This window comes from Tinamus guttatus, unplaced genomic scaffold (assembly GCF_059628265.1).
Source record: "Tinamus guttatus ecotype Peru unplaced genomic scaffold, ASM5962826v1 Tinamus_guttatus_pri_ptg000317l, whole genome shotgun sequence".
NCBI classification, from domain to species: Eukaryota; Metazoa; Chordata; class Aves; order Tinamiformes; family Tinamidae; genus Tinamus; species Tinamus guttatus.
The window spans coordinates 338,564-390,864 of record NW_028288851.1 but is presented as its reverse complement, the minus strand read 5'-3'; the positions used below and the strand labels follow the sequence as shown (position 1 = coordinate 390,864).

At 54.8% G+C, this 52,301-nt stretch overlaps 2 protein-coding genes across 2 annotated transcripts; one reads left to right on the top strand and one right to left on the bottom strand.

Annotated features, from left to right (window-relative positions):
- Positions 1-1,162: 1,162 nt before the first annotated feature.
- On the top strand, positions 1,163-12,221 carry PTPN23 (protein tyrosine phosphatase non-receptor type 23). The gene is made up of 25 exons (XM_088528930.1): positions 1,163-1,263; positions 2,844-2,918; positions 3,368-3,495; positions 3,978-4,054; positions 4,165-4,214; positions 4,477-4,608; positions 4,800-4,880; positions 5,154-5,285; positions 5,482-5,529; positions 5,795-5,851; positions 6,012-6,070; positions 6,305-6,384; positions 6,517-6,631; positions 7,021-7,086; positions 7,196-7,341; positions 7,531-7,848; positions 7,934-8,088; positions 8,213-8,364; positions 8,559-8,738; positions 8,834-10,652; positions 10,855-11,039; positions 11,124-11,228; positions 11,314-11,452; positions 11,519-11,632; positions 11,734-12,221. Exons 1-25 carry the CDS (start codon positions 1,180-1,182, stop codon positions 12,217-12,219), a joined length of 4,983 nt encoding a protein of 1,660 aa, XP_088385056.1. The 5' UTR covers positions 1,163-1,179; the 3' UTR covers positions 12,220-12,221.
- Positions 12,222-13,076: 855 nt separating this feature from the next.
- SCAP (SREBF chaperone) lies at positions 13,077-49,281 on the bottom strand. Its single transcript, XM_088528929.1, has 22 exons — positions 49,088-49,281; positions 39,487-39,616; positions 38,650-38,807; positions 35,534-35,754; positions 34,453-34,558; positions 33,320-33,492; positions 32,471-32,597; positions 26,762-26,874; positions 26,083-26,177; positions 22,163-22,261; positions 21,273-21,491; positions 19,842-20,254; positions 18,987-19,181; positions 17,918-18,113; positions 17,160-17,275; positions 16,457-17,024; positions 15,328-15,413; positions 14,791-14,873; positions 14,248-14,414; positions 13,748-13,828; positions 13,408-13,614; positions 13,077-13,325 (listed from the first exon to the last, which is right to left on the bottom strand). Exons 1-22 carry the CDS (start codon positions 49,207-49,209, stop codon positions 13,080-13,082), a joined length of 3,921 nt encoding a protein of 1,306 aa, XP_088385055.1. The 5' UTR covers positions 49,210-49,281; the 3' UTR covers positions 13,077-13,079.
- Positions 49,282-52,301: the final 3,020 nt, after the last annotated feature.

Below are 52,301 nucleotides of genomic sequence, written 5' to 3'. Positions count from 1 at the left end.
GAAGGTGGAGAATGGAGGGAGAGGAGATGGAGTGAGGAGGGGATGGAGTGAGGATGGAGATGGGATAGGGTAGGAGGAGCTGGATGGAGCTGGTGTAGGATGGGATGAGATGAGATGGATGGAGATGGGGCAGGATGGGGCATGTTGGGATGAGATAGAGAGAGGGTGGGAGTGATGGAGATGGTGTGGGATGAGATGGGATGGATGGACATGAGACAGGATGGAGATGGGGCAGGAGCAGAGCCAGGTGGAATGGATGGAGGAGGGTCAGGATGGGATGGAGTGAGATGGGATGGGATAGGATGGAGTGGGATGGGATAGGATGGAGATGAGGTGGGATGGAGATGAGGTGGGATGGAGATGAGGTGGGGCGCATAATGAGGGGACAGGATGGAGACGGGGCAGGAGCAGAGTGGGGTTGAATGGATGCAGTGGGTCAGGATGGGATGGGATGGAGTGGGATGGAGATGGGGTGGGATGGATGATGACGGGACAGGAAGGGGATGGGGCAGAGCTGTTCCAGGGGAGCACTCGGAAACATTTCTGCATGGAAGGAGTGGTGACACACTGGACCAGGTGGCATTGCTGTCCCTGGCAGTGCTCAGGAGCCGTGTGGATGAGGCGCTCAGGGACACGGTTTAGCAGGACGTGGGGGACGGGTTTATGTCTGGACGTGAAGGTCTTTCCCAACCGTAACAATTGCAGGAGGCTGTGATGGGAGGGGATGAAGGGCATGGATCGGGATCGGGATGGAGATGGGGTAGGATGGGATGGACGGAGCTGGGGCCGGATGCTCCGCCTGGATCCCCCTTCCCGCCGCCTCGGCCGGTCCCGCGCCCCGCGTCGGTACCGGGGCTGTGGGCGGGGCGTCACCATGGCAACGGAGCGCTCCTCCCAAGGGGCGGGGCGTCGCCATGGCAATGCAGCCCTCCCCCAGGGGGCGGAGCGTCGCCATGGGAACTGCCTGTCACGCCAGCGCGAGGGGGCGGGGCGTAGCCATGGGAACCGCCCGCCTCGCCGTTCCCCCCGGGGGCGGGGCGTCGCTATAGCAACAGCCCCTCCCTCCGCTCCAGAGGGCGCCGCCGCCGCCGGAAGCGAGGGGGGCGCGGCCGGGGCGGGAGGACTCGGTTTCCCGTGGGGCCGCGCGCGCTTCCGGCGGGGCGGGCGGGCCGGGCCGCCATGGAGGCCGTGCCCCGCATGCCCATGATCTGGCTCGACCTTAAGGAGGCCGGAGAGTTCGCGTTCAGCAGCGCCGTCAAGAAGGTGCGGGCCGGGGGTGCGCGCGGGGGACCGCGCGGCTTGTGGCTTTTTTGTGTTTTTGTTTTTTTTTCGTGGCGTTTTGTGGCGTTTTTGAGGCGTTTCTGTTGCTCGGGGGGGTCTGTGGCGCACGGAGGGTGTAGGGGTGGGTCGGGGTGTTCTCCCGTGGGGGCGGAGGGTGCTCAGGAGGTTGTTGTGGGGGGACCCGGGGCTCTCTGTGGAGACTGGCGGTGGGTTGGGGGGTTCTGGGGGTGTTGGGGGGTTCTCGAGGGGCGTTGGAGGGTTCTGGGATATTTTGGGGGGCCCCGGGGGGTGTTTGGGAGGTTCCGTGGGGAAGGGGGGGGTCTGTGGATTTTTAGGGGGTGCCTGGGGGGTGTTTGGGGTTCAGACCCCAAATCCGGGCCCCCCGGGGGTGCCTGGGGGGCGCGGGAGGCCCCGGGACTGTTCGGGGCTGCACAGGGGGACGGAGGGCAGCCCCAGGGAAAGGGAGCCTGGAGCCGCCAGGCCCCGTTTCCTCCTTGTCCACAAACATCCCGGCTCCAGAGGCGCCTCCTTCCCTGTCCCGGGGCCTCCTTCCCTGTCCCGGGGCCTCCTTCCCTGTCCCGGGGCCTCCTTCCCATCTCTTTCGGTTCCTGAACGTTTTTGCAGAAGCAGGAAGGCAACGGAAGGGAAGGGACGCGGTCCTCCCGCTCCCGGCACCTCTTCTCTTGCTGCTGAAAACACCCGGCTGGGGCTGCTCCCCTTCTGCTTTCCAGTTTTTTACAAACTGGAGAGTGATCAAGCTCTTAATTACCCATCTATAAACACAAAAAAGAGCGTTTTGGGGTGCCACTCACAGCCCAAAGCCGCGATTTTGCAACCAGCTTCGTGGGAAGTGGGTGGGTTTATCCCGGGAAGTGGCACCGCGGGGCAGCCAGGCATCCCGTGGAACCGGAGCGCCAGTCCCGGCTCCGGCACGGAGCGTCCGCGGGAGCTGAGTCATTGCTCGGGATTCCGGGAGCACGTTTGCCCTTTCTGGGTGTTTTTCCCGGCTCTGGCTCCGTAGTTTTCCCGCCTGCTGCCGCTTTCCTTGTCCTTTGCTCCGGTGCCATAAGCCCTGTCTCTGGCCGGTGCGGTGCTTGGCCCCGGCTGAAGGCGCTTTCCTTGAATCCAGGTGGGAATCTGGGAAGACCTCTCTTGGTCCAGCCTCAAACAAGGCCTATCCCGTTGGCCAGGGCTTTCCAGGACCTTAATGGTCACGGAAGGTTTTTACTGAAGCCCTGGAGCTCTTCCTGGCGCTGGTCCGGGACGGATCCATGCCTCTTTCCCGGGATTTTTGTCTTAGTTTTTGCAAGAGCCTTCGAGCAGGGGCTGGGAGAGGCTGGTGCTCTTCCCTTGGAGCATCTTTTCCTCCCGTCGCTGCCGCAGGGATGCGAATCCCGCGGTCTCGCTCCGTCCCCCCGGTCCGGCCATAGGGATTTCCCTTGCACCTCCCTGGAAAACCACCCGGAGGGCTTCAGTTTAGGGCTGGGAATATTCGGTGTCACTGCTGGCTCTGGGAGTGTCACCGGATGGGATCCGGCTGCCACTGCTCTCTTCTCTTCCAGTTCGTGCTGAAGAACTATGGGGAGAACCCGGAGAACTACAACGAGGAGCTGCGGAAGCTGGAGGGGCTCCGGCAGGTGAGCGCCGCCGCGGGATCCCTCCCAAATCCCCACCCAGCCCAGGATCTTCCTGGTTATCCACTCCTGGATCCTCGGATTAGCGCCAGCCGCCGCGCTCATCCGTGCGGGAGCTGCCGAGCTGGGTTTTATCAGTCACTGCCCTCGTGATGTGCAGGGGATCTCCCATTTCAGTCGCTCCCAAATCCTTCCCGTTGGGTTTTGGGCACTCTGGATGCAGCGCGTTGCTCCCTCCTCTCTCATTTTTTAGGGAAATCCCTGTCTTTCCAGGTGCGTTAGGCGGATATTTTCCTTAAGGCTGGGGCCTCCCTCTGTCCTGCGGAGCCGTTTGGAGCTGCGGGTGGCCGGGGAGGTTGTGCCGCGATGGTGTAACCTTAGCAATGTACCAAAACGGTGTGTAACAACGTAATAAATACGATGATAAACATGACGGTGGTGTCGCTCCGCAGAGCGCCGTGACGGTGCCGCGGGACTTCGAGGGCTGCAGCACCCTCAGGAAATACTTCGGGCAGCTCCACTACCTGCAGAGCCGCATCCCCATGGGCGCCGAGCAGGAGGCCGCCGTGCCCGTCGCCTGGTGAGTGCCGGGGCCCCGTCCCCCTGTCCCCAGGGTCCCCTGCCCGCTGCCCACGCTGCCTTGTCCCTTTGGCTGCCAGCTGTGCTCTCCCTGCGCCTTTAGTGGCACTTTTGGGCACGCGGTGGCGGATTCCAAGGATGTCCCGGCAAGGGGACCCTCGAGGGAGGCAGCGTCCTGGCCCGGGATGGGGCTCAGCTCGGGCTTCCCGGCCCCAGGGGCACATGAGGCAGCGCTTGGCTGCAAGGCCACACGCCAGGACAGTGTCACCGTGCCAGGCGACGGTCCCCTGCGTGGCAGAGTAGCTCGGATGGGTGTAACGGGGCTTCCATGTCCGTGCGGAGCCTGCGCACGGACACGGATGTGATCCTGATGGATCCACACAGGGCAATGCCTGGCTGGAGGCACCCTCTGCCCCAACAGCCTTTCCCCGGGAACACCGCGAGCTCCGCCTGTAGCTAACACCCGGGCGCCTCTCCCTGCAGGACCGAGATCTTCTCGGGCAAGACGGTGACTCACGAGGACATCAAGTACGAGCAGGCCTGCATCCTGTACAACCTGGGTAAGGCCATACGGTACGAGACGCCCGGTGCCGGTCCCCGGGACCCCGTGCCCGGGGACACGCGTGGTGGCACGCGGTGGCCCCGCTCAGCCGTGGCCCCGTTCCTGCAGGTGCGCTGCACTCCATGCTGGGCGCCATGGACAAGAGAGTGTCCGAGGAGGTAACTCCAAACCCCCTTCGTGTCCCTCGAGCGACTTCCTTGTCCCCCGCGGTCAATGAGGGTTTCTCCCGTCACGGGTGACCACAGGCATCCCTGTGGGAGACAATCCCAATGCCTGCGTGACCTAAGCACGGTGTATGATGTCCTGAGGGGCCGTTGTCCCCAACTCGCTGATCCAGGAGCCTCCTCCGAGCTCTTGGTGGCAGCAGGCGCCTTGCTGCGGCGCGGCCCCGCGCGTCTCACGCGTGTCCCCCTGTCCCAGGGCATGAAGGTCTCGTGCACCCACTTCCAGTGCGCGGCCGGCGCCTTCACGTACCTGCGGGATCACTTCCCGCACTCCTACAGCGTGGACATGAGCCACCAGATCCTCAACCTCAACATCAACCTCATGCTGGTAGGGAGCGGGCACCGGCTGTGGGGCCCTGGGCACGCTGGGGTGGCTCCTCGCGCCCCTCGGGGACACCGGAGGGGACGGGGGACCTATGGAGCGTGTCCCTGGCTGGGGCCGGAGCCTCGATGGGGTGGGAGGCTTTCCCAAGGGAAATAGATGTGGCGGAAGCCTGGAATTCCCCTCCATCTCCACAGGGCCAGGCGCAGGAGTGTCTCCTGGAGAAGTCCATGCTGGACAACAGGAAGAGCTTCCTCGTGGCCCGGATCAGCGCCCAGGTGAGAGGCTGGATAAGCTCCGCCGCGAGCGCTTCCCGCTACGGACACAGCGCGTTCCCGCCCGAGCGCCCCGGGTCCCCTGGCTCTGCTCCAGCCACTGGTTTTTCTTGGATCACATATTTCCTGGGTCGGAACCAGGGATGCAAGCGCTGCCTGGTTTCGACCCAAAACTCAATATTTGCCATTCATTCCAGTTTGAACTAGGATCAGGTTTCCTGCAGGGTTTCCAAACGCCACAAATCCATGCCAATTCCTCTGCCTCTCCATCCGTAGGTCGTGGATTACTACAAAGAGGCCTGTCGGGCTTTGGAAAACTCGGAGACCGCTTCCCTGCTGGGGAAGATCCAGAAAGACTGGAAGAAATTGGTTCAGATGAAGATCTACTATTTTGCTGCTGTGGCTCATGTAAGTGGGGAGAACGGGCTCTTTTTTGGGGTAGTTTTGGCTGTGAATGGGCCCTGCCCGGGGCTCCCACCATGGCTGGCTCACCACGACACAGCTGACAAACAGGCTCCGGTGGCTCGGGGGATTTTGCTGCCTTTTCCAAAGATCTCCCTCTGGATAAGAAGCTCTGACATTGCTGCCGTGTGTTTTGTTGCAGTTGCACATGGGAAAACAGGCCGAGGAGCAGCAGAAATTTGGGGAAAGGGTAAGAACCACCACGCGGGCTCCTCCAGCATAGCCCTGGCAGGGCTTGCTTGGCAGGGCCCCTTGCTTGGGCCACCTGGGGAGGCCCTGCTGTCCCAACGGAGCTCCAGCCCTCGGGAGCTGCTGGTGACGTTCAGGCACGAAGGCACGAGCTTCTGTGCCAGCTGGATAAGAATTTAGAATTTAGATCAGATTATTTATTAGATTATTTTAGAATTTAGATTTAGAATCTAAGAATTCAGACGTAGTCCCTGTTCTCCCTGCAGGTCATCTACTTCCAGAGCGCTCTGGATAAGCTCAACGAAGCCATCAAGCTGGCCAAGGTGGGCTCCTTCCCCGTGGACATGGGAAGCCACCGCTGGGAACGGTCCTTTCATGTCCCCACGGTGCCTGCGGAAAAGCCCTGGGGCTGCTGGGCTTGGTGGCCACCAGGACCACCGTGCCCGTTGCCCGGCGCGCGCTAACCCGCTCTCGCTCCTGCAGGGCCAGCCAGAAACGGTGCAGGAAGCCCTGAGATTCACCATGGATGTCATCGGTGGCAAGTGAGTCTGTGCACAGGGTGTCCATCCTGTCAGTGTGGGGTCGGAGGTGCCCGGGTGGGCAGAGCCGCCGCGGGAAGGGCTTTGGCTTGGGGACATCCTCCGTGCGCTCCGTGCCCTTCCGGAGGCGCCGGGGCCGCGCGGCCGCCGTGGGAATCGCTCCCTGCTCTCCCTGGAGCCAGGCCGGGAGGAGCAGAGCCTGGCCCGGGCCAACGCGGCCGCGCGTCTCGCTCCCAGGTACAACTCGGCCAAGAAGGACAACGACTTCATCTACCACGAGGCCGTGCCGGCGCTGGACACCCTGCAGGCTGTGAAAGGTGAGCCCAGGAGGAATGAGCTCCACGAGGGTGATGGTAGGAGAGGGGGACGTGGATATCGGAGCCTCCCCGGGACCTGCCGGGTGCGGAGGGGCCCCGGGGATGGCAGCGTGTCGTGTGTTGGGCTTCCAGGCGCCCCGCTGGTGAAGGCCCTGCCTGTGAACCCCACGGACCCGGCTGTCACCGGCCCCGACATCTTCGCCAAGCTGGTTCCCATGGCCGCCCACGAGGCCTCCTCGCTCTACAGGTGCGTCCCGGCCCGCGGCGCCCGCGCCGGGCACAGCACGGAGCCTCCAGGGAGCCCCAGGGGGCCCGAGCAGCCCCGGCAATTCCCATGGAGAGCCAAGGTCCCCCCAGAGCATCCCCCTCCACCTACCTCATCGGCACCCTCAGGGGTGGCCGGGACGGGCGGGCGGGGAGAGCGGCCTCGGAGGCCCCTTGGGGACACCATGGGACATCCCCTGGCCCCACATCCAGCTCCCATCTGGTGTCTCCCTCCTGGCACCCCAAGGAGAGCTGCTGCCTGGCCCAGAGGGCTCCGTGCAGCCGGGCCGGGGGCTCTCGAGGCTCGGAGCAGTGTGACAAGGGAGAGGAGGCCCCGCACGCGTCCTCACCCAGGGCTCTCCGCTCTTGCAGCGAGGAGAAGGCCAAGCTGCTGCGAGACGTGATGGCCAAGATCGAGGCCAAGAACGAGGTGCTGGAGTAAGTGCGAGCGGGACGCGGACGGGCCCCGGCGCCGCCGTCCCCGGGGCGGCCTCCCCGCGCGCGGGGGAGGCTCCGCCGCCGCTCAGGGGCTGCCTCCCGCCCGCAGCCAGTTCATGGACTCCATGCAGCTGGACGCCGACACCGTGGACAACCTGGACATGTACAGCCACATCCCGCCCGTGCTCATGGAGAAGTGCGCCGCGCTCAGCGTGCGCCCCGACACCGTCAAGAACCTGGTGCAGTCTATGCAGGGTGAGCGCGCGGGGGCCGGCCACATTCCGCAGTGCCAGGAGGGAGCTGCTCCTGCAGCTCCACAAGCTCCACAAGCTGCTCCCTCGAGGGCCACTTTGGGGGCTGGAGGAGCAGGGCCCATGTGAGATGGGCTCCAGGGGCTGCTCCAGCCTTTGGCCAGCAACGTGGCCTCGGTGTCCCTGCCTGCAGCGCTCTCCGGGGTCTTCACTGACGTGGAGGCCTCCCTGAAGGAGATCAGGGACCTCCTGGAGGAGGACGAGGCGCAGGAGCGGAAGCTGCAGGAGCTGCTGGGGAAGAGCCCGCCGGGGCCACGCGCGTCCCCGCCGGTGCCGGCCCTGGCCGAGGTGAGCAAGGAGTGCTCCAAGTACCTGGAGGTGCACGAGAAGGCCAGCTTCACCAACACGGAGCTGCACAAGGCCATGAACCTGCACATCGGCAACCTGCGCCTGCTCAGCGGCCCGCTGGAGCAGGTCCGGGCCGCGCTGCCCGCGCCGGCGCTGAGCGAGGGTGAGCGGCGCCGCGCGGTCCCCGGCGCCCCGGGGGGCTCCCCTGTGGGCTCACAGCTCACATGTGGCACCGGCGCTGCCCGCAGACGACAAGCAGGTGCTGCAGAACCTCAAGCGGGTGCTGGCCAAGGTGCAGGAGATGCGGGAGCAGCGGGCGGCGCTGGAGCAGCAGCTGCGCGACATGATCCAGAAGGACGATATCACCACGTCGCTGGTCACCGCCGACCACTCCGAGATGAAGGTGCCACCCACGGGGCTTGGCCAAGGCCCTCCCGTGTCCCTGTCACGACTGCGGCGCTGGCTCTGCCCTGGCCCTGCGGTGGCATCGGGCGCCCGCGGTCCCTGAGGCCCTGCTCTCTTGGCAGAAACTCTTTGAGGAGCAGCTGAAGAAGTACGACCAGATCAAGGTGTACCTGGAGCAGAACCTGGCGGCCCAGGAGAACGTCCTGAAGGCCCTCACCGACGCCAACGTCAAGTACGCGGCCGTGCGCAAGGCCCTGGCCGAGGTGGAGCACAAGTGAGTGAGCGCCGGGCACCGGGGGGAACAGCCTCGGACGGGGGCTTGGGACACCCCAAAGTGCCTGGCTGGGGTGGAGGGGTGGCTGCCATGGCCTGTCCCTTGTCAGGGGCCAGTGCTGGAGGCCACAATGGCCCTTGGTGCCTCAGCCCGGGCCAGGAGGGATAACTGAGCACCATGTGCCCTGTGCCCAGGTGGAACACCACCGTGCAGACCCTGGTGGCCTCGTACGAAGCCTACGAGGACCTGATGAAGAAATCGCAGGAGGGCAAGGACTTCTACACGGACCTGGAGGGGAAGGCGGCCAAGCTGCTGGAGAAGGCGCGGGCCGCCTGCCGCGCCGCCGACGCCGCCCGCCAGCAGCTCCTGGAGAAGTAGGTGGCACCGGGCGCGGAGCCGGGAATGCGGGGCCAGGGATTGGGGTGGATTGAGGATCTCGGCGGGGCTGACGGTCACTGCGTCCCAGCAGGGAGCTGAAGAAGCAGCCGCCGCCGCGGCCCACGGCGCCCAAACCGGCCCTGCCGCGGACGCCCGCGGCGCTGGAGGCGGCGGAGGCGCCGGGCGCGCTGGCGCTGGGCGAGCTGCCCGCGGAGCTGCGTGGCCTCCCCGCCGACGTGCTGGCCGCCCACCTGGCCTGCCTGCCGCCCGCCGCGCTGGCCCCGCGGCCCGCGGGCGCCCCGGGGCTCCCGGCACAGCCCTTCGCCCGCCCGCCCGCGCCCTACGGCCCCTTCGCACCACTGCCGCCCGCCGCCAACGCGGCCGCCCCGCTGCTCCGCGCCCCGGGGCAGCCCGGCTACGCGGGGCCGCCTGTGCCATCCGCCACGGCGCTGCCCTCGGCCATGCCCACGGCGCTGCCCCCCACTGTGCCCACAGCGCTGCCCCCCACAGCGCTGCCCCACACTGTGCCCACCCCACTACCCCCTACAGCGCTGCCCCCCACCGTGCCCACCCCGCTACCATCCACAGCGCTGCCCCCCACCGTGCCCACCCCGCTACCATCCACAGCGCTGCCCCCCACTGTGCCCACCCCACTACCATCCACGGCGCTGCCCCCCACGGCGCTGCCCCCCACTGTGCCCACGGTGCTGCCCCCACGCTCGTCCCCCCAGCACGGAGCCCCCCCGGCGCCCGCCTACACCCTGGGCCACCCCGGGGGGCCCCCGCCCGGCCCCCTGCGGCCCCCGGCGCTGCCGGGCGGCCCCGAGGCGCCCGCGGGCGCCCGCCCGTCCCCCGCCCCCGTGGACACCGTCCCCGTCCCCTGCGCGCCCGCGCCGGGGCTGCCGCCGCCCGGGGGCTTCCTGCCCGCCCAGCGCCCGGGCGGCCCCTTCCCCTACGCGCCGGGGCCCTTCGCGCCGGCGCCCGCCGCCTTCCCGGGGGGGCAGCGCCCGCCGGCGCCCGCCGCCCCCCTGCAGCCCTTCCCCGCTGCGGCCGCCCCCTTCCTGGCGCCCGCCCGCGGCCCCCCGGCCCCGCCGCCCTTCCCGGCGGGGCCCTTCGCGCCGCCCTTCGCCGCGGGGCTCCCGGCGGCAGCACCGCTCTACGCGCCGCCCGCGCCGGAGCCGCTGCCGCCCCGCGCGGCGCCGCTGCCCTTCGGCTGCGCCCCGGCGCTGCGCCCCGCGCCCGCCGCCCCGTCCCCGCCGCCCTTCTGCCCCGCGCCGCGGCCGCCCCTCGTGCCCTCCCCGGCGCCGCAACCCGCGGCGCCCCCCGGCGAGGGGCCCTTCCCGCGCGCCGGCGCGGCCACCACCGACGACCTGCTGTCGTCCAGCCCCGAGAGCCAGCACGGCGGCTCCAAGGCGCCCGGGGGGCCGCCGCTGCTGCAGCCCACCAAGGCGGACGCCAAGGAGGGCCAGCGGCCCCGGGCGCTGCAGCTCATCGAGAGCGACCCGTACGAGCAGCCCGAGCGGCTGCAGCGGCTGCGCGCCGAGCTCGAGCGCTTCCGCGGCCTCGTGGCGCGGCTGGAGCGCCCGGCGCAGCTCGACGCCGTCTGGAAGGAGCTGCAGGACGCGCAGGAGCGCGACGCGCGGCAGCTCTCCATCGCCATCGCCCGCTGCTACTCCATGAAGAACCGCCACCAGGACGTCATGCCCTACGACCGCAACCGCGTGCTGCTGCGCTCGGGCAAGGACGACTACATCAACGCGAGCCGCGTCGAGGACCTGTCGCCCTACTGCCCCGCCATCATCGCCACGCAGGCGCCGCTGCTCGGCACCGCCGCCGACTTCTGGCTCATGATCTACGAGCAGAAGGTGTCCGTGGTCGTCATGCTGGTGTCCGAGCAGGAGCTGGACAAGGTAGCGCCAGGCCTGGCCCCTTGGTGCCCGTCGCACCCTGGGGCGGCCGCAGGGCGAGGGGAGGGCAAAGCCTGGAGGTTCTTCCTCCCTGTCCTGCACATGAGACCCCCGCGGGGGCACCCTGGGCAGCCCCTTGGTGGCCAGAGCCACCGCGGGGCTGCCCCACGTGTCCCGACCGCCCTTCCCCTCCTGTTCCCCCCAGCAAAAGGTGCTGCGCTACTTCCCGTCGGAGCGGGGCCAGCCCATGGTGCAGGGGCCGGTGACGCTGGTGCTGAGCAGCGTGCGGGCGGCCGCCACGCACGTGGAGCGCATGATGACGCTGCAGTACCGCGAGCAGAGCCTCAAGCGCACCGTGGTCCACCTGCAGTTCACCTCGTGGCCCGAGCTGTAGGCGCCGCGCGGGGCGCGACGGCGCGGGGGGCACGCGGCGCCGCCGCCCGCGTCCGCTCCTGAGCGCCGCTCGTCCCGCAGGGGCCTCCCCGAGAGCAAGGGCAGCCTCCTGCGCTTCATCCACGACGTGCACGGACACTACCTGCACCAGCGCCCGCTGCACACGCCCGTCGTGGTGCACTGCAGGTGAGCGCGGGACCCCCCGCATCCCCCCAGATCCCTCCCGGGTGCCCCAGGATCCCCCCCGGACACCCCGGTTGTTGTCGCGCAGCTCCGGCGTGGGCCGCACCGGCGCCTTCTGCCTGCTCTACGCGGCCGTGCAGGAGGTGGAGGCCGGCAACGGGATCCCGGCGCTGGCGCCGCTCGTGCGGCGGCTGCGGCAGCAGCGCAAGCACATGCTGCAGGAGAAGGTACCGGGCGGGGGGCGGCCGGGGGCTCTCCCCACCCTCCTCCTCCTCATCCTCCTGCTCTTGCAGCTGCACCTCAAGTTCTGCTTCGAGGCGCTGCTGCTGCACGTGGAGCAGCTGCTGCAGCGGCACGGCGCCGGCCCCCCCGCCGCCTGCAAGGCCCCCGGCGCCGCCTCCCCCAAGGTGGGTGCCCGGCCCGGGGGGCCGCAGCGTGGGGAGGGTCTGCGCCCCCCATTGATGGCATGGGGAGGGTCTGTGCCCCGCTCACGGTGTCGCTCCCCCAGCCCTACGTGCAGCAGGACCCGCAGGACCTGGTGCTGGGGGGGGACGTGCCCATCAGCTCCATCCAGGCCACCATCGCCAAGCTGAGCGTGCGGGCGCCGGGCGCGGAGCCGCCCGCGAGCTGGACGATGGAGCCAGCGCCCGAGGCGCCCGCCGAGGCCGAGGGACCCCCTGTGCCCAGCGCCGCCGCCGAGGCCGCCGCTGCCACCACCCCGGAGCCGCCCGAGCTCCCCGGGGACGACGGGAGCAGCAACCACGTCGCGGAGGCGCCCGCGGTGCCGCCGGCCGCGCCGCCGGCCTCGTCGCTGGAGCTGCTGGCGTCGCTCACGCCCGAGGCCTTCACGCTGGACGCGGCGCTCAAGGGCAAGCAGCGCATGAACAAGCAGAACTTCCTGCAGGCGCAGGCGGGCGAAGGGCTGCGCGGGGCCCCGGTCGGTGACGACCCCCTCAGCCTCCTCGACCCGCTCTGGAGCCTCAACAAGACGTGAGGGGGCGGCTGGCAGCGCCACGGGGCTGCCTCCGGCCGGGGCCCCGTTCCAGGGGTACTGCTGGGACTGTGGGTTGGTGGTGGTGGGTGGTGCAGGACCCCCCGTCCGGGTGTTGTGCGGGTGTCAGGGGGTCTCGGCTGCCGGCGGGGCCCCCCAGCTCCCCAGGGACTTCTGCAGCTCTTTGCTACTCCAATAAAGAGTTTGAGCAGGCGCCGTTGGGCCTCGGCGTTGGCACGGGGGGGGACAGCGAGGACGCGGCGCCGCTCGTGTTAGTCGCGTTTACTGCCCGCGTCTCAGTACATGTTATAAAACAGTCCGGTACAAAAAAGCGTCCGCCGCGCGGTGCAAAGCGCACGGCGGGGCTAAGGCCACGCGCGGCCCCGCGGGCAGGGGCTGGAGCTGCTCCCGGCCTCGGCCTCCCCCGGCTCCCGCCCGGGGCTGCTGCACCCCCCGGCACGGGGTTGGGGGGGACGGAGAGGGGCCCCCACCTGAGAAGAGGCTCCTTCCTCCTCCCTCCCCGCGGGAGGAAGAGGAGGAGGAAGGTGCTGTAGCTGCAGCCTGGGTGGAGGAGCGCGGCGGGAGGCTGCTGGGGCTCCTGCCGTAATAAATAACTATATACAGCACATAAATAAATAGGGCAGGCCGGGCTGCGGCCTGGGGGCAGCTACGGGGCCCCACGAGCCGCCCTCCCGAGAGCCCCTCCGTGCCCTGGCAGCCCCTCTGCAGCCCCCGGCACCGCGCGGGCCCCCCATGCCGGCCACGGGGACCGAGAGAGGAAGAGGAGGCAGCGCCGGGTCCCCGCAGGCCGCTGGGGCCGGGAGGGCTGGAGGCGGCACCGGCTGCCCCACGCTGCCCCACGCTCAGTCCAGCTTCTCCAGCACGGAGGGCACGTAGACCAGGCTGAGCTCGCTGCCGAAGTTGCACACGATGGCGGCGTTCTCCAGCACCAGGATCTGGCGCGCGGGCTGCGACTCGTTGCTCTTGCCCAGGTAGACGGTCTGCAGCAGGTCGCCGTAGCCGATGTCCCAGAAGGAGACGCAGCCCTGGCCGCCCGTCACCAGCAGGTTGTCGGAGATGACGCCCAGGCTGGCGCCGCAGCCCAGCTCCTGCGCGGGACACGCGGGGTCAGCGGGACGCCCGGAGCCCCCCTGGCACCCCGCGGGGCGCCGGCCCCCGCCGCGTCCTGACCTGCTGGATGGAGTAGAGTTTGATCCCCGAGCTCCGGTCCCAGATGCTGATGACGTCGTCGAGGCCGCTGCTGATGACGCAGGACGTGGTGCAGGTGAGGGAGGTGACGTCCCCGCGGTGGGCATACATGTGGCTCACCTTGCTGCCCGTCAGCACGTCCCACAGGCAGATGGCCCCGTCCTGGCCGCCGCTCGCCAGCGCCATCGTCTGCGGGGGCCGCGCGGGACGAGGCCGGTGAGGGCGCGCGCAGGGACGCCGACGCGGGGACGCGACGCCCTCGGGAGGGCACACGGTCCCGGCGGGGCGCGTGGGGGAGCGTGCGGGGCCGCCCTGCACCCACCTGGTCCATGTAGACGGCGGTGATGGCCCCCGAGTGGCCCTGCAGCGTGAAGAGGCAGCACGAGTCCTCCAGGCGGAACACCTGCGGGACGGGAGGAGCGCGGGCAGCCACGGCCACGGCCCGACCGCGTGACGGACACCGGCGCCGCGGGCCCAGGGCTGCCTCCAGCTGGGCTCCGAGGAGCCCCCGCAGCCTCTGCACAATCCGGTTTGGAGCTCGAGTGACCGCGGCTGCTGCAGCCTGTGCTGCCTCCCCGCAGAGCCCGACCTTGCTCTTCCCAAACGCACCCAGCCCCACGGCACGAGCAGCTCATGCTGCTCCGCGCACGATGCGAGACGCTCCACAAAGGTTTCCTGGGGACAGCCCAGTCCTCCCTGCACCGCAGCCACACCGAGCCCCACGCAGGGTGACTATGGAGCGCCCTGTGTTGGCTCCAGCACCAATGACACAGGTTTCCTTGGCCGTGCCAGGGCTGCCCCATGCCCACCGAGGGTCCCTACCCGCAGCGTGTGGTCCTGGCTGCCCGTGACGAGGCGCCCGGCCGCGGCCTTGAGCGCCGTGATGGGCTTCTGGTGGGCGCAGGACACGGTGTGCGTGAGCTGGCACAGGACGATGTCGCTGCTGCTGAACACAGGCGACGCGGGGACGCTGCTCCTGCTCGGGGCGCCTGCGGGGACGCGGGGATGAGCGCCCGGCGCCAGGACACCCCCCGCCACCTCCACCAGGCCGGGAGCCCAGGACGCTCAACCAGAAGAGAGTTTTGAGCCCAGTTCTACGTGCAGAGCCCCCAGGAGCTGCACGAGGTGCCGAGAAGGGAGACCTGGCCCAAACCAGGGAGCCCGGTGAGGCCAGGGCCAAGCTCCAGCCCTCCTGGAGAAGCAGCTCCCACGAGGCCCCAGGGGCCTCCCAAAGGGCTCCCCACCGCCCCGCAGCCTCGGGGCTGGCATCCCGCAAGGCAGCTTCGGGGTTGGGAATTCTTTCCTTGAGGGGAGCTAAGGGAATGGGAGTGAGAGGGAGGAGAGGGCTCCGTGGCGCCCGCTCACCTCGGAACTGCAGGTGGTTCAAGGACGTGTGCGTTTCTAGCGAGAAGAAATCCAACGAGCCGTTGAGCCGGGCGGCCACGATCCTGAGAGGGAAAGTCGGGATGCAGAGAGGCCCCGCAGCGACGCGCGCCGGCCCGGCCACGTCTGGGAGCCGGGGAGGCTCCCGGCGCTGCGACATTCCTGACTGCGAGGAAAGGAGCTTGGGAATTACATTCTGGGAGCCCAAACAAACCAACGGACGGGAATGTCCTTTGGACCGCAGCAAAAAATGTGTGGAAACAGAAAACCCAAAGCTCCATCTCTCAGCCTGGAATAATGCTGGATATTCGGCTACTAGAATGACTGCATATGGGTATGAAAACAGAGCGGGGTGCCAGAACACGACACGGAAAATCCTTCTGTCGTTCTGCACTCGGGAGGAGGATGCATGGGTGAGGAAAGGGCTTCCCTATGGACTCGTTTCCCACCTGGATTGGCTCCATCATGGCACCCCGTATCCTTCCCCTCCTCCCCGGAGCCCCGGCACGGCGGCGCTACCTGTTGTTCAGGAACACCAGGGCCGTGATGCCGGACTGACCGTCCTCGTTGCTGCTGCGCAGGGTCCCCTCGATGGCGTCCCACACCTGCAAGGACAAGGACGGGTCACGCGTCGCGGTGGCCCCGTGCGCGGCGCTCCGGGCGGCGGCGATGGAGGCAGCTCCCGCTCCGCGCCGCATCCCTGCGTTTATCTTCGAGGAAACACCGTCCCTTTGTTCAACATAAAAATGATGGATTGAGTCAGTTCCTTCTAAGGAACCATCTTCTAAAGTTCACACCAATAACTGATATTTTATTCAGAACATCACGGAGTTGAAGTGTCTTTTGTCCTGGGAGCGTAAGGGACACTAACTTGGGCGCCATCCAGTGCTGAGCCCTGCTCGCTCCCGGTTCCTGGGAATGACGGAAACTGGAACCAAGATTCACTCCATGGCTTAAGACAGAGCCCAGAAAGCTCTGAGCTCAAAAACATGTTTAAATGAAGGTCAAAAATGCAGTGAAATCGCCTGCCTGGGTCCCTGGGGAAAGGGCCAGAGTTCCTCTTCTGCTACTCAGGAAGAACAGGCCAAACATTACTAAAAACTTATTTGAAAAATACATTTACTAAAAAAAAAAAAAAAAAAAACTGTATTGATTTTAAAGTGAAAAAAACTAATTTTCAATTTAATTTAGTTTCAGATTAGAGATTTAAATGAGATTTAATTGAAGGATTGGATTTATATTATCCAATTAAAATGTACTTCGAAATCCATACTGATTCCTATGGATTCACATTCTGTCACGGCGGGGCGGGAGCAGCTTCACCCGCTGCCAGGAGCGTCTTGGTGCTTCGTCAGCCTCAACGGCGGCTGCTGCAGTTTAACACCACCTGAAGCAGCTTTTCCTCGCACTGAAACCCTCCTTTGAAATAAAGGACTTTTTGACACGTAAGAACCGGAAAAGACGATGGGCTAAACACCGATTAAAGGAAAAGTTGTCTCAAATCTATTAAAAAAACTGCGTCTGTGCAATAGCAGACTCTGCAGCCCAATCCTTGCTTTGTTCTAGAGTGGAATTAAGATGAAATGTTGAGATGTCCAGAGCGGAAGGGAAGCCTCTGCCCGGTGCTGCTTCCCACCCTCCTCCTCACCTCCAGCTTCCCGTTACTCCGGCCAGCCACGATGAGGTTGCCCTGCAGGTCCAGGCTCCACACGGAGCTTTCCAAGTCTCCTCCCCAGGAGGAGGCCGGGGAGGCCTTGTCGAACGCAGGGAACGTCTCCTCCCCCAGGCTCTTCCTGCGGCCGCAGCCGCCCTCGTCGCTGCCGCAGCTGCGGGCGCGGGGGCTGCCCGGCCCCACGCAGAAGCCGGCCTGGCCGTGCGGCGCCGCGAGGCCGCCGAAGCCGCCGCAGTTGGCGGCGCCCTGCTCTTCGTACACCCTGTTCACCAGGCTGCTGAAATCGTAGCCGGCCTCTTTGTGGCGGGCGCCCACGGCGCGGAGCCGCGGCTCCGACTCGGCCGCCTTCGCCTGCTCCGAGAAGTTGGTGTCGATGAGCGAGGTGAGGTCCGGCTGGTCGCAGAACAGCGGGGGCTGCGGGGGGCTCAGCAGCCTCTTGAGCTGGTGGCCGTTCTCCAAGGAGTCGTCCAGGCCGTTCTTGCCATCCGGGCTCTGATCCCAGCCCTCCTGGTAATCAAAAATGCCGCTGCTGTCTCTCCGCAACCTGAAAGAGCAGCAAGCAGGAATTAGCAGCCTGCGTGAGCATCCAGAAGGGCACCAAGGTTGGGCTGGCTCGTTTTGCACGGCGGGCTTTGCCGTGCTGGCGAGCAGCAGTTACGTGGGCAGAGGAAGCCCTTACCTTGGTTTGGGAATCACGGTGAGGCAGTCTCCGGTCTGAGCATCCCACACGCGGATCTGGCCCACGAGGCAGCAGCTGACGAGCAGCATCCCGTCACTAGCGAGACATTCAATGTCCTGGCAAGGAGCAACAGGCAGAGCTGAGCCTGCAGCCCCGGGATTTACGTGCTCTAGGTGACTCTGCATGCGTGGCGAGGTTGGACGAGCTGATCTCTAAAGGTCCCTTCCAACCTTCATGATTCTATGATTCCTACAGCCACCTTGCTCCAAGGCTAACTAACTGGATGATAAATTCTAAGCCCAAACTACACGGCTGGTTTAGCAACTCATACAGAGAGAGGACAGGACAGTTTGTGTGGTGCAACCTGAGGATGCTTCTAACAGTGGAAACAATATTCAATAGCTCAAACCTATCCCCTAGCTTTTGGGAAGCATCAAAAAAGGACAATTTACTGGGCATGAAAAATGCAGCCTAGGGCCACCCCAAGGAAGGGCAGATCAGCCCAGGTGGGCAAGGGCAACCGTTGGCTATGCAGAGACAGGGATAACAGCAAAACACTGGGAGCAAGTCACAGGATGAAGCGGAGAAGCCCTCCAGGCACCCCGTGCAGCAGTGCCCACGCTGTAGCTGCACAGCATCCGCCTGTTGGCAGCCCTCCAAGGCTGCGTTACACTCGGACCACCTACCTGGCCGGCTGTTAAACAAGACATGAGATAAATGGTGCAAGAGAGGGCAACACCCGCGCCTGCCCAACCTACCATGAGGTGGCCCCTGAGCACCAAGGGGACGATCTCGGTCTCGGGCGGGGAGTAGCCGTAGTCGTCACAGGGCAGGTCCCCCCTCTTCCTGCGGCTGTGCCCGTTCTGCCCGTAGTTCTTGGGGCAGAACACCCGGTACAGGCAGAACAGCAGCAGCACCAGGATGATGCCCGCGGCCAGGCCCAGCGCCGCCACCCTGGTGGGAGAGACAGGGAGATTCGTTACCTCAATTTGTCAACTGAGAAAAATTTCCAACAAACTACTGTAATTTCTGGAAAATGTAATGTTTTGTTTTGTTTTTTTTTAATAGGAAGGTATCCATTTCAACAAGATGTTTAGCCTTTCTAAGAAGAAAAGCACACAGCAATTAAGATAGAAAAAAAAAAAAAGCTAGACAGGGATCAATGTGGAGTGTGTTCAGCAGAGCCAATGAAGACCACAGATGCAGAGGGCAAGCTGGGAGCCTGCCCTCTCATTAGGATGGAAAGTTCCTGGTCTGAATAAGAGCTTTGTCAAAAGCCCAACGAATTGTTCTGCAACCATGACATTTATTCATTTATTCCCAAAGAGGAAGTCCTGTCCCTATTGCCCAGTGTTAAGCCCCTTAACACATGGTTGCTGGAATAACACATGGTTTTAACATCCCCAAGCCATCCAGGTAAGAAGCAGTTTTGAACTATCAAAGCTTCATCTTCAAAAACGCACAGTTAATGGCACAAGGGTTACTAAATGGTAACCACCACTTGCAAATCCGTCGTGTTTGTGTGTCCTTTGTCACCAACACATATTGACAAAGAACTGCCCCTTGGAGCAGCAATAAGCAACATGCACTGGGGATCTGGGCTAGTTCCCAGGGAACTCGGCTGCCGAGAGCCACGTGGCCGTGAACGGTTAATTCGGTGCCACGCGAGCGGAGCTGGAGCATCCTGAGCTTCACGGGACTCTGTTCCGAAGCTCCATGAACATTTTCCATTCTCCCTCTTCCCCGTGGGGACAAAAGCCACCCAAGGAGCAGCCCCGCTTTGTGGGGGACCTGGGGCGCCCGGAATGCCGTGCCAAGGGCTCTCACTTGTAGAGGGTGACGTCCCGGTGCCCTTGGCCCTTGGGTGCCGCTTGCTCGGGCTGAGCGGCAGCGTCCGGCTTCCCGGCGCCCGCGGCCAGGAACGGGTGGTAGCGCCTGGTCTCCTGGGGGTGCCGCACTTCCAAGGCCTCCTGCGGGTTCAGGTAGAGCGTGACGGGGATCGCCGGGAGGATGCTGATGTACCTGCAGGAACGCAAAGGTGGGAACAGCTTAGGGAAAGATGGGAAAATCGGAACAGCTCACGCAGCACACGCAAACAAGGCAGGGCTCTATCTATTTTCAGGACAGTATTTTTAGGTATTCTAAACCAAACTTAAGGGAAAATTTCTTAACAGTGAGGGTGCCAGAGCACTGGAACAGGCTGCCCAGAGAGGTTGTGGAGTCTCCTTCTCTGGAGATCTTCAAACCCACCTGGACACAGTCCTGAGCCCCGTGCTCTGCGTGACCCTGCGTGTGCAGGGGTTGGACTAGGTGATCTCTGAAGGTCCCTTCAACCTTAATGATTCTATGATTATCCCTGTCACTTATGAATAACCATAGGCTGTTTCACACACTTTCAAACGTGTTGTCTCCAAAAGCGTAATCTCCAAGACGAAGGAAGGCAACAAGCACCAAACACGAGCCAGGGAAGAGCAGGAACCCCTGCCCTCAGCACACCGCCCTGTGCAACCTGGCATCTCGGCAGCGTAGCAGAAGGGTCTGATTTAACAGTTTCCTCCTGAAGTCCATTTTGCTACAGAGAAATGTGGAATGCAAATTGTCTATCTCAGAAGGACGAAAGCCTGAGGACAGGGGGAACCCTTGGAGTCAACTCTGCGGGGCGCTGGACCCCAGCCCACTTGCCTCTTGGCCAGGGTGATATTGTAGTAGCTGAAGAGGGACGGCCAGTGTCGAAAGGAGAGCTTCCTCCAGATCTCCTCATCCTCTGCTCCCCAGGTCACCTCCGCTTCCGTGCCAAGCTCCGGCCCATTCCCTCTGCCCTCCGCTCCTTGGGCCCACGTGTGCTGGCTGGTGTCCAGCCCCGGCTTCTGCTCACGCTGCTGGCTCTGGTTCTCCGAGAGCTGCACGGGGTCCGACGGGAAGACCGAGAGATCGATCTTGGGGTCCCCAGCGGGCAGGACGCCCCTGGGAACGGGCATCGGAGGCAGACCAGCTTCGCCCAGCGGGCTCTGCTCAGTGACCTGTGATGTGAGGTAGGTGCGGAGCCCGGCAGGATCCGTGTAGACCAGGATCCCAATCCAGATCACGGTCCCGGCCTACACAGAGGGAACAAGACAATAAGTCTGTTTGGGACATGGTCTTCACGCTTCTCTCCTCCAACCCCTGGGAGAGCTGCTGTTTGCAGAAGACAAGGAGCAGGGACGTTCCTGCTTCCATTACAGAGCAGCAACATCCACAAGAGGGATGGAGAGGGCAAGCTGGGACAGTAACTGCTTTAAACGCTGCAGTTACGCCTGCAAATGGGCAACCCTTCCAGCTTTCTATGTAGTGAAACACCTCCACATCTTTATTCCAGGAACAGAATATTTAATTCCAGCCCGGGAAGATCTTTTGTCTCCAATGGCACAGTCCTAAAAACCTGCTTGTATAAAAATATCTCAAAGGGGGGTTCCCACTCCCACCCGAACGCCTGGCAAACAGCAGAGTTCTGCAGCTAACCCACGCAGAGGGCAAGTACTTGAACCCCGTTTGCCAGAGGGCAGCGTTAAGTCTTGCAGGGGAACAAGGACACATGAAAACTTGGGGCACTTCTTTCCTCTGCACACACACTGGGTCCGGATAGCATCCAAGAGGAAGGGGCAGAGGATACCCCGTCCCCAAGCAGGGCCATAAGGATGATCAGGGGCCTGGAACATCTGCCCTGTGAGGAGAGGCTGAGGGAGCTGGGCCTGTTCAGCTGGAGAAGAGAAGGCTGAGAGGAAACCTGAGCAGTGTCTAGAAGTACCTCAAGGGAGGCAGTGAGGAGGATGGGGCGGCCTCTTCTCACTGGTGGACACCGACAGAACTAGAGGAAACGGCCACAAACTGAAACACCAAAAGTTCCACAGGAACTTAAGGAAAAATTTCTTGCCAGTGAGGGTGCCAGAGCACTGGAACAGGCTGCCCAGAGAGGTTGTGGAGTCTCCTTCTCTGGAGATCTTCAAACCCGCTTGGACGCAGTCCTGTGCCACGTGCTCTAGGTGACCCTGCGTGTGCAGGGGTTGGACTAGATGATCTCTAGAGCTCCCTTCCAACCTCAAGCATTCTGTGATTCTATGATTCTAAGCAACGTACCATGATGAGCCGCTGGGCCAGGCGGGTCCTGGCGAAGAAGTAGATGACGCGGAGGCGCTTGGGCAGGCGCAGGTTGCGGAAGGACGAGGGCTGCAGGGTGATGGTGTGCGGCGTGGCGGGGCGCAGCGCCGGCGGGCGCTCGTGGCGCGGCGCACGGCCGCCCGCCTTGCCGGGGGGCAGGCAGGCCTCGGCGGGGAGCCGCCGCGTCAGGTCGGCGAGCTGCGGGACAAGAGCGTGACGAGGACGAGGACGAGGATGAGGACGAGGGCTCCACACGCATCTGCTGCAAGGTCCCAGGCCCGTCTGGTAGTTATTCTCCTCTTGGCCCACACCTGTCTGTGACCGTGACTCTTCCCATACACTCATGGGACCCTGCACCGCGTGCTCTGGGTGTCCCTGCTTTTGGCCAGTGCCAGGACGAGGGGGAACGGCACAGGCTGAACCCCAGGCAGCTCCATGTCCGTGTGAGGAAGAACTTCCTTGGTGTGAGGGTGCCCGAGCCCTGGCACAGGCTGCCCAGAGAGGCTGTGGAGGCTCCTGCTCTGGAGATCTCCAACCCGCCTGGTTGCGCCCGGGTGCCCCGTGCTCTGGGTGTCCCTGCTGGAGCCGGGGCTGCACTGGGGGGTCCCTGGAGGGCCCTGCCAGCCCCAGCCCTTCTGGGATTCTGGGATTTGCCCATTTATGTACCTGAGAGTGCCTCATCTCCCCAGATATCCTCTTCCCACCACTATGTGTGTGTGTAACCAAGCAAGAATTGCCCTGGGTCTTACATATAGACAAGACTGAGCTGTGTAAGACTGAAAATCAAAGGCTAAGCTGCCCTCAAAGCATCCTGCAGCAGCAGAGCAGACAAAGCCAAGCCACGAGCTGGTGCCCTGCGCCTTCCTTACCTCCATACGGCGAATGTCGATGGACAGCACCGTGGTGAAGAAAAACATCTGCAGGAAGAAGTCGGACACCAGGCCAACAACGGCGAAGAGGCAGAACTCCTGCGGGCAGCACACACGGTTATTAGCTGGGGAAGTGCCGGGACAGCAGGAAATACTGCAACTTCAGAAGGAGAGCAGCTGAGCAAGGCCTTGCCCGAGCGCAGGCCCGGGGGACCGTACTGATTATCAGTGCTTTTTTGGTAACAGTTAGGCGTTTAGTGCTTAAAAATGTCCATTTGAGAATTCACAAACGTATTTACTCGTATGCCAAACTCCTCTGCAATGCTCTGCTTTGCCAGCAGGTGCCAATAGAGAAACAGGCTGGAGAGAAACCTGCAGGAAATGTGCTTAGCAATAGAAACACAGTGCCCAGGTCACCCCTCCGGAGCAAACATGCTCTGCAAATCCCTGTCAGTGCCAGCATCTCCTCCTCTCCCACCCTGCTTTCCACAGCAGCAAAAGAACACAAGAATTTCCGAGTATTTGGGAGTTTTTTCCCTTGGGGGACAAATTCCTGCCAGCACCTAGGAAAGAGCTGGCAAACACAGAAAGATGAAGAGAGCTGACTGGAAGTGCAAGCAAAGCCCTCGGGCTGAGCAGCACATCAAGAGCTGGAGCCCTCACCTGCAGGAGGGACCTGGCAAACGCCCTTCACTGGTGCCCCCGGCGGCCTCGCGGGCCGAGCCGGGACACATCCAGCCTCCCGGGAGGACGGGAGGAGCCACAGCGGGTCCCTTCCTTCCTCCCCCTCCTTTCCATGCCTGTCCCGGCGTCTCGAGCAAGGCCAGAGGGCGGGCGAAGCCCCGTGAAGCGAGAAGAGCCCAAGGCGACGCAAAAGGCTGCCCCAAACCTCCTGCCAAACCTTGAAGCTTCCCCATTCGGTCCAAACTGTTCTTGAAACACCAGCTATCAGCGCCTGGTATTTAAAGATTAGTGAGGCACAAAACGAGATAATCCACAGGGCAGCTGCCCCTCTGCCTCCAAATCTCCCCCAGGAGCAGCCCAAAGCAGCAGCTTCTGCCCAGCTGCTTCTCTCCAGCTCCTTCCTCCACGTTTGGCTGGAGGTTTTTGAGGGGAAGGGATGGAGATGTTATCACAGGTTCTTCTGTCAGGGAATAAAAGCAGAAGGAAAGTGACATTCACCTGGATTTCACCCGTACCCCTGCAAACAGACTGCGAACGGCCGGCTCTGCACATACAGAGATTAATTCTGCTAATGCCTCCACTAATTCCACTTAGGATTAGAAACATCTGAGCCCTGGAGATCTCACACATGCCACAGCACGTGGCAAAGCCCTGAGCGGGAGCAGCGCGAGCAGGACCGGAGCAGAAGGTCCATCCCAACAAGCTTCAGCCGAGGAATTCCTCTTGCTGCTGCATTTCCACATATCCCCCAGCACCCGAGTGCCTGGAGCGCCGAGAGCCTGGAGCAAAGGTCCCCCCGGGGTTTACGCAAGCCCGCTCCCTATCTCAAGGATGCCTTGGCCGTTATCTGCGCCGTGTCCTTCGCTCCAGGGACAGGGACCCGGGCCGCAGCCGATGCCAGCGGAGCCGCCGCCAGCCTTCCTTTGGGAAAAGAGCAGCCAAGGAAAAGCAGGATCGCCCACGGAGCAGGGTGTCACCGCACGGATCCAAGTACTTTAAGGAACAAGAGCACTTTGTTGAGGATAACATGTGGCTGCAGGGTGGAGTGTCAGTTTTTCCCACTACACAGCTGCATTTGCAGCGTGTCCCTCGGGGCTGTGTCACCCTCCTTCCTCCCCTGCAGCGGGTGCCCTCAGCTTCCAGTCCCAACGCGGTTCCCAAGCCCTGTCCCCAGAGCAGGACAGCTCAGAGGACACAGTAACGAGCTGAGGCAGAAGCCCTGATGCTCTTTCAGTGCTGCACAGAGCCAGTAGCCCGACCTCGACAGCCCATTTCGCCTGCAGGTTTCAGTTCACCCTCCTAGGAAGCCAAGGCAGCGATATCCACAGTCCTAAACCTACAGACTCATCCACCCCGTGACATCACCCTGAGCACGTTCAGGACTGGGCTGTTTCTCTACCTACTTATACAGGGCCTTATACAGTCAACAGGGAGGCTCCCTAGGGGCTCAGGACACATATGGGTTGCAGGTGGAGAGTCTTTTGGGATTGTGGGGAGTCTTTTTGGGATTACAAGAGGGATGTGGAGCTGCTGGAGAGAGTCCAGCGCAGGGCCACAAGGATGATCAGGGGCCTGGAACATCTGCCCTATGAGGAGAGGCTGAGGGAGCTGGGCCTGTTCAGCTGGAGAAGAGAAGGCTGAGAGGGGATCTGAGCAGTGTCTAGAAGTACCTCAAGGGAGGCAGTGAGGAGGATGGGCCGGCCTCTTTTCACTGGTGGCCACCGACAGAACTAGAGGCTGGAAATTGAAGCACCAAAAGTTCCACAGGAACTTAAGGAAAAATTTCTTGCCAGTGAGGGTGCCAGAGCACTGGAACAGGCTGCCCAGAGAGGTTGTGGAGTCTCCTTCTCTGGAGATCTTCAAACCCGCTTGGACGCAGTCCTGTGCCACGTGCTCTAGGTGACCCTGCGTGTGCAGGGGTTGGACTAGGTGACCTCGAGAGGTCCCTGCCAACCTTCAGCATTCTGTGATTTTATGATTCCATGATTGCACGAGATTTATGAGGGGCTATTTATTGGACAGACCAAAGACAGGACAAGGTGGGTAGCTAGGTGTTTTGGAGAGGAACAAGAGCAGAAAAACAGAGGCCTAAGGGGATAAAATGGGCCACTGGGGTGAACGGGTTGCTGGTTAACCCGCTTGTCCCGCCATGCCCTGTGCCGGATCAGCGCAAGAGACTGTCCTGTCCCCTCATTAAACTCCTTTTCTAAGTGTGTTGCTGGGCGAGGACACTCCATATCCTGCGTGCATGGAGGTCTGAGCGCCAGCAACTCAGACCAGAGGTGACAGGGACCTGTGTGTCTGGGGTGCCAGCAGCTGGAGACACTCAAGAGAGTGAAAATCAAGTCCTAGCAATTGCAGTGGGACCACAGGGGAGCCCAAGGAGCCCTCTCTTTTGGTCTCGACCAGATCCGGAGCTGGTTCCGGCACCACTGCCTTTTCTGAGGTGGCTCTCAAGGGAAGAGCCACCCTCCTGGCACTGCACTGAGTCTGATGCTGTTGGGGCCTCTGCAGCAACCTGAACACAACCTCATTTGGGTTAAAAACCTAGAAAAACGCAAAGGTTCATCTGAGCTGCTGAACCCAGGCTCCCTTAGCTCCGGGACAAGCAGGCTGCAGTTCTGTTGAGTGGGAGGGCACGCAGGAAAACACAGCCCCACGCCAGCACCACGACGCTCAGGCTCCTGTCCAGGGCTTCCTCCTCCTCTTCAGGGAGGATAAAGTGGCACGTGGGAGGATAAAGTGGCATGGCTCCCTTCATAAGGCTGACTGTGAGGGTCTGGTTCTCACAGAGATGTTCCTTCTGCTGCAGACGCTGCCAGAAGCACTGGCACAAGTCAAGGCTGACCCGAGGGAAAGGCCCATTTGTCACTTCAGTGGCATCCTGTCTCTTCAAGGTTGAAGCAAAGGTGCGAGAGGCCGATATCTGGTGCTATATTTGTCCCTACCTTGAGGTCAAGGACGTATCACTGCCCTTGTGCCCTGAGTTCTCTCAGTTACACCAGGGAGACATCCCAAGCAGCACCGTGAGCCCAAAGCTCCTTCAGTTCCTGAGAGCCTTGGCTAGAAGCCATGGAGGAAGGCAGGGATCGAAGGTCCTTCGTTGCTTACAGCCCCGTGTGCTCCTGAACAGCTCGAGCCTGTTGTCCCCAGAGGGGCTGCAGAGAGTCCTGCACTCTCACAGCGCCCACGAGCCCCTTGCACGTCCACCCACCTGCAGACAGACACCTGCTCACCTGGATGGCCGGGACAAGGGTGAAATAGCCGATGAGGATGATCCCAAGCTCCGTGGCCATGTTCTTCATGATGGACCAGCTCTCATTACTCAAGCCTAGAGGAAGAACACGCAGAGGCAGCTCAGAGGAGACCGCTCGCTAGTGAGCAGACATGAGCGAGCTCTGAGGACTCCTCACTGGATTGCTCTTTTTTTTTTTTTTTTTTTAAAAAGAATTAGATATCTACAGCTAACAGACCAAAAAAGAAAAGGCATTTTTGAGCTACAATTGATCTCATCTATTTTGGATTGAATTGGCCTATTTTTAAGCCAATTAAATGGCCTAGAGAGTCCAGGCTCTGTATCAGATTATCGTTAACTATAAAGAGAGCTCAGGGTGATTCTCAATTCACAAAACTGTCCTAATTTAAGCATCTAAAAGTACAGTAGAGGGATTCAGAAGCTTAGGAGCCTGCTGAGCTTTTGAGCCCCATTTTCTGCCAGGACAGAAATTGCACAGAGTCCTTTAAAACTAGGCACTTTTGTGTTCACTGGGAATCATTCCAAAGTCTCTTTTCTGATGTTTAGAGATACACACATTCCTGGTTTTCTGAGCAGGCTGGAATTCCTCCCATTCTCCAGCTCCAGCTTCTCAGGTTCCCCCGTTTTCATTCCAGGTTTTCCCAGAGCAGGCTGCCTACCTTGGGCAATGCGGAGCTTCACTTCCAGGTCCACGGGCGTAGAGACGACAGACTTGGTGAGAACCAAGACGTTCTCCAGGCCAATCACCACAACCAAGTATGGAAATATCTCTCTAGAGGAAGCAGAACCAGAAGGGAAAACGAGATCATTAATGAAAAAGCATGGAAGAATGCAAATTCAGCAACAAGCACACACTCTGGAGGCCAGGAGGCTTCCATGGAGGCCAGGAAACTCTCCATTGCTCTTAGCCATATCCCCTCTCATGCACTAGTAATCCATGATGAAGTGAGGGCTGTGTGTTTCATCTGCTTTGGAAAAATGTTAATATTTCTGTAAATGCATGTTTTTTTCTGACAAATAGCCATTGTAGACCACTACCACATGAGTCTATGCTCCACAGGGTCGAGCCAGTGACCCTCTAAGAGTCTCTACAGCACCTAGTAGAGAAAGAGGGGCACAAAGAGGTGCAGTCCTTCATAAAGGAGTCCTTTGAACACCAGGTAGCAAAACAAGATCAGAACAAAGGTTAGAGATCAAACCCGGGCACCATCATTGAAAATCCTGCAAAATTGCAGCTAAGCATCACATGGAACAAAACATTTGTGAAGGTTTCTCAAGAGGAGAGCAGGGATGGCGTGTCTGGCTCGATATCCAGCAGGCAAAAGTTTCCACTCTGCAGTTGTGTAGGCAGAGTCATTGCAGCCTGAAACATCTGCAGCAAAACTCGGCCCAACGGGATTTCCCAAATTCCCAAATGGGAATCCTTTCACCTACAGGAGAGTGCAACATGCCTCAGATCACAACTGGCATAGGAGGAAAGCTGGATGACTTCCCTGGACCGAATAGATGTGTTGAGGAGAGGCAGGAAAGGAACTGAAAGCCCATTAGTGGTTTGTCATTAAGACACAGACATTGTGTCTTAATGACATTATTTCTCATGACAGGAGAATGACATCATTTCTCATTCTCTCTTAATGACATGATTTCTCATCGGAAGAAATCCCTGCTTCGCTTGCTTAATACTTTTTAGTGAATGTGAAGATTCAAGGCTCACAATTCACCAAAAATCAGGCTACAAGCAGAGCTGCAGCAGAAGCAGTTTCATGTCCTGAAACAAGTCTCGAGCAGCGGAGGGGACACAGCACTTGAAGGAGCCTCTCTGCTGAAAGGAGAAAAAAGAGCCTGTGTGGAGCTACGGCCTCCAGTACAGCTGCTTCCAAGCCATGACACTGAGAACAGCATGCGATGCACATGCACCCTGCAGATCCTATGGAATAAGCAAAACAAATAAGTTACAAACCAAATTCCACTGAGGATAATTTCTACCCAAGACTCAAGAATACACACTGCAATGGAGGTGCCTTCCAGGACATTCCCGAGAAGCTTAGGACCAGCCAAGGTCACCACGCTGCCCTTATTCAACCCTCTTCTTCCTGTTTTGTAACACTTAGAGCCCAGATCAGTAAGAGGGAGGGGGAAAAAAAAAGCTGGGAAATGCTCTGGCATGAAACAAGGACAGAAATTCTCTTGCTTTCCCTGCAGCTAAACTTAGGCAAAAATAATCAGGATTCAGAAGGGAATGAGTTTGTGCTGTGCTGGTCCGTACAGATCCACGAGGCGAACGTGTGTGCATGCATCCATACACACCCCTTGGCAAATCACTGCCAGGAAAGGGAGGTAAATTAGAGGGTTTCAGAAGAACAACTCCTGTTTTCTGCCATAAACCCCGAGGAGCAGCTGCCCCACCGCTGCTTTCGCCTGCCTGCAGCCACTGCCATGGGCTGCAGCAAAATGTGCATCCTGTCACTGCCATGTAACTGTCACCAGCCTGCGGCAGAAACGCTCAGCTGGGGGAAAACACCTGCCTGGAATTGCTGCTAACTCGGCTGTTTCGTTCCCATCGATTTCTTGAACAAACAGCAAGGCAAAATAGCAAGAGCTCTGTCCAAAAACAAACCACAAACCTCCCACCCCCATAAAAACAAACCTCAACCTTCCTTTCCCCAGGTGCCTGCTGGTTGCTCCGGGGAAAGAGGGGATGAAGATCCCAGCCAATGGAGTGAGTGGGGCGATGCCAGGAGCTGGGACCTATTGGCCAGGGAACTGTGCCCAGGCCGGGCAGCCCCTTCTGCCACGCGAAGGTCACCACGCAGCGTGCTGAAATTCAGGCTAAACTGCAGGTTTTCCACCATGGAAAGCGGAAAATAACTCAGCGGATGATTGCATTCATTTTTACAGAGAACTCTAATGCTTTTCGCTGTAACAAGCTGCAGGTTTTTGCAGCCACAGCGTGTCAATGGATGAACAGAGCAGGCTGAGGAGCCTGGCGATCCCGGCGCTGGAGATGTAGTGATGATGATTTTCCACCCTCAGCGAGCAAATCTGGAGGTAGAAGCAGCTCGAAGTGATCGGAGGGCAGTAATACCAGCAATACTCGAGCTCTGAGGCTTAGCCCTGGCGAGATGAGAGCTCCTTTTACTGGGCAGCAGCAAAGTTCACCGGCTCAGCTGAACGCAGCTCGTGTTCCTTCTGGTTACCTGCATAGCCAGGAGGACTAGAGATGCCTTTGGGAAAACGAACGCTCTGGGTCAGCGCAGATGCTGCGATACGAATGAGACGCTAAGCTCCATCTTACGGACTGGACTGCATAAGAAGCGGAGCAGATGGAAAAAACAGAAGGAAAAACCCTGCTGAGGATTCAGCTGGAGAGGGGGAGATCTCTCCTCGGAACTGGTGTTCCCCAGGGGTCAGGTCTGGGCCCATATTGTTTAACTTATCCATGAGGGACAGAGCGCCTCCTCGGCGGGGATGGTGATGATCCCAAACCGGATAGAGAGTCATGGAGCTACTGGACGTGAATCCAGCAAAGGGCACGAAGATGACAAAGAGGCTGAAGCACCTCTCCCATGAGGAAAAAAATGGGCCTGTTTACCCTTGAGTAGACTAAGGGGGGACTTTATCAATGCATCCAAACACCTGAAGGGAGGGTGTAAAGAGGACGGGGCTGGACTCTTTTCAGTGGTGCCCAGTGGCAGGGTGAGAGGCAATGAGCACAAACTGAAACACAGCAAGCTCTGTCTGAACATAAGGAAAAACCTCCTTACAGCGAGGACCGTTCAACACTGGAAGAGGTTGCCCAGAGAGGTGGTGGAGTTTCCATCCCTGGAGATGGTCAAAAGCCACCTGGACAGGGCCTTGGACTCCAGGTGACCCTCATATCCTAAGCAAATTTTAGCTCTAACATAACAATTAGAGTGCAATTCATTGCTCTCCTCGTCTCCAGCCCAAAACTTGAAAGGGAAGTGAATTTCCATAAAGAATGAAATAAATAAATAAAAAATATACAGGACATTTATAGGCAGCTTGCCATACATGTCAAAGAATCCAAATCTAGCAGTGCAACTCAGTTCTGCCTTTACCTAGTGCTACTTGCAGCACATAACCTCTGCAGCTCCTCCAAAGAGTAATTCAGGACAGCAGACCAATGTGGGAAAAGCCCTTGAGAATCCCTAGGGATGGAAAAGTTTCCCACCAACAGTTTTCCCTATTTTTAATGACCAGCAGTTTAAAAGGCATTAAGACATCAGCTTTTCTTGAAGGCAAGGTGAGTCTGTGCAGGACAAACACCAAATGTTCCTGTTCTGCAAAGCTCAGCTCAGAAACTTAAGTTTGCTTGTCCACACCCAGGGTGAGGAAGATGCCACAAGATCCTTGTTACATTGTCTGTCATAATGAAACACTGAAAAAGGGCTTCAAATAGGTGTTGCATAACACCATGATGCAGCGTCCAATGGCGCCAACAGAAATACTGACGTTAACCTCAGTAGAGTTGCATCAAACACAAAGAAAATCTCCTCTGAGTCCATATATACTTGTAAACAGAGACACTCCTAAACTTGGAAAGGTTCAAGGATTTATCTCATCAATTTCTTTAATTTAGCAGGTAGATGTTCCCAATTGAGCTAGTCACTTTATGGTTTTTTATAGTCAGCAAGGTCACAATTTTAGACTGTGATTCATCTGATCCAACTGAGATGCCAGCTGTGGGTGAGGGCACTGCTGCTCTGGAATTGGCTGCAGATTTCTGCAGTCCCTCAGCTTGCACAATTCCCACTTTTGGGGAACACCAGCCACTCTTCCCAACTTCCCTACTTAGTCTTTGTTTTTTAATCTTGGTTAGATCATGTCCCCTCTCTTTGCTTAGTTTTCTTTTCTGTAAAATAAGACTAATGTATAATTGCATTATATAATAATGCATAATTGCATTATCTCCTACAATTACTTCATTAATATCAGCAATATGTTTTATGATAAGTGAAAGCTATCAAGGAAAGACAGAGCATGACTAATGACTCAGGTCGAGTTTATATATTGCATCTACAGTACTCAAGTACTGATCTCTAAGCAACAAGTTTATTTTAGTCCCTCAGAAAAATCAATGAGGAAAAAAAAGCTTATCATGAATAGTGGTACCATTAAAAACAAACACACCCACATATAGAAAGGTCTGCTGTAAAATGAAATTTTTAAACGGGCAATCAAAGTTTAACCAGGCAAATGTGGGACTCCTGGCCAAGGCCAGCACGCTGGGTATGTGCTACATGCTACACTAGAGCACTCTGTCTGGAAAGGTTCAGCAGCAGATGACTAAAGAAAAAAGTGCTTGGCAGATATTAGGGAATCAGACAAAGGTCTATTCCAAAGGCAACTGTCAGAGCAATCATTTTCAGGCACAGAAATTCTGCAGGAAATCTGCTTTTAGAAATTAGAACCGAATTAATCCTTTCTTTCTATCAGCCTGTAGGAAGGAATGATTGGATTAATTTAGCCTAGTGTGTGACATCTGCATCCAAATATTGTCTGTTTTCTTATACCAAACCTGTCTGCTCCAGGTGAACCCTGTTTTATTTATACAGATCACAATATAACACAGTCATGAGGTATAAATAAGGCTCATAGAAACCACAGTAATAAAAATAGTAACAAATATTTTAGTTTCTGAATCCAATTGTTCATAGACCTGCTTGGCTCCTAGTAGATAAATTCCTCAGTCTAATTCTGCTTTCTGGTAAATTATCACCAGCTTTCAAGAGTCCCCCTCATTGGTCAAACATTTTTTATTTCCATATATAAAGCTGGAGGGAGGAAGACAGGAAGAGAAATGGGGGCAGCTTCCTTAACTATTCAGAAAAGGGGTCTGCAAATCCAAAGAAAGATCCTGAAGTCAAGTTTAAGTGTTGTGAAATGAACAGTGTGAGGAATTTGGTAGGGGATAGGTGCTAACTACAGCTTGCTCAGGGATTTTCCACTTAACACAGTAACTACATCAAACAGCACAAACACTGACTGTGACACACACAGCAACCCCCGTCGAGGGAAGACCCGACAAACCTCAGTGACGGGGGCGAAGGCACAAATCAAGTTTATGAATAAAAGGTTATCCCAATAATTCTTTCAGCTCCCACAGTGCAGGGCAATGGCTAAGCAATAACACAGCCCCCAAAGCCCGTGACGAGGTCAAGGCTATTTTTTGGCAAGCAGTGAAACACTTCAGCTCAGGAGGGGTCTGACAATATCTTTGCACAACATCGTGGCACCTTGTTTGGAAAATGCTGGATTCTCAACAGCAGGCAATGAACAGCTGTTTGCAAATGGTTTTGCCCCCGTGTGCTCTTCTTTGGGAAGAGGTTGGGTGCTGGAAAACATACCCTCCATTAAGAGTAGGTGTCAAGCCAAAGAGTGTGCACAGGCCAACTGACATGAGCAGAGAGCTGAGCACTGTCACAACGGCGGCCAGCGCCAAGCCCCATTTCGACTTCACCATGTCAATCTTCCCTGAAAAACAGAACACAAATCTCTATTACCAAACAAAAGAAAATCACATATATATATCTATAAAAACAAATCCAGTGCAAGGGATCCTCATCCTCCCTTATTTCAGCAGGTAGCTTTCTATCCTGCAGCCCAGAAATGATGTTGTTGAGTCTCCATGTGTGAAATGTAGCTCCCAGACACTTTGTACCTGACACTAAAGGTACAAAGAGGCTGCTAAAGAGGTTCTGTAGGAGGACTGGGCCTCAGCATAATGCATGGTTTGCAGCTCAGACTGGTTTCATACACAGCACTACTGCAGCACGAATGAAAGGAGCTTAAAAGCAGCTACTAAGGGCTAAAACCCCAAGGTCAGAACATGTACTTGAACTTTCTGAGCATGAACTAGTCTCTCCAAAGGGGAGAGAAAGTCGTTACTCTGCACTCAAACATGCAGGAACCATGAAACCACCCGAGAAGGTATCGCAAGGAATAATACAGCACTTGCTGAAAAGAAATTAAACTGAAATCAAATAAACAGGACTGTTGCTTTGCTACATGACAGCTCTCTGTCATGGTGACACTTCAACATCACCTTTCCTGCTAAAAGGAGAGGGGACAGCAGTGCTATGGACTAAGCCAATCGAGGCAGCCACCCTGATCCCTGCCACATGTCCCACCAGCGGGCACGCAGGCACCTTATTGAGCTTGCTCTGCCCTTGGGGTCCTCCACCCCACAAACCTACGTGTGGAGAAGTAGATGTAAGCGAAGAGGATGATGTAGGTGGTGACAAGGGGGATGAGCTCGGCAATGCCGATCTCCTCCTTGAAGTGCACGTGGACGATGTTCTCCTCCCGCAGCGTGCAGTTAGGACTGGGATGCAGCAGCTTGAGGCGAGAACGGAGGCTGCTGAGGAACCTGGGGTGAGAAGGGAGCAGAAGGGTGAGACTCACGATGTACCAAACGAGCAGCATGCGATCCCAAGGAGGAGCCCAATGGCTACAGGACAGCTAGCAAGATGCGCTATGGTTCTATACAGACTTACAAAACACGGTTCTCTCGAGGCCTGACTGCTAAGTGCCTTACTCTCTGGCTTAAACTACATTCCTCACATCTGTGGCCATCTCACAGAGCGGGATTTCCAAGAAGAATCAACAATAAGAACCACAGAGACTCAGCAAAACTGCTTAAAGCAAGGGCTTGCCATCAAAACTCCCGGCTCTGGGGAGCTGACCATCCTCAACACGTAGTCTCAAACATCCCCCAAGTTTTACATAAGCAGAGCTGATGAAAGGTGCCACACAGGAGTCTTTGAGGCTGAAGGTTTCTTGCATGGGCAGCGGCAGAGCAAGTTTCAACTCCTGTGTTACAAATTCTAGGCGTTCCTTGGGGAATTCTGCGCCACATGGAGCAGAGCACTTACCCTGCAGACCATTCAATCCAAGCCAGCTTTGCCAACGCTGCTAGAGGGGTTTCACAGTTGGTGCCAGCTGAATTAGTGCTCACTGGGAAGGAAAGCACTCAAACTGCAGGCACCAGGAGCGGGATCAAAAACAGACCTGCTGGGCTCTGCCTGGGGCTTTCAGCTATGACAGCTCCGTGGGCAGGAGCAGCCATCCCCGAGGAACTCCCACTAGCAGCTTTGACTATTACATGTACTTCTCTAAAATGAAACTGAGAACTGAGTAATGTATCTCCATTAAACACAGCAAGTTTCCTTCCCAAAATAGCGCTCTGCTTCTCTATATTAAAATACTCTAAAATACAAAAAAAGGGAGAATAAAGGAAAACATAGCAATAATCAGAGCAAACAGCAACATTTTCAGGAAACAAAGAAAGAAACCCTAATGTAAAAACAGCCCAGCTAAAGCCCCTTACCTAGCATCATAACGCTGGAGACCCAGTGTGACAGTGTATGACACCACCCGCTTCCGATTGTAGAGGTTCACCCCGCTGTACTTCCCAGGGAGTCCAAACAACAGATCTGCAAACGCAGAACAGGAACGAAGCATTAGAACAACACACAAACAACAACAAAAGATGAGGAAACAAGCGCTCGCTGCTAAGAATGTTCCAAGACTGCTCTTACATGAAGCATTTTCACAGAATGACAGATTGGTTGAGGTTGGAAGGGACCTGGATAGAAAGCAGCTCTCAAGAGCAGGAACTGGGCTGCTAAGTTGACCATGTGCTCTGCAGCACGAGGGTCTAGAGCATCCCAGAGTACAGGTCGAGGGAGGTGATCTCCCCCTATGCTCAGTGAGGTGTCCAGTGCTGGATTCCACAGTGCAAGAACATGGGTGCAACGGGCCAGGTCCAGCTAAAGACCAAGAAGTTGATCAAGGGATTGGAGCATCTTTTGTATAGGAGAGGCTGAGAGTTGGGATTGCTTAACCAGGAAAAGGGAAGGCTGAGACTTCTGTCCATGTGTGATTTGGACCAGAGGTTCCAGGAAGATTCCACGTTGCAAAGACCATAAAATACTTTTGCTGTTAATTTTTTGCACTAAAATGCAGACTTAGAATCCACTTGTGGTATTTGCAGGCAAGTATGAATGAAAGCACAAGAGGGAGCAGGACAGATATTCATTCACCTGTGACAAGAAGACACCCTGAATATTACAGCCCGAATCATTCCAAGAGCACCAGGAAAAGAGCATATGTAGAGGAACAGGAAGAGGGAGAACTAGGCAAGTTGCCTCTTATTTTTACTCCTACAGAACAGAGACTGAGGGAAGAGAATTATTCATTTTCTGCAACTTCAAAACTGAGTCCAAACACAGATGCAAAATGAGAAATGAAGCATATTTGGTAGTTTCATTCCAGCTGCTGAGATTCACAAAACGCTGCCCGTTTTGGTAATGTTGGCAACCTACAGACACTGGACACAGAGAGGACAAAAGAGCAGCACAACCTGTGGGTACATCCCTCACCGCTTCAGTGGCTTTTTGGCCTCCTACCTTTGAGCGTAGCTGATGTTTGCAACGTCTTTGGTTCATGCTGATGAATAGTTTTGATGATATCCGGGTCGGCGTTAAAGCGCTCCCGGTCATTCTGCCAGAAGTTCCCTGGAGACAGCAGGAGACAGCCGTGCTCGGGGAGCAGATTCCGCAGCTTCTTGAGGCCCGGCAGAAGATCTGTCACCTGGAGGCAAAGTTCCTCCAGGCTTTTGACCCCAGAACTGAAACACAAGCAGAGATCAAACGTTGCAGCGCAGAAAGGCAAGGGGCAGGACGGGCACCCAAGGGACTGCGCCCTCATTTGCTGTCCTCGCTGCCTGTCACCGCTGCACCAAGCCCAGGGTGGCTCCACACAATTCTTAAAAGACCTTGGACTCCTCCCTATCCCTCTTCCCACATGTGCTGGGTGGGATACAACACACAAATATGAATCAGGCACCTGGGGTATTTCCCTTAAGGGGAAGAGAGTGTTATAAAATACTCAGTTGGTCTAGCAAGTACCCACAACTGCAAAATCTCCCGAATTCCTCTGCGTTGCATGGAAAAGAAAACGCCTCGCAGGTTCAGAAAGTCAAGGAGATGCAACACCAAAAGCAGGCGTGACCTGGAACTTGTGCTTATGTTTCCAAAGTTCATCTTGACACAGTGACATGATCTTTATCACCCAAGAATCCAAGTTAGATTCAACTTGGCCTTACAATAGCATCCGCTGGTGAAGGCTCAGTGACAAAACCTGGCAGCGCTCCTGGCTTGGCTAGACGAGAGCTGTGGATCCAAAAGGGAACACTTCCCTCGACGTGGTAAGAGTGCCTGGTGCAGTTTTACATGGGAATGCTATATGGAACAAAGGCTAAATTAAGATTAAGGAGACTGGTTTTCCCTGGTTCTTCCACAGATGACAGAGAGAGGAGGCAGCTACCGGCGTATTCTGGATGCAGAGGGGGATACCAAAAAAAAACCCATCAAGCAATAGTCTGCTGCACTGCTAAAAATCTCACAGCACTTCTGATTTTGTATGAAGTTTCAACAGCTCTGGAGCTGATGAAAATACAATACTTAGTGTTTCCTCTGCAGTTGTCAAAAATCTTCAGCTATTCCTTTACTACCATAGCATAAAACACGTCTTTTGCACATTAAAAAAGCTGCACTTGTTGCATCAGGGAAAAAGAAATAAAATTTAATGACTTTATAAAATAAAACTGACAAGAAGGCATTTCATAATGACCACTGAAATGGGAGCCCCTTAACCAAGGTTTAAGTCCCCATGCCTAAATAATCATTATTAGCTAGCCCCTTGTTTCTCTTAGCTTTGTGCATTCTCTTTTGCTTCCACCCAGCAAAACAACACAGCAGGCAACGTACCAAGGGGAGCTAATAAGAAGACAACACACCTACCAGGAGGAAGCTGTTTCTAGCTTGTAATTGGCAAATATACACAGATCATCACCTGAAATTCTGCATATGATAAGGGAGCAGATGAGCTGAAAACGCTGGAGAAAGGGTATCAGTGCTAAGGCTCCATGAGCTCGTAAAAAAAGGGGTTCCAAATTTAACTGCATGAATGGCACTATGAAAAATGATCAGGAAGAGGGCAGACACAGAGCTTACCTGGAAGGGTGGGTTTGGGTTTGTTTTTTTGTTAAATCACTAAAAAGCTACTAGATGATCAAAAACTCCATCCTCACGGTTTTTCTCCATGCTTGGCCTCAGCTCTCAGCATCATTATTCTCACTGAGCACAGGAAGAAAAGCAGGGAAGCTCTGCTGTGTTTAGAAAGTAAAGTGAGCCAAGAACTTGACAGCAGATGAGAATTTAGACCCAGAAGGAAAGAATATTAAAAAACAGGCAAAGTAATAGTACAAAATGCACAAAAACAGGCAAAGGAATAGTATAAAATGCACTCTTGATTTAAGAGTGGAATAAGGTAGCATGGGCCACACTAATCTGATTGCTCTTTTAAAATATTTGATTTTACAGACAAGGAAAGCACAATAGCTCTCATTTCCTCGGGCTAAGACAAGCATTTGATCCAGTGCCTCACAGAAAATGTATTGGTTAACACAAAAAACGGGTGTTAATACAGAAACTGCAAGGCTGTAAGGAACTGGCTGATAGAATCATAGAATGGCTGAGGTTGGAAGGGACCTCTAGGGATCATCTAGTCCAACCCCCCTGCATAAGCAGGGCACCTAGAGCATGTAAATAGGAATAAAATATAGGAAAATAGGAATAAATATAAATACGGGTAAAATAAATATAAATATTATAAATATAAATATAGGTAAATAGAAGTAAAATAGGAAATAATAGGAAGATGATTACAGGATTGCTGAAAGAGGAACTACTGCACGTGAAGAAAACAAAGTGGAACTTCTCATGGATGGATAGGAGAACCATGATTTTTTTTATTCACTTTGCAACTTTGCAATAAAATAAAGGGACACCCACCAATGACACAAAAATCAAGAAATGTTGTTAATACAGAAAAGGAATGGAATATCTGAAATGGGTGATGGGGGGCTGGAAAATCCATCACTAACCACGTATGTGACACTGCCGTGAATGGCCACAAAATGAGATCAACAACCTCACTAAGGCAGGACAGGCATTTCCAGGGAGAATAAGGCACAAAGGAGATTTCACTCGGAATGCTGCATGCAGTTCTCATCTTTCATGTTCAGGAATGATACAGGAACAAGAAGAGCGCAGAGAAGACCAACCAGGGGAAAATCTGAATACAGAGCCTTCCTTATCAAAGTTGCTTTAATGACTTGTTTTAATGCAAAGCTTGGATGTTTATGAAAGAATTATAGACCACAGGAGAGTAGAGCCTGGGGGATCTGTCCAGGCCTCTCTGCCTAAGCCTTTCACTGGAAAGCTCCTCAAAATTGTTAGTGACTAAATGGGAGGCAAGTTCTGCAGCATGAAAGCTAAACTACCCATGTGCAGGATGGGAATGACATTACTTATCAACAGCGGTCTCTCATTTGCCTTTAAACTTTAAAAAATGTAGGATTTCAAAGCTAAAAGTGAGACTTCCTGAGCAGTGAGTCAGAATGTGGATGTGTGTGCTGGTGGCTCGGCCTGCCTTTCAAGGAATCGTTCCCAAACATTACCTGTCCCTCAGGGCATGGTTTCTGATCTCCTCCACCAGCTGGAAGACACGGGAGAGCGGCGAACGGAACACATCCACGGCAAGGAAGTTCTTCTGCCACGGGGACACGGTGGCTTTCACGAAGATCTGCTGGATGTAGGCCACCGGAGCACCGACATACTGTGGGGAAAAGCCAGGGAAAAGGAAAGCGCGGTGAGCGGGAAGCTGCTCAGCGGGATCAGAGCACAGCCTGGAAGCTTTTCAGGAGCACTTTACCAGGATCTGATTTTCTCATCCAAATTGGAGGTGAAATATGACAGTGGCAGCCTAGCAAGAACAGAAGGAGTCTGTTCCTCCAAGGGTCAAAATGCCACTGGCACTGGGATAAAGAAAAATGCGGGATCTTAGAATAGTTTCTTGGTGTCCTAGACCATGTTATCAGCATTCTTGGAAAGCACCAGGGCTCCACTTTGCTTATGCAAAAGAAACTCAACTCTTACTCTGATGCAAGTCTAGTTTACCTTCACAATTTACCAGTTGGTAAACAAAATAATCCAATAACCCTCTCTAAGCAACACTTGACTCATTAGGTTCTTCAAACAACCTGACATTCCCCAGGTCACAGTGTAGCAGTCAGCTACACAGCCAGGATCTGCGGCTGCTGCAACTCAAATTTCAATGAAACACTCTTGTTTGAGACCATAGGAAGCAAGCCTAGAGCAGCTACATCATCAGGAGGAAATAAGCCTGCTTGTAAGGGCATTTTAAAGAAATACACACAGAGGAATTTGAAGGAAAAGAGATGCTTCGAGGCCTCGTGTCCCCTCTGTCCCCACCAGCTGGAATGCAGGAGACCTACCCAGTCGGGGCGCTCGCTGGGGTCCCCTTGCTGGTGGCCGGGCTCTGCGGAAGGGGGGGAATAATCCTTCACCGGGGTGCTGAACTCCACGGGCCCCGTGCCGGGCAGCGGCAGCTTCAGCAGCGGGTAACTGAGAGAAACACGGAAACGTTAAAAAAAAAACAATGAAATACGGAAAAACGGCACAGCTGCAATACAATACAACCTCACATCTCACAGGAACTGCTCTGTTTTCCCCAGGTAAGATATTTGGAAAAGGATAACTGAGCAACTCCTCGGGAACGTTCTTCAGGAACTCGGCACACTCACCTTCCATCGCACAGAAGCCACCGGTGCTAATGGCACTGGATTAAGCAGGGTGACCTCTCAGCTGCTCTGTAGCCTTCACAAAAAACGAACTCACTGTTGTGTTTAGACTGTTACTCTCCCGACCCAGACTCCATACTAACCACCCCAAGTTTCCTCACTGAGATTTCGACAGTTTCCAGGATTTCACATAAACTTCACAGGTCCCCAAAGCACTTTTCCTAGCAGCAATGAGATACCCAAAGTGAGTACGAAACACTTAACTTTACTGCCACAATCTTCAAGTGTTTGTACCAGCTATCCCACAATAAACACGATATTGATCAACATTTCACAAGATCTGGGGGTTGGCATAATGATTTCTATGAAGTGTATAAAATCACATCAGAATTGAGCTGGGGGAAGAGCAAGAGGGGCTGTTACAGAGATGTTTGCCCTGATGAGCAGAGGATGGCTTTGAAGAACCACTGATTCAGGCCCAGGAGTATTTCTGAAAGTTTCTTCCTCCCTGCAGCAAAGCTGCCCTGGCACAAGAGCATCACCATGTCCATTTCCAGACGTACAAAATGCAAAGTTGGGGTTCAGGCATCAGGACGGTGGTCAGGACGCCCTATGTGCAAGCATGGAATGACAAATATATCCCCGATTCTTCCACAATCGGGATGCCCAAAATCCCTTGGGCAAGTTCTGCTGCTGCCGACCTGTACAAGATTAATTCTCAGCTTAATTATAGCATGGTTAAAGATAAAATTCTAGAAAAATGACCTGAAGTTGAACTGTTATGATCACTCTCATACTTAATAAAGCAGGTGCAGTCTTCACTGCTCATCTGTTATGCTAAAGGAGCTTTTTTTTTGGTGTGAAACCAGCACCAGAGGCCAACACAAGATGAGTTTGATGAGCACTTCTCCCTCCTGGAGCAGACCACACTCCAAGGAAGCTGCTCTTAATTAGGACCCCATCTGGATATGCATCTCTGCACTTCACAACAGCATTAACTAAATGAAGGGAGAAGAAAAATATATTAGACATTCAATTCCACCTCCAGTAATGGCAGGATCTTGAGCTGCGGCTGGGTGCAAGTTGTATCCTCTCTACCCCAATTAGCTCGTGCTGTAAAAAGCACCAATCTCACAAATGCGGTGTAACCCACGCATCTCCAAGGCGGCGTGCACACAAGCTACCCTTATTGTGCAGACTGCTAATAAGCAACAGCACCAAGCTTAAAATAGCTGGAAAAATAGGCTGCAAAGCCTCTTGCAGCTCGGATATTGCAAGGTAGCCTGTCCAAGCTGGCATCATTCCCCTGGCAGCAGCCGCTGCCCCTGAGGCATCAGGAGGAGAGATCTAAATTTAATTAAGTTAACCGCTGCCTTCTGCTGCAGGGGATCGGGGGGGTGCACAGGAGCTGCTGGGGGAGCAGAGGGGGACGGAACGGCTGGGAAGGGTCGGAGAGCTCCATTTCCAGGGCCAAAACGAGAGCCTGGCCCTCAGAGCCGATGTCGTGCCAGGATGCAGCATGTCCCAGCAAGCGGTTCTGGAGCCTGTTCTACCCTTCTGGTGCTGGGAAGGACCTTAACGGGCTGGCTTAGAGACTGCAGAGACTTGTTAAAAAGAACACTTTTATTAAAAAAGAAAAGAAAAAAAAGAGCAGTAGCCTCTGGAGGTATCTCTTGGTTGCTCCATAGTATTGGTTCTTGGCCAATACAGTCTATAACACCCTTTCTTCTCCAAGGAAGGTGGCTGTTGCCAGACCCTGGATGGAGGGGCAGCATTGCCTCCTTCTTGGCTTCTTCCTGCACCTGGATCTGCTGCTCACGGCAGCCCCAGCTTTTGCTATGGAGGCTGTACAACAAGTGGGGAATGGCTGAAGTTCAGCTAAAGAAAATAATCAGGCCTTATCACGAGCAAAAAGGGAAAAGGGAGAAAAAAAATAAAATATGATGTGGCCAAAAGGTCCTTGCAGATCACTGCAGACATGAGTAAAATATCAAGGGACTCAGAAGGCCCAGAAAATAGGCAAATAGGTAAAGCAAGTGACTCGGGGTTAAGTCACCCAGCTTCACACAACTCCTCACAAATATCTTTGAGGAGAATAACTGAGGTTCGTCATCCGGGGGTGGGCAGGAAGAAAAAAACCTGAGGGGGACACAGGGGAGGTGAATAAAAGCAGCAGGCAGAGCTGAAGGGGATGATACCTTCACGGTAAAGTCAAGCTAAGAGCAGAGCTCCACTTGGGTTATTTATTTTTCTGCTGCTATAAAAACACAGGGGGTGGAGGAGGAGGTTAACTTTGTGCGGAGGGGAAGCAGCAAACTGCTCACACCCTAAAGTGCAAAAACCTTCGTGAATAAAGAACAGCCACATCCCAAAATACCAAGCGTTTTAGCACAGCAACTCATGCTCCTTAATAGCTGTTTCTGACAGATCAAAGGGGCTTTTTTTTTTTCCCCCTTCATATTTGGATTTTCAAATAGTTGTCCAAAAAAAGAAAAAAAAATCAATGGGAACACAATGGGGAAAAAGAGTCAATGGCACTTCCTTGGAATAAAGGAAGGCAAGAGAATGAGGGGAAGAATAAGAGGGAAGTTTCTGATAAAAGAAAGAAAAAGATTAGGAACTCGTGAGCCTGGCTAAGGCCCGGACCCCGTGGGGCTGGCGGCGTAGCCGGGACAACCAGGATTCCCAGGCCCATCCATCCTCCTCCGCCCGCGCTCCGTCTGCGCCGCTGACATCCAAAGCAACCCCGGCCTTTCCCTTCGCTTCTGCTGCCGGCATCATGAATATGGAACAGGATTAACGCCGCAGAGCTCCCTCCACGATGCACTTTGATGGTGTCACTCTGCTACAGCAGCAGCTAGTGCTGCCAGTTACTTGGAAAATCGGCCGTTTCCTCACCGGGCACCAAAGGGTGTTAGATTTTTCCCTCCAAAGTCTACAGTTTTCTGCAAGTCTCCTTCAGTTTCCTTTCCTCCCCTGGGGCTGCTAACTCAACCAAAGCCCTGCTGCCACCCAGAAGCACAAATTGCTTTGTTTTCCTGCTTGCTTTTGCACCCACTCTCGTAGGTGTCTTCGTCTTTGGTGCTCCCACGTGCCCGTTCTGCAGGTAGGGATGCTGCAGGGAGCTGTGCCATTAGGTCCAGCAGGAGTGGGGCTTCCTGGAGGTGTGTGACACACCAAAAAGCTGCTGCTGTTTGTGCAATTCTCATTTTCAGCAACCATCTTCAGAGAAAAGGCCACCCAGGAATCCACTTGTACCTCTGTCTTAAAATACAGCCCGCTCTGAAGCTGTGATAAGGAGCTAAACGTGGGTGTGTAAGACAACAGGATCTAGATACGGTCTGTATTCCTTGTGCTATTGAGAAGAGCTCAGACTGGGACTGGTTCTTGGGAATCTTAGCAGAAAGTCCCTGTTCTTGAGCCAACCCCAGCATAAACACGTGTCCATGTAGGAGAAAGGAGATGATCTACTCAGCACGGCAGTATTTGAGGAGTTGTGTTTATGAAAAGTTTGAGGAATGGCTGCTGGAGGAGCACACAAAGCGCACACGCTGCTATATGCCTGACCTAAGTTATTTCAGTAAAATATCAGGACTTTGAGAATTTACTTAGCCTTAGAGAGGCAGACAATAATGATGGATGTAGTTGGCGATATCTAAGACAGACTGCAGAAGAAATAAAAAAAAAGAGAGAAAAAAGAACCCGGGAGTACTGAAAAATTTGCTGCATTTACCAGCAATGCTAGGGCAGCTCTAAGAGATACTTAAGTGACAAACCCAGAGCTCCCGCTGGGCTTTCAGAAGTGCCCACGGGACCCGGACAGCGCGAGGACCGCGAGATGCAACGAGCCTGGTCACCTCTCCGAGCACTTCTTACCACGCAGGAGACCTGCTCCGTATGGAGCTGCAGGAAGGGACAATTAAAACTGAATGAAAGAAACCACACTTCTTGTTTAAGAGATTTCTTGGACAAAGAAAGTTCCTGAACACCAGAAGGCAACTGAGAGAAGTAGGATCTAAAACAGAAACAGACAAGTCCATAAGGAAAATTTGGGTTTGAAAAGGAATTTTTTAGACACTCAGAGCGCCCTGACACCCGCTTGAAAACCCCCAAGGTGAGGAAAAAGGGATCATCTACAAGTTACTACCGCTGAATTCAAGCAAGAGCACATTTTGGTTTAGAGGTGGGTTCAAGAAAAATAAATAAAAAATAAAATAAATAAAAAATAAAAAATAAAAAATAAAATAAAATAAAATAAATAAAAAAATAAAAAATAAAATAAAAGTCCATCCAACTACTTTACATATTTTCAAGACAGCTCCGAGGGCCAAGCTGGAGGGCTGCCAGGCCGGCCCGCAGCAGCTGCAAAGCCTGGACCTGCAAATTCCTCGGTTTGCAGAGGGCTCCAGGCAGAGCTCTCCGGTGTCCCGGAGTTGTCTCTGCCGCCAGCGCCGAGGAAGGGCGAGCGGAGCGCGGCCGGGCCGCAGGGGACGGGGATGGTGGTGACGCTGCCTTAGAACAGCTGCCACCCTCATTCTGCACACTTTGGAAGAAGATTTTAGCCCATTTCCAGCCAGAGTTAAATGATGCACTCTGAAAACTCATCGCTAACGAGACGTCCAAAATTTCCTTTGGAGAGTCTTGTTTCTTCTTCAGCACAGAGAAGCTACTCGGCCGTTTACTTTGCAGTTCACTTCCGTGGATTTTCCCTTGAAATCTAGGTGGTATTTAAGGAGAAAGCAGGATGCAATTTGCGTTGAGTTTCCATTTCACAGACCTTTTGTATTTGAGTAACTGGCAGTGGGGAGAGAAGGCCAGATACTTGGCAGCAACAGCCCCCTGCTTAGCCTTGCTAAATGCACAGACAATACCTGCTTCCCAATAAAGGCTGCATCGCGCCGCTTCCTGCTGGCAGGACCTTCCAAAAATTGCATTGCAAAAGTAAAGATTCCTCCCTGCCTCCGTGCTGCCCGTCTGCTTTTGCTAAGCAGCAGAACAGAGCTCTCGGCGCACGGGACTTGCATCTCCTTTCGTCATTCCCTCCCACAGGAGACTCTGCTCCGTGCGTTCGGAGCGTGAAGAGGCTGTTGGAAACTCAGCACCTTTGGTTGGCACAGGAGACACACAAGCCTGGAAGACACTAAATGTTCTTTTAGGAAAAAAAAAATATATAATGCACACGCAAAAAAAGTGGCTTTTGCTTCTAGACAATTCCAAAATTCAGAAGCAGAACCTAATCTTTCAACCAAAGAATGAGTGCCCACAGACTCACCCTGTTAACCCTCCTAAACCTCCTTCATACAGTCAATTGCTGGATTTAGCTCCTGCTTTAAATAAAAACAATTTCAAATCTCTCAGATTATAAATATGCCTCCTCTTCTGTTGTTCTTAGAGTTGGGGAGGAAGGACTCAGCAGAGGCTTCAGCAGCAGCCTCCTTTCGCTGGGGAAAAAAAAGCACTGAGGTAGGTTTGTTCCTGCAAGATCACGAATGTTTCTTAACGTAAATCCATTTAAATGGATGATCATAAGGAATGTTGTCCACACCAGGATGTGCAGCAAAGCAAGAAGTTCACTAGAAAGCCCTGTCAACAGCTCGTTCAGCAGAAAACCGTGTTCTGAAGAAATGATATAACTTGGATTTTCAGATTTCAATTAAGACCACAGAGCAAGAACATAGGTATCTTTTGCTTTCGGCTTGCTTATTAGTTTATTAATAAAAAACAATATGCCATGTCTTACCTATAGGTCACATTAAAAGTGTTGCCTACACAGAACACCTGAAGTTTAAAGATAGGATGGAAATAAATTCAATCACCCTATAAGGGATGCTTTGGAGATATTCTGAAGCAAGAGCAGCTGCTCCGAAGTTGGTTCTGTTACCTGGGTGTTAAGTCCTGAATTTTCCCTTGAACAGGAAAAACCAGCACGTTAATTGATGCCAAAACAACAGGCCAGAGCTGGAGGTCTCTTCTACCTTGGACAGAAACGTTGCCTAAATCAACTTCTGTCTGGAAACCAGGCTCTGGCTTTCCCCACCGGCCCCTTTCACCAAATTTCAGCCCTTCCCACTCCTTGCGGGCGGATGAGATGAACCAGCCAGATTTGCCCTAAGAAAGTGGAAATTTCTCAGGAGCACAAAGCAAATCGAATTCCGGCAGCAAGGTGGTGTCCAAGGCTTCAGATCCTTGCAAGGCGACTGCGGAACAAGGGACACACGTGGCAGCGCGTGGCCCTCAGCGAGTACCTGCCTATGCCCAGAGCTCACGCAGCGGCTCTTGCCCACACTATTCCCCACTGAACACCTCCAACAACTGCTGTTTTTGCATTCTGGGAGGATGGTTGGGTAGATGCAGCTTTAAAACAGCTCCCAATCCAGCTAGCTGTGCTGGGCTAGACCAAAGGCCCACCTGGGCTAGTAACTTGCATCCTACCATGGCCAACAGCCTCCTAAAAAGTGGGCAAATATGGCAAGTATGGGGGGAATAAGTGAGCTCCAAGACTCAACTCTAACCTCCAGCAAGTTAATGTACTATCCACAACTCGTATTCCTGATGAATGATCCCAAAACGTTTGAAGTTTCCTGCCCCACCTCTTTTATTGCCTGCAGTCATAGAGGTGACTGTTAATCACTCCTGTCTTCCTGTTATGCTGTTTTATAGATGCAGCCTCTGTGATTAAAATGTCAAAATAAAGCCTTTTCTTGGGCTTTGGCACTCCCCCTCTCCCAACCTATAAAGCTTTCTTGGAACTGATGGAAAGATGCAAATGTTTGAAAGATTGCAGTGTACACAGCCTGAGAAGTTGAGTGTCTTGCTCCAGGGCCAAATTCTAGCACAGGCCAAGGAACCTGCATACACTGTAGCTGATGATAAGGTTTCATTGCACTGTACCAGGTATAGTGAGCTTGTTTCCTGTAAAACAGAAAATAAATGTAAGGACTGCAGCTACAAACCTATGGAGACCTGAGAAAACAGAAGTTACTCTCAAATCACTTGATATGGAGGATGTGTGTTCCCTACAGCACCACTCCTTGGAGTTTCAGCTTAAAAAAATAAAACACTTTCCAGGAAGGAAGTGGGTGGAGAGCAGGAACACTCCTAACACCTTGCTAAAACACCACAAACAGAACGGACTGCAAGCTAGCTTGAAAATGTATCTTCAGAAGTGTTTGGCATTCCTGTTCCTTTATAAACTTCACAGACTAAAGATCATACAAACTGCAGCCCCAGATTTCCAAGAAGTCCACTTTTGGCCAGAAACCATTCGGAGGTATGTCTGGGATAATCTGGCACTTAGAGAAAAGTTCTATGTACTGGCCAATACACACATCCTTCCTGCGATTATTTAATTTGGATTAAAAAAACAAGGATCAATTGCATTTACTCGGAGCGAACCAAGCAGTCTCTGCAGCAACAGCAGCTAAATTTCATTCCTAGACCCCTTTTTTCTGGTGTCACTGGCGTGGGGACACTTCCAAGTGCTGGGGACATTTCCACACACACAGGATCATGCAGGAAACCTGCCCTTTCTCCCACCAAAACACAACAGCAGCAGCCCAAAACCCAACCTGGCCTGGGTGGCAGGATCAGTGGAGCATCCCAGGCTCAGTGGTGGGACAATATTGCGGAGCATCCCGTGCTGGGATATCCTGGAAGGGTTCAGTCTTACCATGGGGAAAGGCTGGGGTGTAGAAGAGCTGTGCTCGGGATGAGGTCTGTCCCATTAGCACTGCCACACCTAATTAACACCAGCTCATATCAATTAACACCAGCACAGGAATTGAAATAATCCAACAAAACAGTCCAGCTTTTAAAAAGGGAGAATCTCAGCCATGCTGCTTGTAGCACTCGAGCTTTTGCCAGGGTGCTCCTGCTCTCAAAGGATGTCACCGAATTTAAAAAAAACCTTCCCTTCTTCAGGTCATTATTTGCTTTGCTAATGAGGTGCTGGAGCTCATCAGTGCAACAAGCTATTTGCTTCGTGAAGGTTACCTGAACATTTGGCAGTGTCCTTTGAGACCCCTTCTGCAGTTTAAAGCTAACCTGTAATTGCAGAGTCCCCGAACGCCAGTAACGCAGCCACTGTCACAAATCCAGAGCAGCGACCTTGCCAGAGCTGCTTTGAAGCCTCAGGCACTTGGTGAGAGGCTTTAACTCAACTTTCTCCAAACACAAGACCAAAGCCACACTGCACGGGTACAAACCCCTGCCTAGCGGGCAGCAGGCTCCCAAGCAGCAGGGCAGCAGACTTGACACTTGAAAACAGCATCCAGCGGAGCTGAAGAGACACAGCTGCTGATTGTAACCACATCAGCCTAAAGGAACTTAAAACCCACTTGATTGGACCTTGGAGAAACTTCCAATTTCCTTTAGGACATGGGAGCTGAGAACAAAAAACAACAAAACTAAACAAAAACTAAATATTTACATGGAATCATATGCAGCTGTGCAAAATCAGGAAAACACCACCACTATTCCTGCTCATGCAGGAGAAGTGACCCTACAGGTTTCCAACACTGCATTTTTAATATACATGCAAAAAGCTGCATTTTTAATATACATGAAAAAAGTGCCTTATGCTGAGCGATGGCCAAAGAAAAATTTAAGTTCACATTTACTGCAACACTGTTAGAGAAGCTCTAACAGCAGTGTATCACCAGAGTATGTTTTACTTTGACCAAAGTTTAATCCTGCCTGCGTACAGGTATGCACGTGCCTACACATAGATTTGAGCACAAAAGCTTTCACAATGCCAGCAGCAACAATGCCTCACTGGAAGTAATTTAGAGGCTCAAGTAATATTTCTGTGACAACGTATTTAACTGCAACTCGTGCCCAAATTAGGGGTTCATAAGGGAAGAATTTATAAGGATAATCAGCATACGCACACCTAGGTAAGGGCTGAAAAGGAAGAGCACAAGCTTCAGGGAGAACAGAATATACAAGAATGGAGAGAAAGATCAACTTTCCTCCTCCCCATCTTTAATTTATGGTTTTGGAGTGCACCACTAGGTGGTTAGTGATTACGTGTTTTACTTACTGCTTTACTTATTTCACTTACTTGATTATTTTTTACTATTTACTTAACTGCATCAAGATACTTCATCCCTGTCATTTCTTTAGTCTCACACAAAAGGATGACAACAGTCCAGCTTGTAAAAAAATGGTATCTTCCAGGGTAGCACACGAAACAGCGAAACCTGAGCACGTCCGTGTTGCTAAGACAGCTCCGCTAACAGGCGACGGAGAATCCAGCAACAACGTGGGGAAAAAACAAGCGCTGGGCAGGACTCACCAGCAGGCCAGGATGCAGAGGGCGGTGAAGAGGATGATGGGGATGGGGTAGGAGGCGCAGAGCAGCCCGTGGCTGTAGAACGCCCGCGATATCCTCTCGCGCAGCCTTTCAGTCAGGGTCATCCTCGAGCGTCGTCACCTCGCTGCCATCCCGGAGCACGGCACGGGCGGAGGAGACGCCGGCATGCGCTGCGCGGCCGCCTGCAAACGGGGAGGAAAGCAAGAAAGCAATTCTTCGTGGGATAATAAATAAATAAAGGAAAATAAAGCATGCTGGCGATGCCGAGACATTCTGTGTTGAACCTCCTTGGAAGGAAGGTAAAAAAGACACCACACACATTGTCGTAAGTCTGCAGGCAATTTGATCAACTTTTCTTGCCCCTAGGAGAAAGGACAGAAAACACAACTGGAAAACGAGGAGCAGCTGAACAGGCATTGACCGCCGCTGCCATGAGCGGCGCTTGGAGCAAACCCACCGCAACAGGCGCCGGGAGCCCAGCGGCCTGCAAGGAAGGGAGAGCAGCTCAGCAGGGGCAGAACGAAGCCACACGTTGGGGTGACACCAACACGCAGCCAGAGACGAGGACTCGAGCGTGGGCGGCAGCAGCGCGGCCTTGAGGGAAGGGCTCGGCCGCCCACGGCAACGCGCTCGCTCCGAGGGCGCGGGCTGCCGGCAGCACTAAGGCCCCAAAGGGATTTCAGGAGCTTTACAGATCAACCTAAAGAAAGTTGTTTTCGCTTGGGACAAGCGGGAGGGAATATAAGTAGCCACGGTTCGGAAAATTAAGGCAGGACACACGGCTCACTAAAAACCAACTCTGAGGCGCTTGGTGTCCGGAGCGCACGGCCTCGGGCCAGGCCGGTTACCAAGGGCTAACTGAGGTGAGGGTCTTGGAACTGGGCACCTCCAACCTGCATTTGGTTTTTAACACAAAAAGCTCATACAAATGGTTACGCTGGTGCCTGAAAGTGAAGTGCAAAGCAGGTTTCTGGGAAAGACGGGCAGAGGAAACTTTATTTCTTACCATCTCCAGCCAAACACAAAGCATGTGGTTCACAACAGTGAACAGAAGGGATACTAGAGGAGCAAGCTGGAGAGGTTCACAGGCCAGAAATCTTAAAATTAGTATCAATAACTGTTAATAGAAGTCTGTAGCCTCAGCTATTTTGATGCTTCCCTCATCCTCTGTCTCTTATTCTTTCCTGAACATCCCCTGGTGATTTTTTTCCAATGCAGGTCTTGCCACAGCTAGGAAGCATAAGGTTGCTGCTCAGATAAACAGATCAGCTCCCTAATCCAGAGGCAGAAGACAAAAACAAGCCTTAAGCTGTCCTTAAAGGCAGAGCAATCACCCAGGGCCCTGCAAAGCCTCCGCTGACTTCCAGTGCCCAAACCTTATGGCTTTCCCAACTGCGACAGGGGAGACAACTCATTACAGCAAGACACAAATTAGTCAGGCCAGCTTAAGCAATGCATAAAAGGGAAGATGCCTCACATCAGCCATATTTAATTAGCAATAAAGTTTATGAATATTCAGAGACAATCAGAAATCCAAGGGCATAAACATGTGCAACACAAAGCACACTCCGGCCACGAAGGTCCCTTCCGAGCAGCAAGACCCAGCATCGCCCTCGGGTCCATCTCCAGAGCAGGTTTCCTCGTGCTCCGTGCGGACACCATCATCCTGCTCCATTCCCACAGTTCAAATACACCCCGTTTGATTCTCCACCTCTATCTCAACGGGCAAGTAAACCACTATTTCTGATGAACACGGCTCTCTAGGGCAAGAGCTCCTCCCTATGAGTAATCACACTAGCTTATCCATAAAAACCTGGGTGTTGCAGGCAAGAAAGAAAGGACAGAGCAATACCTGCTCTTGCTCTAGGGCTGGGTGGCAAGAGCACGCTGCCCTTTCCAAGCCTTGTTCTATGACTAACTTGGGAAGAACACATAAAATCTATTTTGGTGACAGAGGAGTGCCAGGACTACCTTTTTGAGCAGCCTTACCTTCTGACAGGGATTTTGGTTACTGCCTGTGAACATTTTCTTCTAATTACAAAGAGGGGAAACTTAGTACTTACTTGCTTTGCACAGCATGAAACACCAGAGTTCACTAAGGGAAAAACACGTTAGGTTTGGAGCACTTGCATTTGCTCAGTTTTTAGGGGCTGTATGTTTAAATTCTTTATTAGATTTATTGTGCAAGTGCACATGAAAGTTTAAGGCAGCAGCAGTTCATATGCAAAGTTATTTTTGCAAATGAAGCTCAAAAGAAACTCTCCGATCTTGGGACAACAGTGCAAGCAGAATCCATTCAGGGGACTCCTCTGTGCCAGCAAGGAGGTTTTCAAGACTGCAAATCTAGGACAGCAAAAAGGTTTGGCTGGAAACAAGTGGGCAATAGGACATTTCCTTATAACTTTGCGACACAGCGTGCTCTGTTTCTGAAGCATAAATACATAAAAGAAGCCGTGCTGACATACGGATGTGCACTGAGGCCATAGCAAGTCAGACCTCTGATCCGCTTTGGCTACGAAATACGGTGACGTTCAGGAATATAGCGTAGGAAACCAAAGCAAACAGCAGGCCTGAAAGAGCAAGGTTGGCTTTAAGGTTTCTTAAACTCCAAATTAAACACATACTAAGCAGTTTAGACCTTCTTGCCATCCCTTCCATTTATAAGAGATACTTTTATTGCAAGGATTATGCAAATTCAACTATATATCAGGATGATTTCACTTCAGATGCTTTCCCCCTCGCTTACACACAAGCGATTCCAACATGAAGCTGGCAACTCTTTCCATGGTAAATACTACCCGGGGGCTGGCTGGGACAGAGGTGGTTGGCAGAGGGGCATCACAGCACAGCGACGTCGCACGGCATAAGCCATGGACACTCGCAAAAGGGTTTCCCAAGGAGACAAACAACTCTCAGACATAATGATTCAACCCCTGGAAGAGGCTTTAATCATCTCACCAGCAATAAACCCAATCGCTTATTTGCTGGTTGTTCACAAAGCAACACAGGCAGGGAGAACATCGAGTTCTTATAACCCCGAGGGCTGCTTCTTCCAGCTGACCATTATCCCAATCGGAAAGTGCGTTACGTTATAATCCGCTTAATTTATAACGTGCTCCAGGCTGAGTGATGTGAGGTGAAGCAGCTTTTCACAGCATCCCAGAAGGGCCGGGGCTGGCAGGGCCCTCCAGGGACC

Coding starts and splice junctions, on each gene's coding strand:
- PTPN23 (XM_088528930.1), top strand. CDS start 1,180: ATGGAGGCCGTGCCCCGCATGCCCATGATCTGGCTCGACCTTAAGGAG. Junction 6,071..6,304: donor ATGGATGTCATCGGTGGCAA/GTGAGTCTGTGC, acceptor TCTCGCTCCCAG/GTACAACTCGGCCAAGAAGG. Junction 6,385..6,516: donor CACCCTGCAGGCTGTGAAAG/GTGAGCCCAGGA, acceptor TTGGGCTTCCAG/GCGCCCCGCTGGTGAAGGCC.
- SCAP (XM_088528929.1), bottom strand. CDS start 49,209: ATGACCCTGACTGAAAGGCTGCGCGAGAGGATATCGCGGGCGTTCTAC. Junction 39,617..49,087: donor CTCTGCATCCTGGCCTGCTG/GTGAGTCCTGCC, acceptor TGTTTCTCTCAG/TTACCCGCTGCTGAAGCTGC. Junction 13,326..13,407: donor AACTCTACTCCATCCAGCAG/GTCAGGACGCGG, acceptor TGTCCCGCGCAG/GAGCTGGGCTGCGGCGCCAG.